Raw genomic sequence first — 70,314 nt, forward strand, 5'->3', positions numbered from 1 at the left:
TTTGCTTGGGCATGTATACATGCTTTAGAATAACTCTTTCTTGACTTATTGGTCAATTTATCTTTTGCAGTAATTTGCTTATTAATAATATTCTATATACCTTTTTTAGGCATACTCATTCTATATTTACAATTGCCTATGGAAAGAGTTGAGAATTTCAAGATTTTCATTAGTAGTTCAAAGAGAACAAAGTAGTCCTCTTATACTTGTTTAGGGGCTTACAATATTATATATATTTTTACACTATGCATTCTTTGTGGTATTGCAGAAGGGTAATGATTTAAATAATGTGTATAAATTTATTAATTAATTCTTGTTATTAATAAATTTAATTTTTTGATTGAAGACTTCTAGACTTATCCAGTTTGAAATTATTAGTGGTGCAGTTCAAGAGTTAATGTGTTCTATTAAGCGTATTATTAATTAAAGATAAATTAGGAGTTAATAAGCATATTATTTTATATAAGGTGTAAGAGTATGAAGATCACAAGGATAGTTTTGGCCAATGAAAAATTCAAAAATACATCTCATTTGATCTATAAGTGGTATATGAAGGACTCTTCTAGCAGCTTGGGATAATTTTCCAAAGCGATTATGAGCGCAAAAGTAGTTGCTAGAGTGAGCCCCCATCTCATTGTCTGGGGTCTGGAAAAATGGTATAAAAACTGAAAACCAACACAAACTTCCAAAATCTGGTGGGACAAAAAATGTAGAAACTAATCCTTTTGCTTTTTGACATTTCAGAGGCGAAGCTGGCAACTTGCAATTGGGAATTAGGAGAGCTGCTCGGCCTAGAAGTGGTCTACCGGATTGCATCATTAAAAATCAGAATTCTTATTTCAATATCCTCCCTCCAGTAGCGAATGCATTGTCAAGCAACAGCACATTTCATGTTTTCTATAGCCCAAGGTACTGTGCTGCACTCTTAATTTTCTGGAGAACTTTGATTGGACCAAGAAACTATTGACTTGGAGCAGTACTAGCTTGTTGATTTTAGCCGGTGTAACTTCTTCTCTAGGTTGCATCCGGGCTGCAGATAATTGAACCTAAGCTTGTTCAGAAAAAGAGAATGTTTCTAATATTCTTTTCTAAAGGTTTTAAATGATAAAATTCAGAATTACCAATCCATCGCAAAGTTTTTGAAATGTGCCATTTCAAAATTACAATGCATGAATTCAAAGGGAAGTGTAGGCATGCTCGTGAAAGATGATCAAAAAATATCTCTCTGCTTTTTTTCCCTTCAATTCTTAGAGAACTGATAAAATTGTATCAATCAGAAGTAATTTAGGTCACTTCATATTATCTTTTAACTCAGGAAGACATAGTTTATTCATACTTGCAATTGTATAATTGGTTCAAGACAATGCAAACACAGGATAAGAATGAAGTGGGGAGAGTGAGTTCAGATGGAGACAGAGAACTAAGGTAAAGAAAAAAGTTCAATCTTTCCTATTGAATTCATGCATTGCTTGTCTGTTGTGCAGTCATTATCTCAAGTTACAAAAACGTATGCTATTATCTGAATCCTATTCTACGACATAATAGTACTTTCTGAATTAACGTCTTAAACCAAATGTCTCTCGTTCAGCAGCATAAATGCCCCTTCTCTCATTCCTTTCTACGTCTGATGAAACTCATATAGATTGTTTCTAATCCTGCTTCAGTGCATATGTAACCCATTATCTCATTCGAGACTGTTTAAACGAAGAAATCAATCTCATAAATAATTGTAGGAAGCTAGAAAATTGATATAGGTTAATGTGGTCATTGAGACGCTAGTGGTGTGCAAAAGTATCTCTGTGATCAATTATACTGTTTCTGCCTATTTCACTTCAACTCATGTAAACAGTGTAGCCTCTTGCACTAGATGCACCCTCCAGAAGTATATATGTTAGTAGTATCCAAAAAAGTAACTGCTGATGTCTCAATTTGTGCTTTAGTATTTCAATAGGTATCATTTATGTTTCAATAGTATTTCAATACATATTGACTTCTGTGGCAACTTTGTGAGGCTGACATATATAAACACTGTGCAATGAATAAAAGTTATTACTACTTACTGATTTATGTCGCTTGGCATGAGTACACTTCGTGACATTACCACAGAAAAGGATTTGAAGAAATCCCCAAATAATTTACACATTTCAAACTAAACCTAGAGTGAAAATCTAAAGAAATCCAACTCTTCCAGCAATGTGATATGGAAACAGTTCAGAGGAATCCTATTATCTTCCCGAATAGTGGATTAATGATGGCAATGTAATCAAGACCATCAGGCTGAAGTAAGCTTGCTCATGGATGGTAAGTTTCACATGTAAAGATATGAAACTATTTGGTCCATTGACCAATTTGTTCCAGAATGTAACAGCATAGGATGTGAAGAGTCTGCAGTTCAACTTGCTCAAATCTGGTTTGCTAATGCTTCTTAACAGCATGTATGATTATGACTCTGTTTATGTGGACTTCTCTGTGTAAGAACTTCTGGGTTTATTACTGCGTTTGGGGTTCTTCTAAGATATATGTGGCTTTTGTGCTAACTTTTCACTTGCTCGGAAAGTATTCTTGATTGCTTCTGTCCTGGTGCATCTTGGTTGGACTCATCCATTCTATAACACTTGCAGGGCCAGTCGCCCTGATTTTATCATCCCCTACCAAAAATATTTGAAGTGTGCCACTTCTCAGATACCTGTTGGTACAAGATTCAAGATGAGAATTGACTTGGATGATTCTCCAGAAAGAAGGTCCCATAATATCCAAATAAGTTGCATCATATGTTTGTCCTCTTTGATGCATTTTGTTTAGAAGAATGTACATGTGCTCTTGCAGGTTCAGCGGAGTGGTGACTGGAGCCAGTGATGCAGATCCCTACAGATGGCCGAACTCCAAATGGAGATGCCTGATGGTATATTCTAACTTCACTTAATCAGGCAACACTTGTGTGGTCTTGCTGTCGTAGAGCTCATCTAGGATTTCCATTCCACAGTCTCTATGTTATACGTTATTGGATCAGTTTTAGTTGATGCAAACCTTCATTTATATTGCCAGCCATTTAAATGCCTAGATGCACTTGTCAGTTAATTTCCATGGACTAGGACAGAATACTTAACTGATCAGCATGGTGTCTGAAATTTGGGGCATCCATACCAATTGTTTCTCCTGAACTGCAGAATGGTCTACAATTATTTCTCAAAACATCTCTTTGATAGTCACTCTACCATACATAAAATCAGACCTAAGGATTTGAGAATTCTTAAGATCAAACATATGCAGAATTCAATGGGAACTAATGTTTTCAGGAGTATTTAAGTAACGGGTATGCTGGACTTTCTCATATATCTTCTTAACAGAAATGCTGCTCTCACATACTCGTAGGTTTGTTGGGATGACGACATCATGAGCAACCACCAAGTGCGAGTTTCTCCATGGGACATTGATTCTTCAGGTAATTATGCACCTGTGAGCATTCTGACCTCCCCTGGAGTTAAGAGACTAAAATCTAACCAGGAGCCATCACCACATGGCAACCCAATCTCCGGTGCATATCTTTTCATTTGAGCATATTTTTAATTTGCATTACTTGTTAATCTCATCCGATGCTGCAGGCTAGAGACTGACCTAAAAAAAATTTACTTTCAAGCAGGAAGTGATCAAATTTTGGACTTTGAGGAGTCTTTAAGATCCTCCAAGGTCTTGCAAGGTCAAGAAAATATAGGTTTACTATCACCTATCCATGGAAGTGATCGTATAAACCGCCAGCTCCATTTCGAAATGCAACCTTTGGCACTCAATCATTTACAAAACAGGATTGAAAAATTAAATTATGGTGAGTTCATGAAAAACCAGACTCCTGCCACTTTCACAGGCTTTTTGGAATCCAATTGGTTTCCGAAGGTCTTGCAAGGTCAAGAAATTTGCTCTTTGAGATCTCTGGCTGGGGAAACTGGTTGGAATCTTGGTGCTCGCTCAACACCTGAACTGGGTTGCGATGTTTACAACACACATCAAAGGCCATCATTTACCTTGTATCCTCTAGCTTCTCAAGGAGCTAGGAACATTCCGTTTTCTCACACAGCTGGTCTCAAAGCTGGGCAAGGCCCTCTGGTGCTATCTAATATTTCCAATTTTCAAATGGGAAATCATGTATTAACCCCAACTTCCGTTCTGAGTGGGCCGACAACAGATGTCAGTAGAGTGCCAAATCACAGAAATGAACCATGGGTTCTTGAGAAGACATCTGGACCTGCCATTGCATTGACGCATCTCAGAAATACAACTGACAAAGATAACTCACAGGAGAAGGTCCCTATCTGTAAACTATTCGGGTATTCCTTGACTGAAGATCCTGCTATAGTTAATTCACACAGCGCGAATAAGAGGAGCGTCACAAAGGTAGACTCCAAGATAGTTGCACACTGAGAACTGAATATGCTATAACCAAGACACTGTGGGTAATCATTCCTGTCATGTAGGTTCATAAACAAGGTAGCTTGGTCTGGAGTGCCATTGATCTTTCAAGATTGCACGGTTACAATGACCTGCTAACTGAACTGGAAAGGTTGTTTAGCATGGAAGGGCTATTGCGAGATCCAAACCATGGATGGCGCGTACTGTACACTGATAGCGAGAACGACATGATGGTACTTGGTGACGATCCATGGCAGTAAGCCTCTCAATAGCAGACTCTTTCTTTGCCTCATCGTAGCATTTGCATATCATTTTGAATATATCTTGGCTTCTCAAATGTCCTTGTATATGATTACATGGTTGCATCTTCAACTTTAAATTGCAGTGAGTTCATTGAGGAGGTCACCAAGATCCATATATACACACAAGAGGAAGTGGAGAAACTGACAGTTGGAGTGAATAGCGATGACACTCAAAGCTGTTTGGAAGAAGTGCCACATGTAACTGATGTGTAGAAGCCATCTTCTGTGGGTCAGCTGATTCTTTGATCGCAATTTTAAGCTCAGGTTGTTGAACTATCATGCTGGCTGTCCTGGTATATGTTACTAAAGTAAACTATGGTTAAATCTTCATGCTGTAAGCTTATGTTGTCTTTTTCCTTGGTCAAGACAGTTACATGTTGGAGGATTGTGTGAATTAATATATCTAATCTAAATGGTTATTCCCAACTATGTAGCGGAGAATGCCATCAGTATGAAGATTATTGAATTCTTGAGTTGATCTCTGTCAAATTGTTCCCTATTTGTGGTATCTAGATGAGAAATGATAACTAGAAGTAGTACAAGGGTGTCATGCAGCAGGTTGCTTTTAGGATTTGTCTTTTGCTAGACTATGAACGTGTATAGAAATAATGGGAAACAAAATTACAAGACACGTATTTACATAGTTCGGATAATTTTTGTATGTCCTTGACTGCTCAAGATTGATTGTTTCTAGGTTGGCTTCGTGTGAATTATAATTGAAGTTCATTCACCAACTATTTATACTAAGGTATTTATAAGCAATTGTAGTATTACAAGTTTATCCTGGGCAAATTACGAGTTGGATCTACTATCAATGGGTCTGAATGCATAATACAGTAGAAACAAGGGTTTCTTTGGTTTTACCTCATATTACATTGTCCTACTTTGTTCTATACGTTATTAATATTACAAGTACGAAATATTTATTCAAACCTGATGAAATTTGTGAAAGCACAGGTTTAGCCTCACTAAGATTTTAATACTGATTGGGGCAATTGTAATCCTTTGTAATGTGAAAGAAGGAGGTGCATGTTCTTTCTTTCTCGAGCAGTTTTTTTGTGCTCTAAACTCCTGAAATAACTATCCAGATCAAACATGATCACACAGAATTCTTCAAGTCCATAACCATTTCTAGATCCCAAAAATGGGGTGAAGCAATCACATTATAAACTAGTCCTAGACTTCAGTAAAGAACTTGATCACGATAACATCAAGCATGGAAATAAAGAAAGCAACCACAAACTAGCACTAATAACTGGGCTTCTGTAAAGATCGAGATCATGATGGCATTAAGCATGAAAACAGAAGATGGGTTATTTACAGTCGGAACGCTTTTTCCGTTGTGGATACTTGCATATAGGAGAGGAATGGTAAAATGTAACATGCAAAATGCTCAAGCCATGCCACCTACTGAGATACTACCAGAATTGAGTTGTGGATTTAGAACTACCACCACTCCTCCAAATCTTGGTAATATTTTTTCATCTGCATCGAATTTCTGAGTAGTCTAGAGTTCATTTCTTTTGCAGCTGGAAGACAGATAGTTAAGATGCAGGAAAGGTATCTGTTTATCAATAGGGATAAATGTGTCCTTTTCTTCTGTCGTCAAAGACGAGTTTTTACAGTTTACATTGCAAGTATAAAGAGCATAAGAAGGCACGTACATTTTGAGCAGCAGGGTGAGGCCAAGTGCAGGTGCCATCAGAAGAATGCTAAGATCCTGTAATCACAATATTTGTGGACCTTCTCCCTCACTGTTCCTTAAAGAGCTCGCGACCAATTATCATTCGTCGAATTTCACTGGTTCCAGCTCCAATTTCATATAATTTGGCATCACGGAGAAGACGCCCAGTCGGATATTCATTTACATAACCATTGCCACCCAGACATTGAATCGCCTGAAACAGAACCAAGCTTAAAAAGTACCCTCACCATTTTCATTTCAAAATTACATCCACGAGTTAATGAAGATTCTTTCTATTTCCCGTTGTGCTCTTATTTTCTTAATGATTTAGTTAAGATAAAGATTAAAAATACCATATCCGTGTTTGATCTTATATGAGGTGAAGAAATGCAAAAATTGGAGCGGAAGTTTATACCTGAAGTGCAACTTGTGTAGCTCTTTCAGCTGCACAGAGTATAACACCAGCACAGTCCTGGAGAGCAGCATGTACCAAACCTTAAAAAATTGAATTATGATGCAGCAAAGAAAATGAATGAGATATTATACACACCTTTGGATTAACAGCTCCACTGTCACAATCCCTAGCAACCGAGTACACATATGACCTGTAATGAATCGAAAATTTTCTCAGTTTTGATTTGACAAAAGCCAATTACATCAGTTATGAAATGATTCAAATTTTCCACCTTGAAGACTGTAATGAAGTATACATGTCAGCAATCTTTCCCTGCATATAGTCAAACAAACCTCAGCAACAGGCTTTCAATAAAGCAGCCTGGAAAATATTGTGCTTTTCCATGAGGTTGTCTGTACCTGTATAAATTGAAATTCTCCAATCGGTTTGCCAAATTGTTCTCGCTGTTTGATATAGGGCAGAACAACATCAAGACATGACTGCATGATTCCAAGAGGCCCTGCTGCCAGAACAAGTCTCTCCAGATCTAACCCCGACATCATGACATAAACTCCTGATATAGATTATGAGTTCATATCTATTATCAAAGACCTTTGAACTCTAAACAAAAATCATGTTTGAGACATAAGAAATAACTTGTGAAAACCATCTATAACTACAAGAACAAAAAAGAAATCGACAGACAGTGACTGAACCAAAAAAGCCCCTCACCTCGGTCCCCAACTATGTCAAGCTTTGGAGCGGGCAAGTAATGGAAAAAACTTATACACCTTAAAAGTCAATTGAGTTTCTCTGAAAAAATTTAAAATCAACCAGCAAAATGTCCCAGAAAATCATGAGAGAGTTTCTTTGTGATAAAGTTATGGAAATTATGAACTCTTTATTTCCTGCAGCCATACATCTGTAAGAAATTTATCATGTTACCAATGGAAACAAATGAAACCTTTTCAAGTCATTACTATATATTGTCCATCTGCTTTATTTACATGTTTGCTTATATTTGCTTCTCATTCCACTGGAAGGAAGTACAAGAAGAGTGCAAAGTTTATTTGATTGAAAGAAAGTCTTAGGTCAATTGTGGAGGGTCTCTTTTCTCCCCAGTGCATTAGGATGTTAAGGTTTACCCCTGAAGCTCGAGATGAACCCATATTATAGCTTTTTTTGTTCAATTGAAATGTAAACACCTTACAATTAAATGCAGTTCAAAATTTTGTTTTACTGAATGACTATGTCTGAGGAAATATACAGGGCATAAGAGTGTGGGTGTGCCAAATTGGTAACACTATCAAACTCATGCTAAATACCTTTCCCTTCCTTGCCCAGAACATTTTCTTCAGGAACAAAGCAATTTTCGAAAACAAGCTCACATCTGCAATTATTATGATAGACCATAATCAGGCCAGGCCATTCCTTACTGATAGATAAGAACAAAAATTCAAGACAGGGCAAAAAATGCTTAAGCAGTCACACTTACGTATCACTTCCACGCATCCCAAGTTTGTCCAGTTTCTGGGCAGTACTAAATCTGCATTGATTAAATAGACAAAGAAACCAATAATCAAAAGATTGCTGCAAAATTCAAAAGCTTCTTAAAATAACTCTATTGTGAATTTCGTAAATCATGCATCATGAATCTTTGTCTTTCCTGCATCTAAGCTGCCGAGAACAGCAAATCTAAAGTCCAGTTGAGAAGACCCGTCCATCTTTTTACCACAGAGAGAAAAGGAATGTAATTTGAATGCACCAAAAACCACACTTTTTACATTACTGGCTATCCTTATTATGGTGTAGACCACACATAGAGCAAATAGTCTCATCCAATTAATATCTGCAGAAGCCAATTCGTCCTAGAGATAAGTCTAAGTTAAATCTAGTCTGGCTGTAGCCATCTTGGCTCAAAATTAACTTTTCACAAATGGAAGATGTACGCGCCAGTGCAATTTCACTGTAAGCAAAAGGTGCATACCCAGGCATGTCCTTCTCTATGATAAATGCGGTTATTCCTTTTGAGCGAGCTGTCATATCTGTTTTTGCATAGACAACCTGATCCAATCTAAGTAACAATGAGACAAATGATATAATTGAAACAAGTCAACGAAAGCAGTATGAAGTGATTCTCAGTTGTCTTGCAACAACAAACAGGACTATCAGAAAATGAATGCTTATGTTTATTAGAGCACTTTGCCTTTGTCTCAGGAGATACCATCCATCATGCATCAAATTTATTTTAATAAAACAAAAACATGATGTATTGGAACAATGAAACCACAAATAAGGATTTGGACTTTCAAGAAAATTACCAGTGTCTGAGCAATAGGACCATTTGTGCACCACATCTTATTCCCATTTAGAACGTAACCACCATCAACACGGTCGGCTTTGCATTTCATGCTAACGACATCCGAGCCAGCTAAGTAATACAAATATAGTTACCAAGTCACAGTAATAGGAATTCACTAAGAAACTCTAACTTGTGTATGTCAAGGAGGAGACAGATTCACAAGGATTACCATTGGGTTCGCTCATTGCCAGAGCTCCTACATGCTCCCCACTTATTAGCTTCATCAATGAAGGAACGGATAGAAGTTAGAAACCACCGAAAAGATGCATAAATATATGAAGAAAGAAATGCTATATCATGACATAGACATATGAACATGGCATAGGTCCAGTGGATAAACGAGAACAGGCATGAAGATAATTAAAAATTGCTAATGAGAGCAGCCCAGTCGGTTGACTACACCTACTGAATCTCTGAACTATCTACAATCTTACTTCATTGTATAAACTCCCAAATGGGAAATTTAGGAAATTTAGGCAGTATATAACTTTCATTATGAGGGAATTATTTTTCATCAGAAGAAACGATAACAAACAATTTGTTTCCTGTTTAATAATTTAAATCTAGAAATTAATTTCAGTTTTCCTGGTGTTATTTTCCAATTAAACTGTTAATTCCCCCACACTTATCAACTTAACAAAGATGCAGGGACTGCAAATAACTTCAATCTTGATAATTACAAATAAAAGTTTAGCCACTATAGTACATAGAGCAATGAACTGTGAGATGGAAGTAAAACCTTTGGTAAGTACTTTTGCTTTTGAGCAGCATTTCCGTTCCTCACCTTCAAAACATCAAAGCTACAGACCTTAAGAGGTTTGGTAATTGGTTCAAATGGTAACTGAACTTGAGGTAAAGTAATTACCAACTGATTGATGCATAGGTTGGAATGTGCACCATATGACAGACCAACTGACCCTGAAGCACGGCTAATTTCCTCCATAGCTATGCAGTGGTACAAATAGCCAAGGCCCAGTCCTCCATATTCCTCTGTTAATGGTCAAACTGGATGTTAGATACATTCTGTGAATTAGGAGAAGAACAGCCAAAACTAGGATGTTTTAGTGGACAAATCTTTCCGCGCTGTTTGGACCACTTCCTCACTAAACTGTATATGTTCCATCATGTTATAGAACATGTAACATTATAAATGATAATAATCAGTATGGGGAGACATCATTGTCTTGGAAGAACCCTTTCCCACTTAATTTGTTCTTTTTCAGATAATAATAATTTCTTCCTTCCAGGAGCAAATACAGAATGGGAAATGGCAGGAATTTGAAATGGTTCTGACTACTCTTCTTAGGTCCTACCGACTCTGGATTATACTGATTAGCTAGTCCAGGATTCATGAAATAACTAATGTCTCAACAAGAACTTCGAAATGATTTCAAAAGCATAAAAACCAACTGTCTCATTTTTTAACCTCAATTATCAAATTCTACCTCCCGTCATTGGCTTCCTTTGACAACAGTCAAGATGCAGAACCAGGACAAAAGAACAATGAAGAGAAACCAAGTTAACTAAGTAGGTATTCGAACAATCCTAATATTTCTACAAGAATATGATCTGATTTGTGAAAAGATTTTTAGGCATGGGCAAACTGAATCTAAAGGAGACAGGTTGCTGAGTTTTCAAGATGTGATCAAGCGATTATTCACAGCCACTCAGAAACTTTAAGATGCTATCAACAACTGTAAACATGCAACTTTAAACTGAAATCTAACACTTTCTTAAACAAAGAAAAGATTGAGAAAATATATCCTAGGTGGACAGAGGAAACCAAGTCAGAACCAAAATGAAGATCAACGACAGCATTAATAAAAAGATAACATGAGGTCCAAAGATGCTCTTTGTCACTTCAAATCCTAAAACGAAAGGGAGGAAACTGGATTCAATGAAAGAAATTGTAAAACCACAAAATTTTCTTTTCTACACCATAATTTTTTTACCTACAGAACAGATCAACAGAAAGCAGAGTTGAAGAAGTTGTCATACTGAAACGCCATACCTGGGGCAGTGATTCCATGGAGATTAAAATCCCCCATCAGTTTCCACAAATTAACATCCTGAAATTGTAAGATGTAATGAAGTCAATATTCATTTGATTTCATTGCATGTCGTATGTACCAAAAAAAATTGATTACACCACATAACCTCTGGAAAATAATTTGATCTGTCTATTTTTGATGCATGAGGGGCAATGTTTTCTTGAGCAAACTGAGCCACACTTTCTTTAAACTGTTGACATACCAAAAAGAAAGAAAAGTGGGTTCTTAAGCAGTAAGTAAAGTTGAGAGGCACTGGCTAACGAGAACATAACGTAAGGAATAACTGGTTGATACAGCGTTCAAAGAACCATGTGATGAAATTAAAAAACGAGCATACGATGTTATTCCTGCAATTCAAAATAAGTAGAATGGAACCGGAAAACACATACAACGTCTAAATAAATATAATTCATAACCCCAGAGTCAACAGAACTCAAAACCTCCTCGATACAACAAAGTAAGAATTGTGAAGAAGGGCATGGGGCCTCTACTTTCCAAAAGAAAAGGGGCCCAAGTGATTCGACAAAGTATAAACTAGCATTTGAATGGATGGAATTCATGATCTAAGCATTGAACCATGAAAGGACATTTCACATTTAAAAACAAATTATTTCAAGAAAAACTTTGCTAGACGTAATCTCATCTAGAAACACGCAGCCGTGGAAATCCTGTAGCACACAACAATTATTTGTTACAATGTAACAATTTCAAAGTTGGTGTTTTTTCTGATCAATCGTTTATTGCAGTGGCTTCAACCACAGTTTTGTGAGTTTGCAATAAATATATGCTTAATACATGCAAACAACCAAACTATTAAAACTTTTTCGGTAATCTTATAAAAAATGCATAGCCCGTTTAAGACAAATTTGAAAAAATTAACCATTGAACTAATACCACTTTAATTATCAAAATAAATAAATAAACAACAATGCCACTTTTACCAAGACAGAATGCAATCATTATATACGGACAACAAAAACAATTTCAGAAAGGGGAAGAAGGAAAACAAGAAGACAATTAACCATTGTTTGTAATTTTTTGAAGCAGCAATTGCAGCAAGCCTCAATCAAATTAAAAAAAAAAAAATCTAAACAACTGAAAAAAAAAAACACATCAAAACATACGACGTTCGCGTGCGATAAATACACAAATATGTACACACGCTCATACACACATTAAATTGCACACAATCATACCTGTTTCTGGGTATCATCAAAGAGGAGGGACGTGGAGAAAGCAGCAGCAGCAGCATGGCGGTAGTGTTTCTTGAATATCGAAGAAGTCAGGGACCTCACCGCAAATAATTTCTGCATCTTCTGGTATGAAGTTTTCCCTTTACACAAAATGGGATTGCGCCGTATTTATTTACAAGCTATGAAGCTTCCCGAATTGAAATTTTAGCGTAGGGAGTAGTAGCTGGGGATCGGGGGCCGCAATTTGCACTGTTTGGTTCCAACACGCATCCTCTCACCCAATACATAATAATGAAGGGAGTTTGGAAGTTGAGCCTACGACATACATATTGATTAATTTAGAGTTATCGAGATATTTAAAAATAATAATAATATAAAAAATATCGCAAATAATGAACTATTATCATCCATATAATTCATTAATTTATGATTAAATTTGGATAGAATAATAAAAAATAAATATATTTTCACAAGTTTTTCATGAAATGATGAATGAGGAAAGATTATCCGAAATTTGTTGGCATTCTTACCTATTCCAATATTTTAATCTCAGACACGAATACGGCGATGATGATGCCATGCAATATGCTGACGTGGCATTCGTTTTGTTTGAAAAAGAAAATTAATAAAAATAAAAGTCTCACTCATTTTTAATTCTAAGAATAGTTAATCTATTAAAAATGAAAAAAATTAAAAACATTCCTAATTTCGCCACAAGGTCTATTTATTTTCAATTTATATAATAAATTAAGAGGAAAGATTATCCGAAATTTGTTGGCATTCTTACCTATTCCAATATTTTAATCTCAGACACGAATACGGCGATGATGATGCCATGCAATATGCTGACGTGGCATTCGTTTTGTTTGAAAAAGAAAATTAATAAAAATAAAAGTCTCACTCATTTTTAATTCTAAGAATAGTTAATCTATTAAAAATGAAAAAAATTAAAAACATTCCTAATTTCGCCACAAGGTCTATTTATTTTCAATTAATATAATAAATTAAGAATCCTGTATAAAAAAGGAGGCCCCTTCCTTACCAATTAAAATATACTTAATATTTTTAATTACAATCCATATTAACTAAAATAACTATATACACGTCTGTTTATATATTTTTTATTAAAATTAAGTCTGTGTAAATATTGTATATATTGTATAAAATAAACTTTTTTTTGTGTCAACTTGCCATTTAAATTTTGTGAAATTTGCACTTTACCATATATGATAATTTTTTTGCTGATTTGTTTTGTCAGAAAAACATCACATGCAGTACATATATGAAAAAAATCACATCACATTACTCTTAAATATCACATATGCACTGCATTTAATTTTACTTTTTTATAAAAACTTGGTGGAATAATAGTTAAAAATGGCAAATTACAATATCTTAGCTAATTTGTTGATATTAAGTCAAAGTCATATTTAAGATAAATTTGAAGTCGTGTCAACATTTATATCAAATGTTCTACGAGCATATCTGCAATCTCTAGGAAAAATAAACTTTTATTTATTTATTTACTTTAATTTTTTGAGTTTAGTATTCTTATTTTCTTACCCAATTAAAAAAAATAGAATTAAACGTTAAAGAAATTGATAACGTATTGAATATGAAAGTAAATATATAATTATTTACAAAATAAAAATATATATAAAAAAATAAAAATAAAAAAACTCACAAGCTAATGAATAGAGGGAATTGAGTTTGAGTTCAAAATCGAGTCTCGTGAGCCGACTCAAATCATCTGTCACTCCTAGATAGAGATGGTTGCAGGAGGCATAGACAACAAAGATAAAGGCAGCCATGCTGCATTGAAATTGAAATGGGTTGTGGACCATCTTTTGGCTAAGGGTAAATTTATCACGCTTTTGAAATTTCAGAAAGATCTTCGAGTAAATTATATTTTTGTTCCTTATATATAACCATTTGTTATTTTTTGTCTTCAATATTATATGGCACAATTTTGGTTTAAAATTTTTAAATTTTTTTATGTTTTTTGTCCTGCTATTAAAATAGATGTTAAAATTAATGACGTAAGAGAACACGACAGTATTGCACAATTGGTATTACAAATGTGTCGGAGGATTTGGGATCATTTTATGGAATGAATTTTTTTCATGCTTAAGTAATACTTATGGTGAATAGGAAAGGAAAAAAATTGGTTACAATTGAATTGTTTGTATAGCTTGATTTGCAGATACTAGTTAGAATCGATGATTCGAGTGTAGTCGCAGAAACTTTTTGACATACTGGATTATCGCCTCTAACTATGTTTGTCATCTACTTTTGTAAGGAAATAGTACTCTTTATTTATGTTTTTGTGATTTATTGTAAGGGAGTAGTATTCCTGTTTTTACATCTTTTTTAGAAATGATAGGGAGTTAGCACTCCCTGTTGTAAATTTGCTTGCCTCTTGATCTTAATAAAAAAGGGTCTGAGACTCTAAAAAGCTCCCCCCACCCCCGGGTGGTTTTAAAAAAAAAAATGAAAAGGAAAGAAATGTGTGTGGTGTAGAGGTATCATCTATTTTTCCACGGGGGTTTGAATCCTTGAATGTGCATGGGGATATTCATATTTTTTCAAATTTTTTTGGCACCAACGTTTGTATTAACGAATTTTTAATGATGACGACTATATTTGATAGAATTTTATACATGGAGAATTGAGAGTTTGTTTGATTGGGGTGAAATGTACGTGCATAAGAGAAGTTGAAGTAAAAATGAATGTATAAGAATAAATTTGGTGTTTGGTTAGAAATATGGATGGAGGAGAAGTAAAACTAAATGTATATGAAATTTCTTCGTCCAAAGTTGAGCGAAAAATTGAATGTATAAAGCAAAAAAGATGAAAGAGTATATATTTTATTTTTATTTACTCTATTATTTTCCTCTAATTCTTTTCTCATCCATATTGATAATATTAAGACATAATCTTTGAAAAAGATTAACAAGTCACCAAAAAAGGTGTTGATGTTTAAACTTAATTTCTTTATTTGAGGGCATTGGGAGTAATTTTTAGTTTATTTAAATTGAATAGTTTAAAATAAATGAATAATACTCATTTTAATAAATATATTTATTAATAAACAACATTCTTGTTCTTGTTTGATGAATATATTTTATCAATTAACAACATTCTTGTTCTTGTTTGGTATTCCTACGTTTATTAATGAGATTTTTAAATTTTTTATATACTAAAAATTGTTTTAGTATAATATTAATTTGTTGATCTTTTTACAAAATAAGTAAATATGATTAATTAGTAAAATTAAAAAATTAATTATTTTTCTCAATCTATTTCATATACCAAAAGGATAAATATTTGAGATTTACTCTATTTTTTAATCATACCAAATAACTTGTAGAAAAACTAATATTTTGTACCTCCTAAATTTGGCCATACCATAAGAGTCAAGATTTTCAAAAAATGCTAAGATTCTCGAAGGACTAGCTCTGCAAAAATAAAGGTTAACACTTTGATGCTTAAGTTAGTAACGATTTATGAAAAAATAATAGGAAAAACTTGAAATAAAATGAGAATAATGGTGAATATTCGTGTGGAGTGCAAATTATAAGTTTGAAATAGCTTAAAAACCGAGAGAGAATAGTGCAAGAAAGTAAAAATTTGAGAATAAATGTGATGTAGAACCGTGTTCTCATAAATCTGCACAAGACCTCTATTTATAGGCTTATACAGAGTTGGATACAAGGTCAATTACTGGGTGCCGTATGACATTGGAAAGCTTTTCGAGTCAGCTGTCATCCGCAACAAACCATTGATGATTTGAATAAATATTGGTTGAGATATGTGAGTTTAACTAAATCTTGTCAAATTTGCCTACAATTATGGGAATCAGTTATGGACAGATTTCCTTGCTCGTTTATGACCGATTTACCTGGAATCACTTGAAGATATTTTTGGATGATATATACAAATGTATTGGCAAATCATATGATGCGTCCCCCCAACTATATGATGACGTATTGGCTTAAATGAGTTTATTTCTTGGGCTGCCAGTTAAGTAAGGCAATAGATAAGCCCGTGGACCTTTTTTCCCTGCTGATGGGCCCTTAGCCGTCCTGTGGATGAATTTGGACTTTTTACTGGCTGGATTAGTATGCCTAACTTATGGGCTTAGTTCAATAATTTTAGGGGCATCATTACTGTTTCACTTCCTCTTTATTCTCGTTTGATCAAACCATCCCTAAATATAATGAGTGTGAAACTTAAGATGCTAAAATACGAATAAATGTCATTAAGGGACCAAAAGGATATATATCATCAGCCCATACCATTTAAACTACAACTATATTGGATCCCAATTACTAAATTCCAAATGGGCCGACCCGTATTCTCCGATTGCTCCATAAAAGGCCCAAAACAGGAAAAATGGAAAATACTTGGAAACAAGGAATCGTCTCTCCCAATTCAAGCTTTTCTACTGATCGTACTTCGACTCGTTTACATCCGAGAAAGAACTCGTCTTGACCTGTTTTTTTATGTAGTCTATACCCTCACCAAATCCTTGAACTCTTCCTGCGAATCCACTTTCTCTTAGGCGGGTTGGCGGGTCTGGACAATTTGTGGTTGCTGAAGGTAGAAACCTTCTTCGGTTTTGTTAACTTCTGTTTTGTGTGTTTTGCTTTTGATTGTTCTGGGTTTGAAGAAATGTGGGCTACAGCAGTTTATCTTTGGGTCTGCAGTATTTCAAGTATGCTGAGCTGAGTGATTTGTCTGGGTTTTCTTGCATAGGATACAATGTTAATTGTCTTGATTTTATTTGTTCGGGCATGAAGAAATGTGGGCTACAGCTGTCTAGCTTTCAGTCTATAGCTGAGCTCAGTGATTTTTCTGGGTTCTTGCATAAGATACAATGTTAACTGCACACAAAGGTTATTTTTTGTGTTGAGTTATTCAGTGATGTGGGATTGTCAGAAGACAAAAGATAGTTTCTCTAAGGTTTCCTGTATTTACAGTAGGAGTTATAGGCATGGCTGAGCAACTTAAGACAATGGTGTATGGGGATCTTTGTTTTTGCAATATTGTGGTAGGGGTGTGCTGCAATGTATAGATTGTGGATCTGTCTTGTCTTATTTTTTGTAGGATTTACTATTTTCAACTAATATATATATTGTTTTCTTTCTTTCGGAACAAAAGTTTAGACAATGTTGCAAAAAGAAAGTAATGATGGAGAGAGGCGGTTTAACAGGGAAGAAGAGGAGGAAGATGATGATGATGCGGATGGTAGGGGCCGTGATGCGTGGGAGAGGACTTATGCAGACGAGCGGTCATGGGAGTCTCTGCAAGAGGACGAATCTGGGCTTCTCCGGCCTATTGACAATAAAAGTCTTTACCACGCTCAGTATCGCCGACGTCTTCGCACAACGACAGCTGCCCGAATTCAGAAAGGACTGATTCGTTATCTATACATCATGATTGATCTTTCCCGGGTATGTGTATAATGATTTAGCTGTAGTGGAAGTTCAATGTATACAATAAGTTGTTTCTTGTTGCTTCCCCTTGAGTCTACACTTAATGAACTAATTTAGGATGAATGACAATCAAAATTTACTTCTCCAGTTTGGTTGTTAGTCATTAGTTGTGAAAAAAATTTATGTTCTTTTTACAGTTTAAATCTTGTAGGATTTATTAGATATGTGACAAAGGACTGGATTTGTATGATTTATTAGATACTTCAGAATTCTAAGACTGGTGGATTTATATGACAAAGAGACTTCAGGATGCTCGTTATATATAAGTAACTTCGGTGATGATTTTGATAGAACGCACTGCATTTATTTGTTTAACCTGAATTTTGAATTAGGATATTTGTAGAGAAGCCTGATAGACAAGTGCCTTGACAGAGTATAATTCTTTACGGCTTGATTGGTTTATAGGGTTCATCTGAATCATCTTTAGTCAATAAAGTATTGATAAGGATGATATTGGAAAGAAACTTGTTGCAACTGTTCTGTAAAGCAATCATACTGATGACTACATCCCACTATAAATTTTTTAAGTTGTTTGCAAGTGAAGTGACGTTGTATGAGAATATAATACACTTTTATCAGTTTCTGGAAATATTCTTTCCATAGGAAACTGTATGACAGCGCCAAAAAGTTGGCCAGTAAATCAAACTTTGAGGATTTTTTCATTTTCATGGAACAGTTTTGTTTATTATTTTCATAAATTATTAAGCATTTGGTATTTGACATGCAGGCAGCTGGAGAGACGGATTATAAACCCAGCCGAATGGTTGTTGTTGCTCGACAAGTGGAGGCTTTCATCAGGGAGTTCTTCGATCAAAATCCCTTGAGTCAAATTGGAATAGTAACATTGAAAGATGGGGTTGCACATTCCCTAACAGACCTTGGTGGAAGTCCGGAGTCACATATCAAAGTTTTGATGGGTAAATTGACAAGCTCGGGTGATGCATCTCTCCAAAATGGCCTGGATCTTGTGCAGAGCCTCCTAAATCAGATTCCCACATATGGTCACCGTGAAGTTCTTATTTTATATTCTGCTCTTAGTACTTGTGATCCAGGTGATATTATGGAGACAGTACAGAAGTGCAAGGCTTCTAAGGTCAGGTGCTCGGTTATTGGTCTCTCTGCTGAGGTCTACATTTGCAAATATCTTTGTCAAGAAACTGGTGGATCATACTCTGTGGCGTTAGATGAGGTGAGCGCATTTGTGAATGTCTGAATGATGTTTGCAATTATAATTGATGTAAGTAATGGCCAAGATAGAAGGAAAATGAACAGACATTCGTTGACTAAATCCTGTAAAACTCCTTTCGCATCAATGTTAAGGGAAGACTGAAACATTAAATATTTCCAACTAATATTAGCATATTTTATCTAATTCACAAATGTTTTTATGGCAGTCTCACTTAAAAGAATTGGTCTTTGAGCATGCACCGCCACCTCCAGCTATAGCCGAATTTGCAGTTGCAAATTTGATTAAGATGGGTTTTCCTCAAAGAGCAGCAGAAGGTGTAATTTCAATCTGTTCTTGTCATAAAGAGGCTAAGATTGGTGGAGGCTACACTTGCCCAAGATGCAAAGCACGCATTTGCGACTTGCCTACAGAATGCCAAATATGTGGACTAACCCTCGTTTCTTCACCCCATTTGGCAAGATCTTATCACCATTTGTTCCCTATAACTCCATTTGGTGATGTGTCACCATCAGTTTCAAATGATCCGAGAAATCTTCCAAAAAATTGCTTTGGTTGCCAACAAAGTCTCCTAAATCCTGGTAAGTGTTAACTGAAAAGTTCAATTTTGTTGTGCCTGAACTCTGAAATGCCTATAATTTGATTTGGAGTCTGCATGAAAAAATGCAATAACTGCATTGATGCTCCCATAGATTTGGACTTGAAAAAAGGATTTTAAATGACTCTATATTAGAAGAATTTCAAATCCATTATTTAGCAATACATGATTTAAATTTAGAGCTGAAGGATTTGAAATCCTTTGAATTCACAATTATCCAAACTATTCCAACTGATTTGTTACTAGGGATTTGAAATCCTTTGAATTTGTTGAATTTAAATTATGGAAACAAATTCGAAGTATTTGTTACTAGAGACTTGAGGTTTATGATTTCAAATCCATCAATATAAATATGACCTTGGGAAGTGGAAATGTAGTTTGATTGTTGAGCCACTAGTTTTTCTCGCTCATTAATAATGACACCTGCAACTTGCCTTATTTATTTCTCCGTTCACCTTTGGGTTTAAGTATGCTTTGGATCCTCTCCAGTGTTCCCCACGTTCTGTTTTATTTATATCACTAGTCTAAAATGAGGTAGTTTAACCTGAGGTTAGGTGCTCTTCATTCGTTACAGAACTTATTTGTTGTAAGAGTTGGAAACAGTAGAAACAAGTTAGCTCCTTATTTAAGTAGGCATGAATGCCTCTAGTGTTAAGTTCACCTACCAAGTGACCTTTTGTTTCATGCTCCTCTCGAATCTAATAGCGATGCTTACATATTGTTTCCTTAGTCACCAGACAAATGGAAGCATATATACAGACTTGTAAGAAAAATCAACCGTGCTAAGATCGTATGGAAATTAGAATTACTTATTCTGTAATCCTATCACAGTAGAACACTTCATAACTAATCTATTCCCATACCTGAAGTTTCCCTATAGACGGTTTACTTGGACTTGCCATGATATTCTTTATCCCTAACCTGGGTCTGCTTTTGTTGATGCAGGAAACATGCCAGCTTCTTGTGTTTCTTGTCCAAAATGCAAACAATACTTTTGCCTTGATTGTGACATTTACATTCATGAGAGCCTGCACAACTGCCCAGGTTGTGAGAGCTTCCGGCACTCTAAATCTGTTAGTACTGCGGAAGGATGACCGGATGAGCATACATATGATGTTTAAAGAACTGATATGGGAGTGGTCTTCTGCTTTCACATATAGATTATTGGAGGTGAACTTATCTTGGTGGTTTGCACTGCACCCTTAAAGAAACATGCTAGATAACATCCAAGAAACAACTGGTCTCGAGAGAACGGTATTAGTTGGATACCAGATGATGGTATTATCTTTCTGAATTTACTTTTTACAGATCATGGGTGATCTGAACATATGGAGCATGATTAGCTGGTTCAAATACCAGGTAATTTGAGTACCCTCTTTCTCATATTCCTTCCCGCCCTAATGCCTTGTATCTGGTGAAAATGGTGAAGGAAGAATCATGATGCCAAGGCAATACAACCTGCCTCATTCTCCTGATCAGTTGGTTTTATATTGGGCACAGGAATCTCGGGGACAAAAGAGAGTTTACTAAAATTTGTACTGTTTCTTCTATTCATCTCCGCAGATGTCATTTGCTTCTATTTGATCAAAGTGATGCAATTTGTTTATTCTTCATGTTTTGTCCGGTTCAAGGATTTTGATGAGAAAAGAAAGATGTCGGGTAAAAGAAATTAAGAATAAAGTTGGGTTAATTACATTTTACTATTCGAATTATGATTATTTTACACTTTGGCATCTAAACTCATTTTTGTGTCAACTTATCATCTCAATTTTATGAAATTTTAACTTTGCCATTTGTAATTATATTTTAATCAAATATTTTTATCGAAAAAAATGTTACATGCAGTACACATGTGATATTTAAGGATTTTGTGAAGTGATATTTTCGTATATGCACAGCATGTAATGTTTTTCCGACAGAAAATTCAACAAAAAGAAAGAGTCATATATGACTAAGTGCAAAATTGAGTGGTACGGTACACAAAATGTTTTGATGGCAAAGTGGAAAGATTTGATGGCAAAGTGGAAAGATGAGAATAGTTCGAATGGCAAAATGTAATTTATCCAATAAAATTAAAGAAACTACATTCAATATTGCACGGTGAGAGTAATGAAAAAAGGAAGTGGAGGGCGGCGATGAAACATGCATTGGAGAAGGAGAAAGTCTATATCAACCAAGGTGGTTGTCTTCTCTTTTAACAGCCAAAGTTGCTTTCTGTAACATTTTCTCTTTTCTTGTTCGAGATCATTGTACCAGAAGTTGGTTGATATATATCCTTTTCTAGTACATAAAAGTTGGTTAATACAGACGGCTCAAGGCAAGAGATATAATTTGGAAGCTAACCATGCTAAGATGCACGGCACATAGAACAGGCGGACAAATAGCCTAGCTAAGTATTGATCCACCCCTTTTCGGCTTTTTTTATCCAACAAAAGCAACGGTGAGTGTATATTGCTCCCTTTCTAATAAATGTAACCACTACTAGTTGTTTGCTTCCAGTTTAATTTTATATCTTTCGGCTTTTGTTTAATCAATTCTCCACTTGAAAGTCTTCCATCTGTTCCAATGCTGATTCCATTAATAAAACAATACAAATGGGTAAATGGGGACAAACTGCAGCCCGCCAGCCCGCCCACTTAAGAAATCATACATGCAAATTCTGGGATAACTATAGAAAGCAAAATTGTTTATATAAACTTATATTCCTATAAAATTATTGATTTTTTGTGATGAGATATACAGGCTGCTCTCGTTTAAGATCAAGAGCACAATGTCCCTAAGCTAAGCCTTCCCCCCTCCGCAACTACAACCAAAACTAATAAACCTGACTTCCAATTTCCCCAATAATATAACTATCAGATGTACAATTTTCCAGCACATGCAATTCACCAACAAGCAAGGGGGAAAATATGACTTCCCAACCTGTTTTGATGGACAGACCCTGGATCAGGAAAAATACCAGGCATTAGGAGATTTAATTCTGGAAAAAAACACAGGGTGCATAGCTCACCAATCAAAAGCAGTTCGTCTGGTGGCAGCAAAATGATATTAAGTCACCAGAAAATCACTGTTTTCCAAATGCAGGCATTATATTTAGCTTCTTCAATTGGTATTCACAGGTCGACTGGGCAGCAAGAGTACATCAATGCTTGTGCTTCTGGAAAGGTTCTTTACATGTGATGCATCTGGTAGCGGTCCTGAGGAATTTGAACTCATTTCCCCTGGATGTGGTACCCAACAACTTCACTCAGAGTCCGAATCAATAGATAGATATAATCTTGGTCTTACAGAGCGCCGTTGGCGAGGAAATGTAAAAGGACTATCTGATCTCTCCCTACTTGTCTTACCAGACCTATTGTCGTTCATCCCAAGCAACAAAGATGCTGCCAAGAAAAGATTAAAGAAAATGAAAATACTAAATGACAAAAGAGGCATGGTAACATCTTCAAAGAAGGTCAGAGGTGAGGTACAAGAAACACAATGCATGTAAAATGATTCATAATGCGAGAGATTCAAGAAATGCCATCAAAAAATGAGGTGACATCAACCAACTAAGAAAATGTGACATTGCATACCATTGTCTGCTAATGAGTTCAAGGTATCATCCTTCGATTGTAATTGTTGTGCTGAATTAATACCACTTGCAGCTGCAGATTCACCTTGACCCGCTCCAACACCATCCCCGAGCCTGAGAGAAATCCAGTCCTTAGCACGAATACCGTTTGAAACATCTGGATGGTCTCTCAAATCAGATGGCGCAGCTGATGCATCAGATGGCCTAGTGGGGAGAAATATTTGAAGAGAAGGATCATTGCCACTAAATGCCAAAGGATTATCTACTAAGCCATCATTTGTATTAGACCGTTGAGCACTAGACTCAGAGACAAGTGCAGCAGATCCCATGGCAGTCTCTGCAGTCAACGCATAGCCATTAATAGATGATGAGCAATTGAGCGAACCATGCTGCATTTCAACTAATGCCTCAGAAACGTCCACATCAGAACCAAATAGCTGAAAACCTGGTCCTCCATGACTACCAGAAGGCAATGTCCACATATTAACCCCAAAGTCGTCATCATTTGTGTTGTAAAGACCAAGACATGAACTTCCAACATTACCAAGAGCAGGATGTTCATAATAAGAATCAGGAATCCCATGCTGAGCAGCTGGAAATGGGACTCCACCAGTATCTGGACCAGTGTTCTTGTAACCAGCTTCAGAAGACATTAGAGGTTCGATTTCTTCTTCTGAATCACTGAGGACAATTACTTCAGCCTCCCCTGCTGGTGCAGACGTCGTTCGATCGCTAAATCCATGTGTTGGATCAATGTTCAAGGGAATCGACTCGTACTCAATACCATTGACAGTCGAAAAATCAAGGTTTCCGCCACCAACTTGATTAACACTACCATCCTCACAATCTTTGCCACTGCCTGTGGCACTACTGCTCATAGGAATTATATTCTGACCATTTTTCTCAAAGTTTTCATCAAATCTATTTGCAGTTGTGATCCCCTGCATATTATCTGGTTTATGGAATTCCCAGCAACCATTTCGGTTTTTCTTAATTCCTAGTTTAAGACCAGCATTACTATCAGAGCCAGCTTCCTGTTTTATTGGTTTAAGTTCCAGTTTTGGTTTTGAGTCCTCATCCGCAGATGCACAGATGCTACCATCAGGCAAATGCCACAACCCAAGCTCCCCAACACCCTTACGATCACCTTCTGCCTTGGCACGCCAGGAGCCATCAGGCTTCACCTCAATCTCTGCCACATCTTCTCCACAATTTCTCATCTGTAAGACATATTTGAGGAAGCATTATATGCATGCAAAATTCAAAAGAAGTGACAACTCGGCCTCTAGGCAAAATGAGACAATACCTTTGATGTGATTCGGTTGAAATACGGATCAATAATGATTTTCTCCAAAGAGTAGTTCTTCAGACAGATAGGACATTGCCACTGCATGCACAAATAGCATTCAAAAACATAAATAGGGAAGTGAAGAAACACATCATAAATAAAAGTTATGTGAGTTAGCTGACTTGGATGTACCTCCTTTTACATAAAAAACCAAATATATTCTACCAGCAATAGTCAAGGATTATACAAGAAAAAATTCTATTATCTCAAAGTTAAAGGAAGCAAAAATGAAATAAAAGGTTTCATGTTTATGTACCTTCCTGGAGCGTTGGTTCATTTCCACAAACACTTCAAGATCAAAACAGCCCATGTGTGCACAGTGCTTAAACCTTCCAGCCACTTTCATTCTTAGACCACTCATCTGAAGCACGTATGAATATATATACTACTTAGTTCTAAGAGATGAGAACGATATTAAGCACTTCCAAAGAAGAACAACTGCATGTGTCACCTCGCAGATACGCAATCACAAACAATGACCAACAATGTTCTCATCTATATCATGTTTTTATATGGGACACACAAACACATACATCCAACGATATATATATGTTGGAAATGATTACCAATCTTTTTCTTAATACAACTGCTCCTTAACTTTAATCACACGTATAAAGGGAAAAAAATTATGATGAAATTCCATGAAGTACCATCGATGTAGAAAGAAAATGTACACTTGAACTTAAATTGTTTATTAGAAAACATGATTTTGCAGGCATGCAGACCTATCGAGTTGTCACAAAATAGCTGAAAGTTTTAAATAGTTCATTCGCTAGTAACAACCATTCAGAGAAAAGTAATTGAGAAACCTTATCCCTTAGAAATGTTAATTTATCCCCGTACGCATTTTGACATGGGACTACAGGAACATGTCCAATTATGAATAGCATAGCTAGAAAAAGTCTTTATAGACAAGTCTTTCAGCAATGAAAATGGCATCTAGCAAAGAAACGGAGGACATTTTTTCTGAAAAGGCGAGACAGCTTTCGCCATGATGCAGGCATTTGGATTTGTGATTAGAAGATTTACAGGTGAAACCAGGAAACACGATGTATACAAGTCAAACAACTCAATAAGAAAAGCAGAGCCACTATCTTAACAACAGTGGAAATTGGCCATCAGGAAGAACTTTGCATTGAACTGTTAGTAATTTTAATACAGAGGAGGGAGACTTTAGTAAAGCCGAAAAGGCAGAAAGATTCATAGATCGCATATGGATCTTGAACAAGATCACAATCTTAAAGCATACTTATTGGTCAAATGCTGCAAGGAAGAATGCTAATCGAGGGTCAAGAAATGATCTAAAGCAAGTATTCAACTTGTATAAAGAACATAAGATCCTGCTTGTTATCAAACCAAAGCAGTGGATATTCAAGCCATATCATATGTCATGTACGTGCATCCAACAAATCTTGAGCACCACCAGAGATTCACTTGTGTTGGACAAACAAGTGCAGATTTCATAGATGGGCTCAACAGAAGCATAATGGCACCAGACAACATAATTGATTATACATGCATCATTTTCTTGGTCTTTTTTTCTAAACATAGTTAAAAAGCATGCATATATTGAAACTACTCACAGGACAGCGAAGATTGACAGGAATGAAATCAGCAACAACTTCAATATCACTATCACTATCAGCATTTTCTGTGGCAGCCCCACCCCCAACACATCTACGAACAGGAGCCAGTGCGTCCTCGAAACGCTCGCCTTCGTCCTCTTTCGGGATCATGTTGAGAACCTATTAGCAAAGATGGCCTTAGTACCATTTTGTTTCCGCCAATCACAAATGAAGACACTGTTGAAATACCAAACTTTCCACAATCTTCTCAAAGTTAAAAAGTAACAAAGACCAATTCTCCCCATCCTTATAGGCGCAAATTAAAGGACAAGGTGTCATAAGCAGACTGCATATATATAAGCTAGTATGCAAACAACAAAGTATATTAATAAACAGTTCAAGCCCACATAACATGATTAAAAACATTTGGCAAGGACCAATAAAATTCAGAAATCCATATAATCATCCAGCCCACACTCCCAAAATTCAATCCAACTACGGAAAAAACAAAGGGTAATAACAAAACAAGTAGCTGTTGAATAACTAATTTCAACAATATGATTAGAAGTATGAATATTCAAGAAACCAACAGGAAAGTACCATCAGGCTTCCAGAACACCAAAGAAGTCGTCAAGCAGCCATAAATCATACAAGGACAAGCATAATCAGAGAACGCGTACCTCTCTCCTTCATTACTTTGAACCAATTACAATACCAATACTTGAAAAGTAGATAAAGCAATCAAAATATGAAGATGTGGAGGTCAGCTGACCTGCTGCAGTGAGCGTCTCTTGGCAATTCTAACTCCCATACAGAATATGCGAGCATCACATCCTCCTACAAAGATCTTATTAAGTCCGTCTCTAGTGCACGGTGTAATCTGACAAAGGAACAACACAGGCTAAGGAGTAAGGACAACAAAAACAATCAACAAATAGAGTCCTGTAAAATGCCCAATTGAAAAACTAAATTGAGTTAATGAACCCCCTCTCCCCAAGGCCAAAAGGGAAAAGCCAAAAAATGGGGAAAACATTATGTCAAGAATAAATGAAGTTAGCAATAAAACAAAACTAATGAAAGCACATGTCAGTTAATCACATGGATAATATAGACAGTGATGACAAAAGACAACAACTGATACAATCTCATATTCTTTCTCGCATCTATTTCTAGATTTCTCATAAATAATCACCGCCCTAGAATAGCAGCATACTCTTCCTTGGATCAGAGATGATCTCTGAGAGAGCAGAGCAGAAGAAAGGATCCACATAAATACCCATGACAAACATGTGAATTCAGTTGATATTGCAAAATACTTCATTCAAAATCTGCATTAGAAATTTATGATGACAAGTTGCAGATTATGTGGCACAATGAGAAAGGAAGATTTGACATCTAATTTTGGTGGTATAATGGCCAAAAATTGAAAATTTTCTTCATCCGGTTGCCAAAAGGGGCATGAGAAAAATCAATCAGCGGATGATTTTTTAATGAAAACATTCTTTGCAACTAGGCAAAAGGAAACATCACACGACTACAACTAACTAATACAGATAAGGGACAGTTCCTAAGTTTGACAAACAGTTAAAACTATAATGCAGTAAGAGAGAACTCACAACAGGTCCATCATCTCGACCATTTGCTCCCAGCAACTGAGACCCAGGTCTGTTTATTGCCCTCACTGGTACACCTGATAAATCACAAACACAAAAATGTTCTTTGAAAAAGGATAGTGATAGACTTCTATAAAAGTGAAGCAAGAAGAATAAGAGCTCCATCAATTACGTGAAAAAAAAAAAAAAGGAAAAAAGAATGCATAATTTAGTTGGTACACCTGATAAATCACAAACACAAAAATGTTCTTTGAAAAAGGATAGTGATAGACTTCTATAAAAGTGAAGCAAGAAGAATAAGAGCTCCATCAATTACGTGAAAAAAAAAAAAAAGGAAAAAAGAATGCATAATTTAGTGAAGATCGTATCCTTCAAGCAATTCCTAAACAAATTATAATGTATGCTACAAGCATGAAAGAAATGACAAAAGATGACTTCACACTGTATACATAGTAGAAATGCATTAGCATTACATGTTTCCGCGTACAAATCACAAAAAAATTTGACACTTGTACACAAAGTATAATGTTACAGTAGCACCATATGTGTTCATCTTCATGTGAAGGCCAGAAGAAATAACATTAACAGAGGAACCCAGGTGCTACTAGAGAAAAAAAGAGCTTCATTCGTTGGACCCAGGGTCTATGAGTGAGCAATCTAAGGACTAAGGAGAAGTAATACCATTGACCTGTAGATCTGCATACTGCGGCCACTGCATCCTAAATGTTACCTTGTCGTTAAGAAGCATGCACCACGCCTAATCATCAATAGCAAAGCCATCATAAGCATGGTAGCAATTGGCATATTTGAATCATGGAGAACATATAATTATTACCATTACATTGCTTCCTGACCAACCTGAACATCATATTCTTGTTTTGACAACAAATCCCTGTCTGCTCTTGCAAGTGAAAACGTTTTCTCAATGCTCTGACTAGGATTTGAGCTGGAAGCCACAAATAAGTATCAGATGCACCCAGTTTGAAAATAATTCAAAAATGAAATGTGCATGAAACATAGAAACCCTACAGGACAAACAGCAGAAAATATGTTTCAGAAATGTATGGAAAGATGTGTTCCCAAGTAGTTACCACATGGGGCAAGAAAAACGGCCAGAACATGATAGTCAAAGTTCAAAACTATTTGCAGGCACAGTACTTTGAGAAAAATAAATGAAAGAGAAAAATTGCCACTCAGAAGGTGAATTTTGAAATTTTAATAAATAGAAAAATGAATTCGAAGACAATAATGAACTCACAATAGCTTGATATAATAAATCTAACTGAGGATAAGCGTCAGCAGACAGCAAGTAAATAGCAAAAACATTACAGTAAGCAGAACTTATTTCCTTTTCAAATAATATGATAAACAGTTACAAGGAAATCATAGCAGTTTGATATAATAAATCTAGCAGATGTTCAGGTTCAGCAAGTAGATAGCTGAAATCCTATTACATTATTAACATCTCAAATTAAGGAATTAAAGTCCTTGGTAAGAGGTTAAAGCATGTAGTTACCCATCTGCAGGAACATTTGTGATGTTCAATTTCACAGGATATAAAGGATGTGCAACCGTCACCCAGAAGCTGCATATTAAAACAACATAGAATCAACCATATATATCAAGCGTCCAAAAGGATTCCTGATTTAATCCACACAGAAGAAATCAATTGCAGCTTGGGGATGATAAGGCACTATAGAAGGCATAGTATCTTGTTTCTAAGCTGTTTCCACATAGAATAACAGACTATCTGCTGAATAATTCATGGAAGCAGAAATAAAAATTTTGATGATTTCTGCATAATCTATTTGATAATCATAAAATAAAGCATCCAACATATAAATAAGGTCTTCTTGCTCCTGGGAATCTTCTTCAGAATAAATAATAATGTAAAGGACACCTACAACAGAAGTAAAAGAGCATGATAGTAATATACAGGCTTACCCATTACTGAACTCGACTACTACACCAAACTAAAGAATCTCTTAAATATCTTAACCAGTTATAAGCATGTCCACGAGACTTGCTATACGATTATGATCTCTATATACATGGTAAGCAATCATCAGAATTTTTTCCCAAGAAAGAGTTAGCATAGGACGAAGATAAGATTCTAAGCCAAATTACAAATCATAACATATGCAATTGCATGGTAGCACCAAGATTAATTAAATCTTTTTACCATTGTGAATATGCTCAATAAACAAGTCTAAGCCAACCTTAAAAGAATCGATTGTCAAAAAACCTCATGAACTTATCTAGTATCTACTTTTTCCCTTCTGCTTCGAAGTTCAGATCTTTATGAATCAATTGTGAGAAACAGAAATGATCATCAAACTCAACTTCTCCAAACGAGGAAATACTGCATCCTCGATGCAAGAAAGCAAGTCAGGTAATAGAGAAGACAACTAGAGAAGTCCCCTTACAGCAAAAGCTAAATAAAGAAGTGTTCATCTTTCTTTAGTGAATAAAAGATAAGATAACTTACCAAATTATCATTAAATGAGATAATTTACAGATAAACTACTATACCATAGTGAATCAACAAGCTTCAACAAGAACAATCAGCTGGTATCGACAACAAAAAAGTTCTAGAACCAAGAAGATAGGGAAGATGGCATATAATGATGCTACACATCAAGTGAAAAGAAACATTGTGACTTACGGGTCGGCCCGACTCAGTCTACAAACTTCACAGTAAAAGATATCTGGAGGATTTGGCAGGATGCCCTCTGTGGGTTTCTCGGGAATCAGCACACATGCCATATGCTGCCAGACATTGCACCTAGGATCTTCGCACTGTACCAAAATTTCAGATTGTAAAAAAAATACAGATGCATCGTAGGACCAAAAAGACTTTTTGATCCGGAATGTTATGCCCACATGAAAAACAACAATACATCAAAGAGGATGAAAAAAGTTCGGTACAGGAGTTACATGAACACATGCTTAAGATCCATTAAGCAGATTGTACAATACCTTGATCATTGAATCAGTTGGCAGTGTGCTTCCACAGAGGCAGCGTATCTTTTCCATTTGATGGCGGTCTTCAGTTTCCTCTTTGGGTCTTATGTTTGAATTATCTGAGACAGTTTGTGATTTCGAAGCCAAGTCAGATGCACCGGAGACCTGCATTTTCCTGAAAAGTTCAATGAAAAAACACATGTTTGATCATCTAATGTGGATAAAAGAATGCACCTCGCAGTGCAATCCCATGATAACCCATTCATCGACTTTCATACCGACTCTAATGGACATGCAATTAGGCAAATTGAAAGCATGGCTTGATAATTCATAAAAGCCCTCTAATGGACATGCAATTAGGCAAATTGAAAGCATGGCTTGATAATTCATAAAAGCCCACAAATAAACGTAAAATGAGGAACATGAAGCATTCCAAGCATGTGTTTCGCACAAGGCCATGTAGCAAACAGAAAAAAACACCTGTAAGTGTCATCAACTAGCTTTGCCACATCCTCCTTACCAACAGCATTTTTCTTGGCCCACAATCCTGAAACTGGTAAAATATGGTATTAGATACATCTGGTGTCACATGCAGTGAAGCACTAAGGTGCAAGGACGTATAGCGCATGATGTAATCAATGTGCGCAATTCCTGACTACCACATATTTCAGTCCAAGCATGCAAAAATGACATGTCGTAACTTCATTTGTCTGGAAGTTGGTCGTTTTTATACTCCCACAATCCAAATGTGACTCAGCAGAGTCACATAATTGGTTTCTAAGCAATACTTCCTTTACTACAAATAGAGAGAGAGCAGAGATGTAAGTAGTTTCTTTTAGAGAGCAGCAACTTCCTCAAGAATTTTCGTTCTGCTACCCACTTTATCTTATCTCCTATTTCCTCAAGGAACTAACTTGGAATACTTTATTTCCACTACACAATATATGAACATGAAAATTGCCGATATGTTATTACTCTGCGAGAGTGCTGCTAACTTCAAGTTAGCTGGAATTCTAAATTCAGTCCTGCTCATATAGTAAAAGAAGAAAATAACACAGAGAAGAATATGCAGAGGTATTCAATTATGGATGTAAAAATTAGAGTATCAATATAGTCGATTACAAAGAAAGAAGCTCCTATGGTTGCAGCCAGTACATAAAATGATGACCAGACGTAATAACTGTGCAACTTAAATCCAAATGCCCAAAAGGGAAACGAGATTTCATTTCCAGATTTTAGCAGGAAAGGAAATGGAATAAAATAACACACATACTTGTAGAAACGATTTTGTCATAATTTTGCAAGCTAATTAACTAAAGGGTCGAATTCTATATACCTCGTTCATCGGAGAGAATGGCTAGTATCCGATCAACAAGGTCCTGAGAGGAGACAATGCAAACAAACAACTAAATATCTTCCAAGTTTCAACACGCCATGAGCAGATTATGTGAACAGTGAACCAAGCCTATTCATAGGCCTAATAACTTAAGAAATATTAGGTTATAATATTTACAGTCTCAAGCCAAATACAGGACCAAGATTAAAGATCATTCTAAAATCCAGGTTCACAGGCACACATTGAGTTACTGTGACAAATTAGATAGTTGCTTAACATAACTAGTAAAGACCATATTAACCATACACCAACAAAAGATGTTTCTGCAAGCAAATTAAAAAAAGTTCCGTGATAATAAAGAAAATAGCAACTGGGCGATAAAGCATAAGGTAAGCAACAGGTCATCTCCCCATATCCAGCCAATAAGTGAAAGCAAATAAAGTTAATTGAGACTAGTGATGTGATTAGCTCCTCATTATAAAGATTCACAAAGATCGATAATGTTATTCACATTTGACCTGCTTCTTTCCCTGCTTTGAAAGCCCTAGTTGGGTAAGGACATCCTTGAGCTCCTTTATCCTAAAATATGCTAACTTGTCCTGCAAAACAAAACAAACTAGTTCAGACTTTTTAGATGAAAATAAACACATTAGATTGGCTTAAGAAAGTACAATTTTCAGTTCCCTCGTCATAACAAGACCAGCAGGTGGATGGTTAAAAATAACAGCAGGCAACCTATGATAAATGTCATATGAAGTCTTACAGCAAAGGCAGGAAGGAGCAAACATATAGCATGATTAGATTCTCAAAGTAAATGAGAAGCAGATGTACAATGACTAAGTTTCACGGACAATCAGCTTTAGCACTGTACATTTCAAGATTGTAAGGATCACAAGTTGGGCAGTATATAATTAAGATTTCTCAGGAAGGAAATAGAATAGGCTCTCCGATCTCTCAGGTCCTCCTCCCACTCAACTCCTACCAAATACGCCATTAGGTTTTTGTTCTTACATTGCAAATTTGAACAAGAAGTTATCAAATGATAGGCATAAAGACCCAGGTCTATGCCGGTTGATCCTAAAGATTTCACATCCTCTTCCTTGTATTCATCAATAAATGCAAATGTACACATTACTTAATCTACATCCATACTCAATATTGGAATGGTTATGTAGTTGATTAGATATTCAACAACACCTCACCTTTAGGGATCCAAGTAGAACGGAATAGAATTCATCTAAGGACCATCAAATTAAGGCAGGTTTATCAAAGTCATACATCTTGGACAAGGCTATTGATCTGATGGTCCAAATCTTTCTGGGAGAAAAAAGAGAAGGGTGTTAGCCCAGGCAGAAGATCAGTTCAGTTCTTCAGTCTCGTCCCAATCTATCATTTACCACTACCATACAAACTTTAAATATTATCGTACTCTACCATCAAATCAGTGATCCTAGATGGTCTAATGCCACCAAAGGTCCAAAACACCATGTTTCATAGAAAATACTCTGCACACAATCATACTTGACAGCTTCACCTTCCTCTTAGAAAAATTAGATCCAAGGAAAAAAAAACACTATCTCTTGGGATACAAAGATGACTAGAACTTTAAATGCTAAACTCCCATCTGAGAAAATGAGATAGGCTGGAGACCTCAAATGTCCCAAAATCATAAAATGTGCCAGCAATAATAACCCCATGCATCGTCGTCGACTAGACATTTTTTGCAAACTAAGACAAGTTAAAATGCTATTCATAGCTGATAGCTCCAACATCGGTTAGATTGGAAAAGATTCAGCACAAATAATTGAACGGAATAGAGTTGGGCCCATTTCTCTACACAATCCAATATAAATAAAAACTAGGTGGAGACTGGATCAGATAATTGGCAAGGAGGGATCACCGCTCCAGAGACCAGGGAGCGAACTAGCACGTTTGGCGCAGAGCAGCACTCAAATTGCCCTCAGTTTGGAGAAAACAGCTATGAATATGCACGCTTCTGGAAGAGGAAACACTTGGGTAGATTCGATTTAGCACATAAACAGGAAAGATTGTGGTTTTGCATAGAGAAAGAGAAATGTGGTAGCAAAAGTAGGAAGAGAAGATCCCTTTGAACCTTTGCGGCGGCGACCAGAAATGAGAAAGGAAAAGATCTATTTTAACCTCGGCAACAAAAATCAGGAAGGGCGGTGATGGGCAGAAGACAGCTGGAGCTTGCTGTCACTTTCCATTTATTCTGCGTAGTCCTTTTTTCTTAGAGCCCAAGAAAATTCAGGGATTAATTTGAATTTCGAAACAGCTATTCTTGCGCTTATATTCAGAACAAGATTCAGGAAATATTGCATTTTAATATTAGCTTTCTGAGCAGTTAAATTTTACCAATTATATCACATAAAAGTATTATCTTTCAATTACATGGGTAGATGCTGTAAGTTGCTCATGCTCTCTAGTATTTTTCATTTCAGCCCCTTCCACAAGTGCCAAAGGTGGACCAGTATTACATCCATAGCATACAAGTAGTTCTGGCTAAACCATAAAAGTGAAGATGACAAGGTTTTAGCTCAAAAGTTCTGTATTCATCAAAATTCAAAATGAAAAGAATTATATAATCCTTACACCACTCTGCAAGTAACACATAATAAACTTATCATCCACCAAATTTCCTAAAGCTGGAGAAAACAGGATATGCTTCCCTCATAACCTAACCCTTTGGATTATAGAAGCATAAAGTACAACTAAACTTCCACGTCTCCCTTAACTAAAATTACCAGTGAGGAACTCCTCACTAAAGTTGGATCTAATACTCATGCCTCCAAAAGGAATTTCACTATGATGATTTTAGGTATTACTCAAAACTTAGGGCTTCTGATTCATCAAAAGTATTGTGCTATAATCAGGAGGTGGTGAAATTAGCCGCACGGTTACATCGTATTTCACATAAGCAGAGTCCTAGGCAAATGAAGAAGATGCATGGCATCGTAATTACAATGGATTCTTGCTCTGATGGTTATATGGAGGACAAAATAATTTGTGAATTTCACCCTCCAGTCCATGGCTGGAGAAGTTGTATGGAAGGATGCCATCACATATTGAGCAGTGAAGGCAAGGAAACAATCACCGAATAAAGCTAATTGCAAACAGGAAACAACTTGAAATGTAAAGCAAATTTGGGCAGAGACAGGATAGACCAAGGATAGTGCATGACCATTTGGGAATAAAGTAACAACGATACTAAAGTTCCCAATATGGACTTCATTCTTATGTTCAGTGTTCTTTGTGATATGTAGAACATAAGTATGCGAAAGGACAGATCGGAAATATCTGATCACCAGTCTTGGAGGACTTTCAAATTGTGACCTGATCTTCTGCAAAATAAAATGAGATTTCTAATTCATGGAAGTTACTGCCAGTATGTTCAATGTCTCTATTACCTTTTTGCTACGTGCTGTGGATGGCTGACCAGATTGTCATCACAGCACCAGCAGATGCATGCAGATAAAAATAATTGGCTAAGGGGCAATAAAGTAGGGGAAGGTGATCCAGAGGATCTTGAACCAGGCTGTATAGGTGGATGAAGCTGTTTTCGTATATCTAAAACGGCTGAATGTGCAGCTTCACGAAGAGCTGCTGCATGTGGCTATGGTAGATGGGCAGAGGGCAGGATGATAGAGAGGAATGGTGATCGTGGTGTATAGGGGAACCTACCATTAAATTAGAATCATATTCCTTATTATGTTTAAATTAAATGCATGTGTTTTGCAGGAATACTCGGTGTTTATCCCTAACTGCTTGAGAATTGTCAAACACAGAACGGAGTGGAAAAATAGGAGGTCCATATTTTCTCCAAGAGTTCCATGGGAATATAATTCGTCAAGGAATCAAATAACACAAAACAAAAGATTGGGATAGGACTAAGGCAGAATTGCATATTCTACACCCCGCATGGAAGACTGATTACAGGACATAATAGCAGTCAACTCTTGAAATCAGTTTTAATAAAAAATATGGCTATATGCATTGCTCAAAGTAGCTTAGTGTTGATCAGCAAATGACTTTGCGTACAAAGTTATCTAAATGAATCTAGTACTCAAAAGAACCAATGGAGTAGTCAATTCTAAAATCATGTGAAAGTAAAATATTTTTAACTAGCTAATAGTAATTGCTCAAAGTAGCTTAGTGTTGGTACCCAAATGACTTTCAGGACAAAGCCATCTAAATAAATCTAATACTCAATGAACCAATGATCAAGTTTAGATGAATGATCAATCACCAGCAATTGTTGCCACCATCATTCACTAATGATACAGTAAACTGAAGAATTCGAAACAGAAAGGGAAAACATCAATCCAGGAAAACCAAATTCAACAATACCTTGAAGAAACTAAATTTACCTTGCAATTAGACACCAGGTCCATCCTCTTAAACCCCTGAAGGAAATTACTCTACCACAGCAGACCTCAGCAGAATTAGCAAATGCTCAATTAAATTTCCAGTTACAGTTCTCATGCAGCCTTCCAATTAACAACTGATCGAACCAAACAAACAAAAATTAGCCATCAAAATGCCAACCACCCACATCATCAGTAAATAAGTTCAATCGGAACCAGACCAAAAACAGAAAAACTTCATGCAATTTAATTTTTAAAAAAATGAAATCTTACCCTGATACAGCCAAAACGGACAAATTAACAAAAAAATTTCAAGAAACTAGCGAAAACTGGCGAGTCCTTGGGCGGCAAACGCAATTAGGGTTTTGGGGTGACAGGAGAACACACGGCGACACCGCCTCTTCGCCGCCTCTCTATTCTTTTCTCTCTCTTTCACTCTCTCTCTCAAGATACACACACAAGGTAGGAAATGTGCGTTTTCTTTTGACCGCAAGAACCAGCCGGAAGTGGAAGCCCACCAAATTTCCGGACGTATCGTCGGTTATGGATTCCGGTTAGTTCCCCGCAGACACATCCGGGTTCTGATTATCTGCGGTCGAGTCCATGTGTCACTACGTTTACTTGCTTTTTTAATTTAATTTATCGAGTCATAGGTTTTGACGTAAGTGCGCTCGTCGCATTTTGTCCGCACTAAGAATTACCGAAAATAATAATAATAATAATAGCCTACACCGGGAGCAGGAAGAATAAAACAAGTATGGACACGAGGGTTGTACCATCATGACGATGTTTTGACCTTCTGTACCATGATCAGCAGCTTTCATGTCAATAGTACAATCTCTTGTAAGTGCCATCCATGTAAAGGTAGAATTGAAATTATGTTATGTTGGTGGGGATATTTAGATAGAGCCAAGTCCTAAGGTCATGGATATTATGGTAATGAACCCCACATTAATTCACTCAAAAATATAATAATATTCAATAATTTATACTTATTTATATATAAAGAAATTAAAGCTAAATGCTCAAAATTGGTATTGAAATGCTGTTGCCAGCCATTGAGAAGAGTTCTCGTAAACATGCATATTTATTCGTACAATTCAAAACCGCCTCCAACAATATATAGTAATTAATTTTGGTGCTTCTGTACAAGGGATCGAGCATTATCCTTCTCGTCATTACTGATGGCACACATCTTTACGCACTATTCTTATCGATGTATCCCGCGATGTCAATGATGAATTGTTTATAACTGTAGCTGGTTAATAGCTTGCTTACGACATTTTGTATTCCTTATGCAACGGAATTTTTATCGCTAAGGTTTCAGTAGCATATTAAAATGTGCTCGTTTCCTCTATCAGCTCTTCTCCAACTTCCATTTAATCAGTTTTGCTGCTGGACAACAGTGAGGGGTGCAAAGACCTGCAACTGCACAGAATCGTACGCCTCCTCTTTGATAGAAGAATTAGTTCCAAAGGCATAAAAGTAAGCGAGCATCAAGTTTTATTATTCCTCTCAATGGAACATATAGTGTTTAGACAGGTGGTCCAATTGTGAATAAAATCAAAGGTGGTAATGAGCGGGTGCTGAAGTTAAATTAGCAATCATGTTCTTGTTTAAAGGAACGACATCACCAGGAAAAATTGGGCAGTCATTGCAATAGTCGCCAGAGATTTAGAAACAAACTGGCCTTCCTGGATACATGTATGATGCTGGTTCTTGGTGTGAAGAGGTAGAAAAGACATGGAATTTCACTGCACCAAGGGGGGCCTGCCAATTTGGGATGGCTGGAGGTAGAAACCTCGTTCACACAGTTCCAGGAGAGGCCAACACTTGATGGACAAAATTAATCCTGCTGCTGCAGAGCCAACCAACTCAAGAAATAGAATCACTAATCACATGCAAATATTGAGACGATTATAGGAGGAAAATTGATACACAAAATTATATCCCTATAAAATTATTGAACTTTTACGATCAGATATACAAGATATTCAAGACAGAAGAGCACGAGGATCCTACCTAAGCCTCCCCCCTCCACAACTACAATCAAAACTAATTTAACTTCCTATCCAATTTCCCAATAATGCAACTGTCGAATGTACAATTTACCGGTACTAAACCTGCAATTCACCAGTGAGCAAGGTAAAAAGATGATTGCCAAACCTGTTCTGACCGATTGACCCTGGATTTGGAAAAAGTACCAGGCGTTGAGGAGATACAGTTCTGGAAAATGACAGCAGAGTTCACAGTCACCAGTCAAAAGCAATCCCTTTGGTGGCAGCAAAATGACTTTAAGTTACCAGAAAATCACTGTTTTCCCATGTGCAGATACTTGGCTCTTGCAATTTGCTTTCAGAGATCGACCAGGCAACGAGAATGAGACAGCAATCCTTCTGGAAAGGTACTTCAAAAGTGATGTATCTGGTAAGGTCTATTTAACAGGAAGATGATATTTCCAAAATATGCAATCCAACAGCTTTACTCAGAGTCTGAATCAATAGACAAATATAATCTTGGTCTTACGGAACGCCGTTGGCGAGGAAATGTAAAAGGACTATCTGACCTTTCCCTACTTGTCTTACCAGACCTATTGTCGTTTATTCCAAGCAACAAAGACGCTGCCAAGAAAAGATTAAAGATAATGGAGATATTAGATAACAAAGAGACCCACTGCCGTCCACTAAAGAAGGTTAAGAAAAATAGCCGTAAATCATTACCAGAAAGTTAGAAGATAAAACTGTTAAAAGCAATGCATGACAACAATTTCCTACTTTCACTTCATTATGAAATCACTGAAAGTGAAAAAACTCATCATGCAAGTGAAATCTAAATCAAAAAACACCACAAAGAAAATAGGTGACATCAAATACTCAGAGAGAAAGATCAAATATAAAGTGAGAACCATACCGTTCTCTGCTAAAGAATCCAAGGTAGAATCCTTAGGTTGAAGTTGTTGTCCTGAACTCAGATCATTTGCAGCTGCAGACTCAGCTTGACCCCCTCCAACGCCATCCCCTAGCCTAAGTGAAATCCAGTCCTCAGTACGAATTGCATTCAAAACATCTGGATGGTCCCCCAACTCAGATGGGGCAGCTGATGCATCAGATGGCCTAGTCGGCAGAAATATTTGAAGGGAAGAATCATTGCCGCTAAATGCCAAGGGATTATCTACTAAGGCATCATTCGTATTAGTATGTTGAGAAGTAGACTCAGGGACAAGCGCAGCAGATCCCATGGCAGTCTCTGCAGCCAATGTATAGCCATTAATAGACGATGAGCAATTAAGAGAACCATGCTGCATTTCAACTAAGGCGTCAGAAACGTCCAAATCAGAACCGAATAATTGAAAACCTGGAACTCCCTGACTACCAGAAGGCAATGGCCACATATTCACCCCAAAGTCATCATCATTTGAGCTGTAAAGACCAAGGCATGAACTTCCACCGTTACCAACAGCAGGATTTTCATAATAAGAATCAGTAATTCCGTGCTGTGCAGCTAGAAATGGGACTCCAGTATCTGGTCCAGTGTTCTTGTAAACAGCTCCAGAAGACATGAGTGGTTCAATTTCTTCTTCTGAATCACTGAGGACAATTACTTCAGCATCCCCAGCTGGTCCAGACGTCATTTGATCACCAAATACATGTGTTGGATCAATGTTCATGGAGATTGACTCATAATCAATACCATTAATTGCAGAAAAATCAAGGTTTCCACCACCACCCTGATTAACACTAGCATCCTCACAATCTCTGCCACTGCCAGTGGCACTGCTGCTCATAGGAATTATATTCTGACCATTGTCCTCAAAATTTTCTTCAAATCTGTTCGAAGGTGAGATTCCCTGTATATCATCTGGTTTGTTAAATTCCCAGCAACCCTTGCTGTTTTTTTTAATTCCTAGTCTAAGACCAGCATTACAATCAGAACCAACTTCCTGTTTGATTGGTTTGAGTTCCACTTTTGGTTTGGTTTCTGCCTCCACAGATGGACATATGGTACCGTCAGGCAAATGCCACAACCCAAGCTCCCCAAGACCCTTACGGTCACCCTCTGCCTTAGCACGCCAGGAGCCATCAGGCTTCACCTCAATCTCTGCCACATCTTCTCCACAATTTCGCATCTGTAGAACATGTGAGGAGGCGTAATGTGCATGCAAAGCAGAAAGAAGTGAGCTGGAAGGGATAATATTATACCTTTGATGTGATTCGGTTGAAATATGGATCTATGATGATTTTCTCCAAAGAATAGTTCTTCAGACAAATAGGACATTGCCACTGCATCCACAAACAGCATTTAAAAACATAAATAGGGAAGTAGGAAAAGATAAATCAGAAATAAGAGTTCATTTAGTTACTTAACTCAGAAAGTATCTCCTTTTTCTTAATAAGACAAAATACATTTTATACACAATAAGAGTTTAAGGAGTATAAATGAAAGAATCCTATCTAAGAGGAAGCAACAACAAATAAAAAGGTCTCATATTTACTTGCCTTTCTTGAGCGTTGGTTCATTTCCACAAATACTTCAAGATCAAAACAGCCCATGTGTGCGCAGTGCTTAAATCTACCAGCCACCTTCATTCGTAAACCACTCATCTGAAGCATGAATGAAAATAATATTACTCAGTTTCCAAGCGATGAGCACAATATTAAGCACTTCCAAGAAAGAAGCACACCCACGGGCGTCGCCTGTGCTAATATGTCATCAAAAACCATGACTATAAGATGGATCTCATCCATACATAATGCATACATTTAATCACATATAAGAAGATAAAAAATTCTGATGAGATTCCATTTAGTACCACCAATCTAGAAGGAAATTATATATTGGAACTTAATTGATCTATCAGAAAATATATTTTTGCAGGCATGCAAATCCTCAGAGTTGTATTTGAAACTGACAGCAACATTTCAAAACAGCTAAAGAGGAATTCCCTATCTCAGAAGAACAAAATGGTGCAATTGACAGTAACAACCATCAGAGAGAAGTAATTAGAAACCTTAATACCTTACCAGTGGGCATTATTCAACAAACATTTTTCAGAGGGAACCTCAAAGTGGCTCTATTTCATTATATTCCATCCATATCCTAATTCCATTCATTTAATACCCCTTTGGTGTCGTTGACATAACAGACGTCGTTTCTAGTCTATCTCTTTCTGTTTCTTTTCTATATATGGAAAGTTCAAAAATCATCATATAATAATCCAGAAATTGCAATAGAAAAGAAATAAGGGAGGTTTGTGATCATTTTTCAATCTTTCTACTAGGTAATCTAGTATCCTTATGCATGAAGATAATCAATTCAGTCGTTGTGGTTGTACTCTATTATGGATTTCTGACCACATTCTCCATAGGCCCCTCTTATCTCTTCCTTCTCCGAGCTCAGGTTATGGAAGAAGGAACCGAGAAGAAGGTATCAGCAACAACTGGTTTTATTACGGGACAGCTCATGATGTTCATATCGATCTATTATGCGCCTCTGCATCTAGCATTGGGTAGACCTCATACAATAACTGTCCTAGCTCTACCATATCTTTTGTTTCATTTCTTCTGGAACAATCACAAACACTTTTTTGATTATGGATCTACAGAAAATATTCAAATCATGAATAACCACAACAATCTTTCAGCAAAGAACGCAACATCTAGCAAAGAAATGAAGCACCTAGAAATGAAGGATATCATCTTTTCTTGAAAAGAATACAAATAGCTTTCCCCATGAATAGAATCTTTATTTGTTATCGACTAGAATACATTATGCTCCAGAATGTCTTACATATCGTGTCAGATGTTCCTCCGACCCAATGTCAGATCACATACAGCTTCTCCAATAGATATCTTGGTTTGTTATTACCTAAAATACACTACACTCCAGAATGTCATACATACCGTATTATACACTCATCCAACTATGTCGGCCACAACACGCCAAGTGGCATGCATATAATTAATCAAATTCTGACACATCTAATGTTGTCCAAAGGCATTTCAGGCATACTTCAACGGAATTTTTGTAAGATTTTTGGACCCAATGAATTTTTTAATATATTTTAGAAAGTATAGATAATAAAAACCAACAAAAAATTACAGTATTTTAAGCTTACTTTTTCTCTTTTGACATTTCTTTAGAGAGATTTATTTTGTTCATAGGTCCTCTCCACCCTATTTCCAGAAAAGTGTTATCAAACTGACATACATTTATATATATATATATGAACGGGTGCGTGCTTCACATGAGTACTTATAGCATAAAAAAGATATTATAGAAAATGATGATTGTTGAGCTTTATTATGTCCTAAAATTTTAAAAATATTTCTGTCACATGCCTGCCCTGTGTTGTGTTTGCATCACTGTGTACATGTCCGAGGACCTTAGGTGATTAGATGATTTCCACTCTGAAACTGCAAAACAGGATGTACGGCAACTCAATACCAAAAGCAGAGCACTGTCTTAACAAAGACAAGAATGGACCATAGCATCCCCTAAGCTTGAAAGCCACGGAACTAGGGAACATATATAGATCTTATACCAGCTTATTTTCAAATAGTTACGGTCAGCCAACTATGTTCCTCAACACACTTACATTGCGTATCACCATGCCCATGTCTGAGCATCATAGATGATTAGAATATTTACATGGTGAAAATGGAAAATTGGATGTAAAATTCAGACAGCTTCACACCAAAAGCAGAGCCACTACCTTAAGAAAGACAGGACCAACAAATCATCCTCATCCTCTTAGCATGAAAGTCACTGAAACTAGGCAATGCACATGGATGTTGCACCAGCTTATTGTCTAATGATTACACTCAACTAACTATGTTTCTCAATACACTTACATTCTTCAATTCTTCCAACGCATCTTATAATAAATCACATCAAAATGTGATAGCTCTGTGCAAAACTATCATTTCCTCAAGGGCACACCAGTGAATAAAATATGTCTCAAGCAAATATTTTCTACATTGTGGGCAATCATGTGGGACTAGCAAAAGTTAAAAGAAAATACATGCAAGGAAATTGGCCACCAGGAAGAACATTTCATGACAGCAATAAACAAACTATTAGTAATTTGTGACAGCAGAGGGAAGTTTAAGTGATGCTCAAAGGGCATAGAAATTTAGCAGTGGCATATGGATCTTAACCAAAATAGCACTGTTCCAAGGCATGCTTATTGTTACAATGCTGCAAGGTTAGACATTAAACTACACTGCAATGATTTAAAACAAGACTCAGAATATTCAACTTATATAGAACAACAGACACCCTTTTGTTGTCAAGCAAACATAGTGGAATATACAAAACGTATTGTATATCATATACGTACAACATCAAAAGATTTACTTGTGTTTGAGAAATAAGTGCAGACTTGGTAACTGAGCTCAATAGCAGCATATTGGCAAGAGAACAACAATATAATTGATTGTGCAAGCATTCTTTTCCATACCCAATAGTTTAACCATGCAAATATTAAAACTACTCACAGGACAGCGAAGATTCACAGGAATGAAATCAGCAACAACTTCAATATCACTATCACTATCAGCATTTTCTGTGGCAGCCCCACCACCAACACATCTACGAACACGAGCCAATGCATCCTCAAAAGACTCGCCTTCATCCTCTTTTGGGATCATATTGAGAACCTATTAGCAAAGATGGTCTTAGTACAAATATCTTTCTCCAATCACAAAATAGAGACAAGCGTGGAAATGCCAAAACCTTCCACATATTTCGCACAGTTGTGAGCAATAAATCATTTCTATTTATCCATATAGCAGCAAATCCAGGGACAAAGTGCCATAAGCAGACTGCAATTATGCAAGCTAATACGCAATCAACAAAGAAAACCAAAAAAAAAAAAAGTTCAAGCCAGATAAGACACCCAAAAACAATTTGGGTAAAGACCAATAATATACAGGTATCCATATAGAACCCCATCATCACCACTCCCAACCGCAACCAAGGAAAAGGGAAGAAACTAATAAATGAATAAATAAATAAAGGTTCTAGAAAACTAATTTCCAACAGCATGATAAGAAGTACTTACATATGCAAGGCACAAGCTGGGTAAAAGTACAGAAAAGCCTCGAGAAAACCAGAAAAGTCATCATAACGTCAAACAGGCATAGATCATATGAGGGCAGCATAATCAAAGAAAGTATACCCAGTCTCCTTTACTACTTGAACTAATTAGAGTACCCATGTGCAAGAAGTACATAAAGCAGTTAAAATACAAAAACTTGGAAGATCAGCTGACCTGCTGCAGCGTGCGCCTCTTGACAATTCTAACACCCATACAGAATACGCGAGCATCACATCCTCCTAAGAAGATCTTATTAATTCCATCTCTGGTGCAAGGTGTAATCTGATAAAGAATCAAAATGTATTCAGGACAACATAAATAATCAACACATAAAGTCCAGAAAATGCAGGATTGAAAACTTAAAATGAGTTCATATTGCCTTCTGCCGGACCACAACAGAGGAAACCCAAGAAAGGGGAACACATAAAACGAAAATGAATAAGTCAAACAATATGAAGACGCATATCATCTTAACCATGTGGATAAGTTTTCAGATGAACCAAACAACCGACTCTATCTCATGTTATTTCACATGCATCTATTTCCAGATGTCTCACAAATTATCACCACCCAAGAATAGTAGCATGTTCTTCCTTCAGATTTGGAGATTAACTCTGACAGGTGACAGTGCACAATGGAAAAAAGGATCCATGAAGACAATCCATAACGAACATGTGAGAGAGCTGTGTGAATTGAGTTGAAATTGCAAGATAGTCCATCAAAATTTGCAGCAGCAATCTACCACAGCAAGTTGAACTAGTGTTGCAACATGTGGAAGGAAGATGTAACATATAAAAATTTTGGTCTTAAGGCAGACAAAAGGAGAACTTTCCTTTAATGAACATTGCACATCAGTAGACAGAAAGAACAGTTGTTTAGTTCCTAAGTAAAATAAGATGTTGATGCAGAAGAAAAAAACTCACAACAGGTCCATCATCTCGACCATTTGCTCCCAGCAACTGGGACCCAGGTCTGTTTATCGCCCTCACTGGTACACCTGTTGAATCAGAAAGGCAAAATGTTCCCTAACAAGGATAGTGGAAGACTTTATAAAGGTTGAGAAGCATAACAAAAGCTCCATCAGTTTATAGATCCTATTGCCTCTTCAGTCAATTCCTAAACAAATTATGCTGTACCCTATCAAGCCTGAAGTAGTGCTATACATTCTGGTCACAACAGGAACTAAAAGTCAAGATGATTTAACACTGTATAAAGAGTATAAATGCACTAGCATTTAACATGTTTTCCATGCATAGGTCAAACGAAAATGGGGATGCATGTATACAAAGTAGAATTTTGCAGTTGCGGTTAATGTTTTCATCTCCATGTGAAGGTCAGAAGCAAGAACATCTACAGAGGAAACCACATGCTACTGGGAAAGAAAGCTTTCAATTTCCATTAGATCCAATGTCTACAAGTGATCTCAGGGAAGTAATACCATTGACCTGTAGATCTGCATATTGTGGCCACTGCATCCTGAATGTCACCTTGTCGTTAAGAAGCATGCACCATGCCTAATCATCAATACCACAGTGATCATAAGCCTTACAGCAATCAGCAATCTAAACATGCAAAAGATATAATTGTTACTGTTACATTACGTCCTGGCCAACCTGAACATCATACTCTTGTTTGGACAACAAATCCCTGTCTGCCCTTGTGAGATGAAATGTCTTCTCGATGCTCTGACTAGGATTTGAGCTGGAAAGGTCGCAAAAAGGTATCAGATGCACACAGTTCGAAAGTAATGGCAAAAATGAAATGCGCACAACCAGGAAATACATAGGACAAATAAAGAGGAAGTAGACATCATATGCTTCATAACAAAAATTTGGAAGATGTGGATTTTTATGCAAGAAAGTAGTCAATGGGCAAAAAATAACCCCAGAAGACAATAATCAAAATTCAAAGCTATTTTCTGCCACGGTAATTGAGGAAAAATAATTCAACAAGAAAAGGTCGAAATCTAGAAAATAGAAAACAAATTCGGAGTACAACAGGAAATGACTGACAACAACTTCATACAATAAACCTAAGAGATTTCAGGTTCAGCAAGTAAATAGATTAATCCTATTACACCAATACATCTTGAATTAAGAAATTAAAATCATTGTAAAAGGTTACAGCCTGTAGTTACCCATCTGCAGGTACATTCGTGATGTTCAACTTCACAGGATACAAAGGATGCGCAACCGTCACCCAAAAGCTGCATATTCAAAAATGAAGAATCAACCATATCATCAGGCATTCAAAAGGTTCTTTTAATTCAATAAGCAGATAAGAAGCCAAATACAGCTTGGGATGCACAAGGCACTATAGGCACAATTATATTGTTTCTAAGCAGTTCCTACATAGAATAGGAGACTACCTGCTAAATAATTCATGGATAGGACTTAGGAGAAACAAAAGTTTCATGCTTTTTGCATAATCTATTTGATAGTCATAAAAGAAAGCATTCAATATAAAAGCAAGGTCTTGGTTATGAGTATCTTGTAAGAGAAAAAAAAAGGATAATGTAGAGGACAGCTGCAACAGAAGTCAAAGAACAAAAACGGCGAAAAAAAAGTAATATGACGAAAAGGAGGCACTACTTGCCAATATTAACCACAATCTAGATATCTCTTAAATCTCTTAATGAAAGAAAATTTCACCAATTATAAGCATGTCCCTAAAACATGCTATAAATTATGGTTGGACTTCCTACACATTAAATTCTATGGCAAGCAACAGTCAGAATATTTTTTCCAAAGAAATAGATAGCAGGAGACAACGGAGAAACCTCTCAGCAAAATTACATACCATAACATGCTCAACAGACAAATACCTTATTCTAGTCTGGGGCAGACCTTAATTGAAAAGCACACCTCAAGAAATTATCTTCCCCCCTTTCTTAATTTTTTTTCTTTTGAAATGTTTGGAGAAACAGAAATGACATCAATTTAGTATTGTGGCAAGAGCTCCATATAGGAAATACTGCGTCCCCAAACAGAAGAAAGCAAAACGAAAGCATGTCATAGAGGAGAAGATTAAAAGTCTACTTCCATCAAAAGCTAAAACAAAAAACCATTCATCTTCCTTTAGTGAACAAATAATAAGGAAGCATACAAATTATTCTTAAATAAGATAAATCAACAAGCTCCAATCAGCTAGTATTGCACAAGAAAAAAAATGCAGCAAAATGACAAATCTGTCGGCAGATGATGATGATACTAATCAAACGAAGAGGAACATTGACACTTACGGGTCCGCCCGACTCAGTCTACAAACTTCACAGTAAAAAATATCTGGAGGATTTGGTAGGACACCCTCGGTGGGTTTCTCGGGTATCAGCACACATGCCATATGCTGCCAGACATTACACCTAGGATCTTCGCACTGAAATAAAATGCAGATTGTTAAAAACATAAAGATGCATCACCACAACCAAAGGAACAACTTTGGGAGCACGAATTTTATGCATGCATGAAAAATGACAATAGACCAAAGATGAAGAAACATCACACCAGGAGTTGCATGAGTACATTCTTAAATCCCAATGAGTAAATTGTGTATTACCTTGATCATTGAATCAGTTGGTAGTGTGCTTCCGCAGACGCACCGTATCTTTTCCATTTGATAACAATCTTCAGCTTCCTCTTTACATTTTATGTTTGTACTATCTGAGACAACTTGTGATTTTGAAGCCAAGTCAGCTGCACCAGAGACTTGCATTTTCCTGAAAATTGCAACAAAAGCATGCATTTAAAATCATCTAATGAGGATAGAAGAATAATCTTCTCATTCTAATAACTGGATTCCCCATCTATCCACGGAGTTGGACAACTCGGAATTTTAATTTTTCCACATTTTTTCTCCTATGCAGTTTTATTCTCTATTCTGCTTGTTTTCAATTTGAGCTCAAAGGTAAAAAGTTGTGATTGAAGTACAGTGACTTTCATACTGGACTCCAGATGGACATGTAATTAGAAAAAATTTAATCATAGCTAGATAATTCATACAGGAAGAAAAAAATAATATCAAGATAAGAAGCAACACAGAACATCCCAAGCATATGTTTTGCATAAGTCCATGTAGCAAACAGAAAAGAACACCTGTAAGTGTCATCAACTAGCTTCGCCACGTCCTCCTTACCAACAGCATTTTTCTTGGCCCATAATCCTGAAACTGTTAAGCATGATATTAGATAAATCTGGCATGGCATGCAGTCAAACATTAAGTGCACGGACATAGGAAGCTTGACATAATCAAACTTTTGGGGTCCTATCTACCTAATGTTTCAGTCCCAAGGATGGAAAAAAGACAATGTTGTGTCTTTTTTGTCCGGAAATGGATTATCCGAATACTCCCACAATCCAAATGGTGACTTCAGCAAATTCACTAAATTTGGTTTCCAAGCAAGACTTTCTTTACAAGCAACAAAATAAGGTTGAGTCTTTGAGAAAAAGCAACTTTCAAGAATTTCCTTTATGTTATTGACAAAATATGGTGCCCCGTGTCCTCTCAAGGATCTAATTTGGAGACTTTATTTACTTTAAACAATATATAAACATGAAAGTTAATGATTATTTTTTGCAGGATGCAGCTAATTAACTTCGTCTGAATCCTATAATTGATTCGGTCAGATAATAGAAGAAAATAACACACAGGAGGACATGAAGGGACATTTGATTATGGATACAAAAGCTGCAGCCCAGATATAGCCAATCACACGAAAGAAGCCCCTAAGAACTAATGTGATGTTATAATAGTGAAACTTAAAATTTTCCAATCTTCAAAAGCACAGTCAAGAGGAAAAAAATGCAAATCATCTATTTATAGCAAACTAAATTTTCATTTCCCAATTTTAGCATGAAAAGGAACGGACTGAATATCGCACAACCTTCTGGAAACCAACTTCTTACATTTTTTGAAGATAATCAACTAAAGCATTGCATGCCATTTACCTCGCTCATCGGAGAGAATAGCCAGTATCCGATCAACTAGGTCCTGTGTCAAGACAATGCAGACAAACCATCAAATATCTTGGTTTATGAAAACATTGCACGAACTGATTATGTGAAACTAAGCCAAATAATAGGGTGTTATCACTAAAACAATAAAAGTTTACAATATTACATTCTAAAGGCAAGTAAGGGACCAAGATTTTAAGAAAATTACTCTAAATACAAGTCTCCAGCTTCAATTAAATTACTATGACGCATTAGATATGTTGCTTAATAAACCTGGTAAAGACCATGTTCCACTAAAAAGAAGTGAAGTGTTTGGCAAGCAAATTCAAACAAAATCTAGGCCAATAAGGAAATTATTTTCTGAACTATAAAACAAAAGGCAACTAATCTTTCATTTCCACATCTCCCTTAACCAATAAGAGAAGACAAATAAAGCAAAGCAAGTGTAGAGCAGTTATTAGCTCCTCATTATAAAGATTGACCATAATCAATAATATTTTTGACATGAAACCTGCTTTTTTCCTTGCTTTGAAAGCCCAAGCTGAGTAAGGACATCCTTGAGCTCCTTTATTCGGAAATATGCTAATTTGTCCTGCATAACAAAACGAAAACTCTTCAGATCTTCTACAGAAAGTTAGTTCCCCTCACTGTAACAAGGGCAACAAGTGGGCAGTCAAAAACCTACAATGCAGCAACAGGGAGAAACTGTGAGAATATGAGGAAGTCTTATAGCAAAGGCAGGAAAGAACAAACAAATAGCATGCACAATTGATGGTTTCTTAGCATACATCAGAAGCAGATGGACAATGATTAAATATCCATTGTTGCAAAAAGCAACTCATATCAGTTTTTACATTGCCCAAGCATGCTGCGCATTGTGCAGGAAGACATGGCTCAAGTTCCTAAAACAAGCTCTTCAACTACACAGAAGTGACATACTTCTAACTTATGCAGTAGAACTGCATATCATTTCTGACCTAATGACCAATGACCAGGAAATGTTGGCACCATCATACACTAATGACACAGTAAATTGAAGAATCCAAAAAGAAGAGCAATCTCATAAACAGAAAGGGAAAAACATCAATCCAGATAAACAAATTGAACAATATCCTGAAAAAACTAAATTTACCTTGCAACTAGCCACCAGGTCCATCCTCTTAAACCCCTGAAAAGAATTACTCTGCCACAGCAGACCTCAGCAGAATCAGCAAACGATCAATTAAATTTCCAGTTACAGTTCTCATGCAACCAATCCGCACTGATCCAATCAAACAAACAAAAATTAGCCAAAATCCGAACCATCCACATAATTAGCAAATAAGCTTAATTAAAACCAATCCAACAAAACACGCGCACGCTCGCGCACAATAAAAAAATATATTCACAAGTACAACTCCTCCATGCACTTCAATTTTTTTCAAGGAACTGAAAGCTTACAGTGACACAGCAAAAAAGGGGCAATTACTCCCAAAATTGAAAGAAACAGCGAAAATTGGCGAGTGTTTGGGCGGGAAACGCAACTAAGATTTTGCGTTGACAGGAGAACAAACGGCGCCCCCGCTTCTCCGCCGCCTCTATCTTTCTCTCACACACACATACACACAGTGGTAGGAAATGTGTGTTTTCATTTGACCCCAAAGAACCAACCGGAAGGGGAAGCTACCAAATTTCCGGACGTATCGTCGGTTATCAATCCGGTTAATTCCCCGCAAGCACGTCCGGGTTTCGATTACCTGCGCTCGAGTCCACGTGTCGCGACATTTTGCCCTTACTATTTTACTACTTTTCCAAGTCATTGGTATTGACGTAAGCGAGCTCGTGGCATTGCGCCCGCCTTGGGATTACGAAGAAACAATCCCCTACAGCAGGAGCAGTAAGAACGAAAGAATCTCGACAGTGAAAGTAGTACCGTGACTACAGTGATCTGACGTTTCTCCATCTTGACCTTTCAAATGTCAAACGTACAAGGCCGTGTAAGCAGGCATGTAAAGGAAGAAGGTTGGTTACGTTTTACTTTGGCAAAACCCAATATGAAGGACAGTGGTGTTCTGATTTGGGTGGGGGCCAACGAGGACATAAAAGTAAAAGTTGCGTGGGGTCCAGCAACTACAATTCTTAATTTTGATTTATGTTAACCAACCAGGGAAGTTTATTTTTATGGATTGAATAAATGATTGACCAAGCACCATTAAATAAACGTAAAAATATAATAAATTAATATTTTTTATTAAATATTTATTCAATTGAATAGAATATGTGATATAATTGAATTATATTATTATATTCTCAAAATTAAATAAATTATCAAACTTTATTCATTGCTTAACAAATATTATAGGTAAATTTTGAGAAATTAGACATCAAAGTAACTTTTGAGTGAAATTAGAATCCACAAGCTAATCCTCGACGGGATTGAACAGCTACTTAACATTTCATTCTTTCAAATTAATAATTAATTTGTATATTATATTGTTTAGCTAGTGAATTCATTAAATTTAATTTGTACTATTTGATTTAATATTTAATTGGAAATTTTAATAAATTTGAGTATATATAAATTAGTGATGGGTTGAGTATTTGAATTAAATATATCGTGGCTATTCAATAAATTACTTAATTTATTAGACATAGTTATTGTTATGATTGATTTATTTAATTTAATTGGATTTATTACCATATATTTAATTATATGTGCGGGTATTTAGGTACTGTTATTGTAGTGAGGAATTGATGAAAATTTATAGATTATCATGAAATTTTATTTGAGAAATATTTGAAAATGATATTTTTTTAAAAAAATTAATAATATAAAATACATTTTTTTTTTGAAATAATCTAATTCAAAATTGTCATTCAGAACAGAGTTATAAAGAAATAGATTATTATAATTGACAAACTTTATATAGGTTTAGGAAGATTAGATTGTCTAGTATTTAGAAGAAACGAAATGAGAACCTGAATTTTGATAGAAATGAAATATTAAAAGATTGGTGGAAAAACTTATAAATATACTATTCAGTATTTTGTTTACAATTTACAACAATTACGATATATAGATTCTATGCGTTATCGCTTATTATAGGACACGAAAATAAAATAGAGGACTGAACAACTCCCTATTTACCAATTCTTGTAACATCGATGTAAGTTTATTATATTATTTTTATGTAAGTTTATGATTCATGCTGAAACTAATCTATTTTGAATTGTATGGGTGATTGATTGTTTAGTTTTAATGATTAAATTGTGAAAATGAAATGAGAAAATGTATTGAAATATCCAGTTTGTTGAGTGATTTGTTGTTAGTTCTTACAAATGAATATATGTTGATGTGTAATTGCAAGTAACTAGTTGCTTTAAGAATTGTGATATGTGAAAATGAGGGAGTAGCGAAAATAAAATATAATTATTACGTAAACACCGTTTGATGATCTTGAATAGCATGTGTCAAAATGAGATGACAATAGCTACAATGCAAAGAAAGAGATTTGATGGGAAATGAAAAGAAAGAGCAATGACACGAAACGATATTGATGAGCCTGCATGGCGTGTCAAGATTCACTTAAACATTATTCGATGAATAGTGAAGTTGAATTGGTGGTGAAAAATACTTTACTACTTTTTTGTAAGCAGGTTAGGAAAAGAAGTTTGATTGATTGTTTTGTCACGAGATAATTATATTGTGAAATAAAATGATACGTGTTGAAATCAAATTGATTATATGTTCTTGATTTGTATGGCCTAAAACTATACTAGATGTACATGAATAAATGATGTATATTATTTACTTACTAAGTTGCAAGCTCATTCATCTACTTGTATTTTTCAGGAGTAGATCTTCCGGTGTCTACCAATTGAGGACTAGGTCAAACCCTTGCATTTTAGTTAGGTCGGCATAGTATGCAGTTTTCTCCTCACCCGTCAATAAAAATAAAAATCACATTTTGAAAATGTATAAATACGAATTAAAAATATGGTTAGCTTGTGAACTAATTATAATAATTTAATTTTTGGTGTTTGATATGTGTGTGTATATATATATAATATTGTGGACAAGAAGTTAATTGTGTTTGTTGTGACGAGAAGATTACGTATGTGTATTCCGCAAGAATTGAATTATATGCACATATATATATATATATATAAACAAGATTTATTTTAAGTGCGATATAAGAAAAATACAATTGCGGTGCCATTTTATGCTACATAAAATATTATATATTTAACTTCTCCAAAAATTATAGTCAAAAGTGAACACGTTACTTATATTCATTACTCTATCAATACTAATAGACATAAATTGAACCACTTATAATTATTTTTAACTCAATTTCAACAGTTATTCTAAAATTATTATACCACCTAAATCATTTCACTCCAAATAAAAGAGGGCTTGGTTGATTAGCAAAACATTCCCCAATCTTAAAGTTAAATGTCCCATCATTGAATTTGAAATTAATCTGTGTGACACATAATTGGTTAAAAATAACAAAATACAATTATTATTTTTCAAATATAATTTCATAAATTATATTGTAGTTTTTTAAAAATTATGTACATCAACCTCTGATACATGGCTGCGGCCGGAGAGAAAAACATAGCCAAGGAATATGGAGCGGCACTGAAATTGAAGAATAAGGATAAATTATAATAATGAATCGTAGGTCTATAAATGAGTAGAGTTCTATCCTATTCAAATTCAAATCCCAATAAATTAATTTAAATTCAAACTCTATGCAATTCATTAAACCTCATTTAAGATTATGGTAAGATTATGGTTTTCGACTAGATCCAGAGTTTGGGTTCGGCCAAATCCAGGACTCAATTTTTTTTATTTTTGTTTTTCTCTGATACATTTTTTCTACAAATCATATACTAATTATATTATTTTTTAATTTTTTTTCATAATTTATCAATAAATTCAAAACTATTGGAACCAAATCATAATTAACTCTTCTTTTTATAGAATTTTTTAAATAACATACCATTTATTATACTATTTACAAAAATATTATAAGATAAATAATATTACGATATTTCCAATTTTTTTAAATTTGTTCACTTGAATGAAGATCAATTATAAATAATAATTTAATTGAATAAAGAATAAATAAATATATTTTTTGAATCCAAATTAGGTACATACATCATGATTATAGATAAGTAGAGACTCAACTCAAACCCAATATATATTTTATTAGTGGATCTAATTTTAAATTTGAGTTTGGATCTAATAATATTCTCAAGATCTGAACTTCAGAATTAATCCATGAGTTAAGAATCTACCCTTACCTTGAAATCACGAAAATATATTAATTTAACACCCGACTCCTTTAACATATCTACGAAACTTGCAGCATGAAACATAAAACCAAGCAAATGTCTTGACAGCATGGATAATTATATTATAGAGTAATTGAAGCAAGGATGCAGACACAAAACTCCCGAGCCGCCCAGCATAAACTGAAGCACCTCAAACACAAAACGCAAAATTAAAATTTAACTCAGGCCACAGTGCTGTAAATCACGCCACCGCCTGTCAAGTACCCAGTTCTGGGATCTAATACCCAACAGACAAGGTAGAAATCTACAACATAAGGAAAATAGCTGAGCTAATACAACACAAATTATGCAAATGAAGTTTGTATGACACATTCTGTTGTAATAAACTTCACAAACACCAGCAGGTATTGAAAGAACATGCACCATTCACTTGGCGCCCTTCTTGGCTGCAGCCTTGGTGACCTTGGCACCACTTGGGTCTTTCTTCTCCACACTCTTGATCACACCAACAGCAACTGTCTGACGCATGTCCCGAACAGCAAATCGACCAAGAGGTGGGTACTCGGAGAAAGTCTCCACCACCATGGGCTTGGTGGGAATCATCTTAACAAATCCAGCATCACCATTCTTCAAGAATTTAGGCTCCTTCTCAAGCTCCTTACCAGACCGCCTGTCAATCTTGGTCACAAGTTCAGCAAACTTAACAGCAATGTGGGATGTGTGACAGTCGAGCACCGGGGCATATCCATTTCCAATCTGACCAGGGTGATTCATGATGATGACCTGGGAGGTGAAGTTGGCAGCTTCCTTAGCAGGATCATCCTTAGAGTTGGAGGCAACATAACCACGCTTGAGATCCTTAACAGCAACATTCTTCACATTGAACCCAACGTTGTCACCAGGAAGAGCTTCTTGCATGGATTCATGGTGCATCTCAACCGACTTAACTTCAGTGGTCAATCCAGATGGGCCAAAGGTAACAACCATACCAGGCTTTAGAATACCAGTCTCCACACGACCAACAGGGACAGTACCAATACCACCAATCTTGTACACATCCTGAAGTGGGAGACGCAAAGGCTTGTCCGAGGGCCTCTTGGGCTCCTGAATCAAGTCAAGAGCCTCAAGGAGAGTTGGGCCCTTGTACCAATCAAGATTGGTGGATCTTTCAATCATGTTGTCCCCCTCAAAACCAGAGATGGGGACAAATGGAATTTTATCGGGGTTGTATCCGACCTTCTTGAGGTAGGAAGACACTTCTTTCACAATTTCATCATACCTAGCCTTGGAGTATTTGGGAGTGGTGGCATCCATCTGCAGAACATTAATAGCATTATGTTAGATGTGGCTAAAATAGTAATACTAGGTAATTTAAGCTTACAGGTTGTGTCCTACCTTGTTGCAGCAACAAATCATTTGCTTGACACCAAGAGTGAAGGCAAGCAATGCATGCTCACGGGTCTGACCATCCTTAGAGATACCAGCTTCAAAACCACCAGTCGTGGAATCAATGATGAGAACAGCACAGTCAGCCTGTGAGGTTCCCGTAATCATGTTCTTGATAAAGTCACGATGTCCAGGAGCATCAATGACAGTGCAGTAGTACTTGGTGGTCTCAAACTTCCACAAGGCAATATCAATTGTGATACCACGCTCACGCTCAGCCTTGAGCTTGTCCAGCACCCAGGCGTACTTGAATGACCTCTTGTTCATCTCAGCAGCCTCCTTCTCGAACCTTTCAATGACACGCTTGTCAATACCACCAAGCTTGTAGATCAAGTGACCAGTGGTGGTTGACTTCCCAGAGTCGACATGGCCAATGACCACAATGTTAATGTGAACCTTCTCCTTACCCATGATTTACTTTGAAAAGAATGCTGCATTAAAATATTCTTTGTCAAACTACTGTTGTTGCAGAAGATATCAAAACCATCTAATATAATTAAAAGATATTACAAGACAAATTTCGTAACAAAACTTCTGCAAGATGAAGAATAAATTTCAAAATTCAAATAAATTATCGTCAAATTTGATTTATTGTACAGTAAACAGTCAGAAGTTTATCAATCAAATATTATACATTATTATTGATTTCCAAGATAGAAAAAAAATTAAACAATTAGCTCAGATCCATATAACTGTCTCAGCTCAAACAAAGAAGAGACTCATGCAACAAGGCAAAACATACACGCATCCAGGAGATGACATCGTTTACACAGAGAATAACAATATTTTCGGCAATACCTCATAATTCCTTGCGCACATTGTTGATAATAAACACCAGATCAAATAGAAGGAGTTTTTGTTATAAAGTTGAGATCTATAATGTAAAACATATCTGGTTCGATTAAACATATATCCTTCATTCATCAACAATAAATTACCAATCAATACCCAAAAAGAACATCGGAAAATCAGATTAATATACAAACAAACTTTTATGCACATACATAAATTCATTCCAAAGATAACTGAATATATATATAAACACGGATAAATTTATATATACACACATACACACGTACAGAAAGAAGAAATGAAACTGACCTTGGAGATAAGAATAACAACTTAAGCAGAGAGCTCCCTCACCGGCGCAAAATTAGACAGGGTGAGTGTTTGATATGGGCTGTGAATGAGAGAAAACGAAGAAATCGCTATTTATAGGTGAGTGTTTAAGAAATGAGGTGCATTAGGGTTTTGTTTGGGTCGTCCGATCAAACCAGATCCGACGGATAGAAGTAGAGAAAGACTCCGAACCAGCCACGGGAATTCCCATTTGTTGCTCTCTAGTGCGCCTTGCTTTACCTAATTTTTGCCCGCAGCTTCTAATTGCATTATTGTCCTCAAATGTTTGGTCCATGTCCCATTTCAAGGTGTACATCGGTCGGGTCAGGATCAATACGAACCAATTCCAAAAAACTCGAATTTCTGAATCCCGGCCTAGCTTAGTTCGAATTAGGCCCAATCTATTTCTATTTATTTATAAAATTTGAGGTCCTTTTCGAATTATTACTTTAATTTATGATTAGTTTTATAAATAAATAAATAATAAATTAAATCAAATAAAAATTTATAATAAAAAAAATACAGTTAAAACTTCGTAACTTAAATAATTATATGACTCGCAAGTTTATAATAATAAATGTATATAATAACAAGCAAAAAAAAAACTTAAAATACATTTTTAAAAAAAATAAACAAAGAGTATTAATGAACTAATGTACTAAAAGTTTAAAATTAAAAAAAATGAGATAAAATTTTTAGAGGTTTAAAAATTTTAAAAATCTATTAGAATAGTCAATTTTAAAAAATAGAATAAAAATTAAGTGTTATGCATTATTAAAAAAATAAGCTCTAGTTGGGTCAACCCACGAGCCCAAACCAAAGCCACGATCGGTTCAAAGTCAGGTGATCTTGAGCCATGAGTTGTCAATCCCAAGTATTAGAACTTAGAAGCGGCCCAGAACCAACTTGGTTTTAAAGGGGTTTGAGCCGCACCAGTCCTTATTTATTAGGTCAATATGGTCCTAGGCCGGGCCAATCCAATCCAGCCCACTATGTATCTTAAGTACCACTTATTAATTGTTTTCAGCTTTTTGCCCCTAGCCTAGTTTTATTTTATGATTGCATAATTAATTATAAGATAATTAATCATAATTTAATGAGTTGACTATACTTAATTATCTTAAAAATATAAATTATATTTTTCTTTCAAACAAAATTAAAATTATACTTACACCTCTTTAGAGAATTCTTTGTTTGCTATTGTTCCTCTTTCATTATGATTTGAACAAGAACTGCAGATGTTAGTAAAATATCATATAAAATTCTAATTTTATCTCTAATTTTTTAGTCTCGTAAACTCTTACAAAGGTAAATGTTATATATATATAAAGTAAAAAGTATGGAACTATAATAAAATATCATAATTGAATAAAAAGTATTAATTGATTAAAGTAAATTTTATCTGTCTTTATTATTTTACATTGTTCACTAACGTATTCGATAGAAAGTAAAATATATCACTTTGTCAATATTCAACAATTAGATCCAACACATGTTAAGTTGTGAAGATTGATTTGAAAAGGAAAAGGATAACCTGATTCAACTTAGAAATCCCAAGTTGAGTTGGAGAAGGATAACCCGATTCAAAGTTGAGTTGGAGAAGGATAACCCGATTCAACTTAAAAATCCCAAGTTGAGTTGGAAAAAGGATAATTCATGGTTATATATATACTACTCTTATTTGCATTGTTTTGTTGAGTAGAGTAGAATAGAGTAGAGAGAAAAGAAAGAGTTGAGAGGGTGAGTGTTGTCTTTCACGTGTGGTGAAGACTTGCATACAAGTGTGTGTGTTGTACTCCTCAATTTTTCTCCTCTTTGAGTATTTTCTCCTGGCTTGGTATCGCCGCCAGACGTAGGATTTATATCCAAACTGGGTTAACAAATTCGTGTGTCTTTTATCGTCTTCATATTCCACCTGTTATCCATCTTAACCCGATCCATTTCCTAACAACACAAAAATTGCTAATGCTTTTAAATATAAAGTCAATATACCTAATACACAAAATTTGGTTAAAAAAACAAATAATAGTGTCAAATTATTTATTAATATAAATTCACAACTTTTAAAACTATAATGACCAATCGGTATATCAAGAGTTCCCAAAAATAGGTAAATTAATAAAAAAACAAATGCTTATTTGGGGAGAGAGAACTGTTCCAACTAATTCAAATAAAATTTTAAACAAGTCAACCACAGTTTATCTCTATCTAATTCATTCGGTACCATGTTTTTTCTTATTTGATAATTTATCTAATTCATTTGGTGCAGGTTTACTAAACATTAGGATTCTACGAGTCACACCCTTATATCAGCATGATCTTATATTGTTTGCCGTCATCCGCTTGCATTGACCATAGTTCCAATCAAATTTCTATAATTTGAACCAGAAAAAATTTGCGCTTTTGTTTCGCTTGCCCTCGTTCAAAGTACAAGAAAAAGCAGCAGTGGTGACAAAACCTTGGAGGTTACGCAAGTTCACTACAATTATAATTACTCGCAAGGAAACACCACAAAACTCTCGAGCCGCCCAGTACAAACTGGAGCACCTCAAAACACATAGTACATGAAAACAAGAAGAAAATTCAACACAATACTCCAGGCCGTAAATTCTGCCACCGCCTATCGAGTACCCAACTCTGAGATTGATCACCCGATAAAGACGGTATCAAACGGCACAAGTAAAATAACCAACCTAATAAAGTACTAATGATGTAAAGAAAGTTCTCATGACAAATTTTATTAAGACAAAGTTCCCTTGCACCAGAACCAGATCCCAGAACCTTCACCATTCACTTGGCACCCTTCTTTGCTGCAGCCTTGGTGACCTTGGCACCACTTGGGTCTTTCTTCTCCACATTCTTGATCACACCAACAGCAACTGTCTGACGCATGTCACGAACAGCAAAACGACCAAGAGGTGGGTACTCGGAGAAAGTCTCCACCACCATGGGCTTGGTGGGAACCATCTTAACAAGACCAGCATCTCCATTCTTCAAGAACTTGGGCTCCTTCTCAAGCTCCTTACCAGACCGCCTGTCAATCTTGGTCACAAGTTCAGCAAACTTAACAGCAATGTGGGAAGTGTGACAATCAAGCACCGGGGCATATCCATTTCCAATCTGACCAGGGTGATTCATGATGATGACCTGGGAGGTGAAGTTGGCAGCTTCCTTGGCAGGATCATCTTTAGAGTTAGAGGCAACATAACCACGCTTGAGATCCTTAACAGCGACGTTCTTCACGTTGAACCCAACATTGTCACCAGGAAGAGCCTCTTGCATGGCTTCGTGGTGCATCTCAACTGACTTAACTTCAGTGGTCAAACCAGAGGGACCGAAGGTCACAACCATACCAGGCTTGAGGATACCAGTCTCAACACGACCAACAGGGACAGTACCAATACCACCGATCTTGTACACATCCTGAAGTGGGAGACGCAGAGGCTTGTCTGAGGGCCTCTTGGGCTCCTGGATCATGTCGAGAGCCTCAAGGAGAGTTGGGCCCTTGTACCAATCCAGGTTGGTGGATCTCTCAATCATGTTGTCTCCCTCAAAACCGGAAATGGGGACAAATGGTATCTTCTCAGGATTGTATCCAACCTTCTTGAGGTATGAAGAAACTTCCTTCACAATTTCATCATACCTTGCCTTAGAGTATTTTGGTGTGGTGGCATCCATCTGCAAAATGTAGTAAATCATAAAATTAGGCATAAAGTCATGTACTAAATTATCATACTATATCTAATAAAATTAATTGTACAAGTCATCTTACCTTGTTGCAGCAACAGATCATTTGCTTGACACCAAGAGTGAAGGCAAGCAATGCATGCTCACGGGTCTGACCATCCTTAGAGATACCAGCTTCAAAACCACCAGTCGTGGAATCAATGATGAGAACAGCACAGTCAGCCTGTGAGGTTCCCGTAATCATGTTCTTGATAAAGTCACGATGTCCAGGAGCATCAATGACAGTGCAGTAGTACTTGGTGGTCTCAAACTTCCACAAGGCAATATCAATTGTGATACCACGCTCACGCTCAGCCTTCAGCTTGTCCAGCACCCAGGCGTACTTGAATGACCTCTTGTTCATCTCAGCAGCCTCCTTCTCAAACCTTTCAATGACACGTTTGTCAATACCACCAAGCTTGTAGATCAAGTGACCAGTGGTGGTTGACTTCCCAGAGTCGACATGGCCAATGACCACAATGTTAATGTGAACCTTCTCCTTACCCATAGTGAATTTCTACAAGCTGCAAATTCAGAAAGTAAAAGAAATACCAAATTTTCAGTGAGTAATGAACTAAAGAAAAAGTTCGGACATAAGCATCCAGTGAATGCAAATCAGAACAAAACTGAGGAACAAAGGATTCCCACACACAAAAGATAATGAACATGCAAATCTATCATGCATCATAAAAGTCAAAGGCAATTACGCGCACAATAAACGTGTTTTTCTTTTCTTTTCTTTTTTTTTTTCGGTGCGGTCTTTCCACTAAGTTCACCATCGAGTCCTAGATCTATGGATTTAGAATACATTTCCAGATAAACTATACTAATAATGACAATATTCAACCACTTCAACTGTGAAACCATTTAAACAATCAAGTAATAACAGACAAAGACAAATAATCCTCTTCAAGCACACCACATGAATGAATACATCATCAACCACAAAAAAATCCCTCCAAAACCGTACAAAATTTCGTTCCCAAAATCACTTCAACAAACAAATCATAAGAAAAATCGCAACACTTGAATCGATATAGAGAATTAACAACTCATTAGATTCACCGGATCTAAACAGACACGAGCCTACAATTACAGTCAGATCACTTCAAAAACCAACAATTCTATAACCTAACAGAAAGGAAACCAACTTCTTCCACAATCTCAAACTCAACTCGAGCATCAAACCATCATATACACAGATAATTAGTAAACCGAAAGACAAAATTAATACAACAAGAGAGAAACCCAGAAGCGACCTAACCTGGTAGACAGATACTAGACCAGGGAAATAGCGAGACTTCGCTTGCAACTCGGAGCAAGAGAAGCGAAATGCGGAGAGGGAGAGGCAGTGAGGGTTCCACGGCCTATATATACCCACCAGACAGTCGAGAACTAGGGCTTCTTTTTCTGTGAGATGTTTCCAGGAAAATTACCAAATTGCCCTTGTACTCTCTTCTAGTATCCGGACATCATGGCGGCTTTGTATCAAAATTGTGACGACATTCTCTTATGTCTTTACTTACCACTCTTTTGTCTTTTTACATTTATTTTCCTTATTTACTTTTATTATTTTGCAAAATACAATATATTATAAATTTCTACTCAAATTTATAGTACAGATAAATTTATATTAATATTTAATAAAATATAATTTAAAATTAAAATAATATTTAAAATACTTAAATTTAAATTTATCCTTTAAATTTCATTAATCTAAATCAAATCAATTTAAATACGACTATATATGCATCGAGCTTTTACTTGCTCTAAAAATATATCAGAGTTCTTCATAATTACGACTATATTAATTTTATAATTATACTTGTAAAGTTTCAAGATTTTAGTTTTCAAATTTGAAGTAAATACTATTGATTTTAGTCAAAATAAAATATCATTATCGAATATTATATGTGACACATGTTTAATATGTATATATTTGAATCCATTTTCATAATTTATTTTGTAATTATGACTCATAAAGTATTAAAATTTTATCATTTATTTGTATGATAATAATAGATACTTATATAACTTTGTTATAACTTTTAAATTTAAAGTAGTATATATTTTTGGGTGAATAACAATTTATCCTCTTGTGATATTGAAAATAAGCACATTATCCCCTTATGAAAAAAATATAATAATTTACCCCCCTGTATTTCTTAAAATGAAGCAATTTGCCTCCATATATAAGGAGGTAAATTGCTTCATTTTAAGAATCATATGGAGTAAATTGTTGTATTTTAAAAAATTCAGAAAGATAAATCGTTGTTTGTTTTTTCATAAGAGGTAATTTGCTGTTTTCAATATCACAAGGGGGTTGATTGCATTTTTTCCATATATTTTTATTAAAATAAAATATTATTTGTGATACGTATATAATATATATGTACTTTCAACGTACAAATATTATTTATCAAGTCTAAAATATATAAGAGATATGAGAATATTATTCAATTATTATCTTATATATATATATGCAGGAATTACATGAGAATAATTTTACATTGAGGAAAATAAAATTTAAAATGACACTCGTGGGCAGAATGCTAATGATCCAATCGTTATTTTATTTAATTTTTTTATTGTAAAAACAATTGTGATACAGGTGGATGGTGGGCCCCGTGCCCTGTAAGGAGAACTGAACCGGCCGACCAAGATTGACCTGATTAAGCTAACTGAACTTTTTGGGCTTCATTTTAGTTTCTTCACATAAGTACAAAATCACCCCACGAATATTTTCAAACAATATATGTTTAATCTTGCTATAGTTATTGTGTAAATTCTAGAACACATCTTGCTCGTCTTGGTGGATTATTATCAAAGTAATCCACCTATTTATACAAGTCAAATTCAATGAGTTTTTGTGATGCACCAAAGAAAAATTATAGAAGAGAGCATTTGTGTGGTGATCAACTGGCTCGTACTTACACTTGTATTTGAGTTATTATTCCAAAATGTATTTGAGTAACTACAAATTCTATTTCATATAGAATATATCCTATACGAATCCTTATTACATTATATATCGATGAGATTCCAAACTCTATTAGATAAAATTATTCAAATGAGTCATTATACCAATATAAAGTTAGGAAATTAAAAACTTTATTAGATAAAATTATTCAAATGTGCCATTGTACCAATATAAAGTTAGGAGATTTCAATTGATTCGATTTTTCGATTAATTAAAAATTGAATATGCCCAAAATGACGTATCAAATATCGAATTCGAATTAGTCAGTTCGATTCGATTATAGCCGAATTTTTTTTAATTTGATTTGATTCGATTAATCTAATTTAAAATAAAATAAATTTAATTGACTTTTGAGCACTGGATAGATTTACCCAACTGAAAGTTTAAAAATAGAAATTGGAGAGAATTGGAAGTGGTGTATATTTTATGAAAAAAGATCCATACGTAGAGATATCTCAAATGCCTTTTCTTTGACTTAATTATTATCTCATCTGTTATTTCTCTTCATATTAATTAAATTATATAGTTGTTATTATTGTAATATGGATTCCAAAATCGCGGTGCAATAAATTCTATGTAGCCATAAACGAATATAATACAGAAAATAATTTAAAATCATCAATTGAATATTAAAATGTAAAAATTGGGTACCATTTGTAAATAATTGGATACTAAATATTACACAAATGTTGGAATACCAATGTAAATTTTACTATAAGATTGAATAGTTTCATGTATAAAAAATAAAATGAAGGTTTCTCTTCAGTTTATTATTTTCCCAAACCAAAGTTACTGAAAATATAATAATAAAATACTTGAGTTTAATATATATATGATTTATTGAAAATTTTAATTGGATTCTACATATATACAATGAAGTTGAGTTGATCCAGAAACGAGTCTGGGAATTTCATCAAACACCTGTTACCGTTGCCTACAACCCGTCCATCTTACTAATTTCAGCCCCTCCCACTCCAGCGCCGTCCTCGGCAACAACCAGGGGCCCTCGTTTCCTACGACCGGCTGTAGAGCTTCACTCCAATCAAAGGAATAGCATACTTGAGAACCTCCTTCAGACTTCATCATCTATGTGAAAATCCACCTTGTTCTTAACATGTTCGCTATACCCAGAAATCAACTTCAACACCATTACTGCAATAAGAACCCTATCTATAGTGGTTTCTACTTAGCCGTATCACAGACTCACGTTTCTACCTCAACCACAGCCCAAAGGCACTCAAATTCAGCCTGTTCTTCCAATTCCACAACAGCCCTCTTTCGGTTTCTCGGCAAAGAACCCAGAAATGCAATCTTTTGTAGACACTCGATGGTTGCTTTGTATTCTTCAAGAACGTATAGAGGGCCCATATCAAGATCTTTGAGAAGGAGAATCAGCAAAAGGGCCAAAGCTGCGGCGAAACCTGTTTTAGATCAAACACTTTTTCAAAGAGCTACATCCCAGCTTCCGCCTAGATTCACACATGAAGAGCTTCACAATGTAATAGCTTTACAAGACGATCCCTTAGTTTGTTTGGAGCTTTTCAATTGGGCTTCCCAACAGCACAGGTTTAGGCACAATGTGCTGACATATCACATTACTATCAAGAAACTTGGTGCCGCTAAAATGTACAAGGAGATGGATGACGTTGTGAATCAGGTGCTAGCTGTTCCTTCTGTTGCTTCTGAGGCTCTTTATAATACCATGATATATTATTTTACTGAAGCTAGGAAATTGATTAGGGCTGTTAATATATATAACCAAATGAGGAGTTCTAGGAAATTGGATTGCAGGCCGTCGATAAGAACTTATAACATACTATTTGCGGCACTTCTGAGTCGGGGAAAGAATTCATATGTTAATCACGTGTACATGGAGACTGTAAGATGCTTGTTCAAGCAAATGGTTGATGATGGTGTCGAGCCTGATATTTTCTGCTTGAATTCTATGATCAAAGGATATGTGCTTTCGCTTCATGTGAATGATGCCCTAAGAATTTTTCATCAGATGGGAACGGTTTATAATTGCCAGCCCAACTCCTATTCATATGATTATTTGATCCATGGGCTGTGTGCCCAAGGCCGAACAAGAAATGCAAGAGAGCTTTGTGATAGAATGAAGAGAAGTGGATTTGTGCCAAGCAGCAAATCGTATAACTCACTTGTGAACTCTTTGGCTCTTGAAGGGGAGATAGATGAAGCAGTGAAGTTCTTGTGGGAGATGGCTGAAAACCAAAGATTAGCTGACTTCATCACATATCGCACCGTGCTGGATGAAATTTCCCGGCAAAAGAGGATTGGAGATGCTTTGAGGTTGCTGGAGGTGTTTCAAGAGAAGAACCTTGTTGATCGGCATATGTACGGAAAGCTTTTGTATGAACTGGAAGATACTTCTAGGGGTCCTAACATCAGAAGTTGATTCAGGTATTAAGAAATGGTTTTGTCGAAAGAACAAATTCCCCCCCATCCCCATTAAAAACAAATGAACGGGGGAAGATGCATTTGAAGTATTAGATGAGGAGATGTCTGATTCAAAATCCAATTTGTTGTCGTTCGCAAGTCATTTTTAAGTCATAGTGGTATCCAAAAATTGTTTCAACAATGCATGGTTCTTGTTTCCAAATGGTCTACGTTGCTGCAGGTATTTGGTTTGTGTACCCTATGCATATTGCTGCTGGTATTCTGCGGATATTATGATCCAATAATTATGTTCTTTGTTTGTTGCTGAAAATAAACACATCTATGTCTTTCCTTCTGGGAAACCAGATTTTGTAATAACGTATCCGTTCTCTGTCAATACATGCCTTCTCAATACTATCAAATGACTAAAATTGAGTAGGTTGTGTTGCTAAGTCTCCATTTCACCAGAATGTGACCCTTTTACTTATTCTTCTTTCCTTTTTTTTGGGTGTTGCGGGGGGGGGGGGGGGGGGGTTGGGGGGGGGGGGGGTATGAGTGTGTGGAAATCCTGTCTCATGTCTCACGCCAATATATCTTCTTTTGATGATTGCATACTGATAATTTTATAATTGCAGCATAACAAACAGGAAGACTTGAGAGTTTGCGTGCGTCGGTTTTGCATATTCATAAGCAGTGGCAGGATCTCAACTCTGTCAATATCAACAGGATCCAGAACGGTAATTTCCCAGCATTATGGCTTTTTCCTTTTTTTTCAATGTATTTTGCTTTCACAAAATTTTTTATGCATCTAAAATGATTTCTTTGTTGTTAGGAAGTCTAGGAGAATTCATTGGTCTTCTCATCGAGCCTACAGTTTTTATTGATTTTCACACAAAGTATTAATGATGGATAGGATCATAAAAAGTTTAATGGCTTTTCTGCAGATTGCATCCATCAAGAATTTATCAGTGTAACAGATTAATAGGCATTCATATGAGTAATTGTATGCCAGGAAGGGGAAAAACTGAAGAAAATTTATCACATTTCTTTTGCAATAGATCAGCTGGAAATTTTTAACAGCATGCTAACTTCCTTTGGTGGAATCGAATACTATGTGGAACTCTATTCTGTAGTAGAAGGTACACGCCCACAGCGACAGGGAATGAGATACTTTGTAGAAAGTAAAGCATGAGTTGTGAATGTTGATGTTGAAATCATAGCATGTCATGTCAAATATCTTCCCTTGATGAAATTTATTCTCAGTTGCTCTTTATGTTGTACTCATTCAGATTTTTCTTCAAATCTTCAGCTTCTCCTAGTTCTAAACTGGAAAAATAAAACTTAGCCAATGGGAAGTAAATATCAATAAAAAGAAATCCACATTATTCAAATACATCTGTTTCAAACGGCATTGAATTATCCTATTTTTGCAGTGTACCATATCCATACCTGACAATGATAACAAACACAATAGAAAAAGTAAAAAAACAATGCTTTTGCAATCTTCTATACTTTTCAACAAAGCACTTGATCTAAATTGCCCCCCCCCCCCTGCGCGCGCACTTTGAGGTGGTGTCTTTTGTCTCATGTTGCTTGTAAAAGATATCTGCCTTTTCTGTTATATAATTGTAAAGGTCAGAGGCAGGGAAGAAGAAAACCGAGGGAAAGGTAAATTAGTGTGCTTTTTTAATTGGACACTTATGTTTACAGTGGCAACTTTTGTTTGCTTACAGTGGCGGAAATAAAGGTTCTACATACCCAGAGCTGATTGTTGTCCTTGCCATGTTGATAAATAGTTGCAGCACCTTAGGCAGAGCAGATGATTTGAAGAAGCCAAATATTTTCATAGAGGACACTGATTCAAAATCTGTAGAAGGAGATCTTGCTAGCAAATGACAAATCTGCATTGGTTCACTTCTTGCTGGATTTCATTCCTTTGGAGAGATTTTCAGTGACAATGCTTATGTGATAGTCAAATAATGTTTCATTTGACTTGTTAATATTTTCTTGATGTCTTATGGCAAAGGTATTACTACTTTAGCTTGTAATCTTACAATCGATTTTTTTTTTTTTTTAAGTTGTGTTTGTCATAATTGGCATAATTTTGTACCGTCTTATTCTGTAAGAGGTAACATAGCACCCATACACTTAAAAATGAGGTGTTTAATTTCTTAAAAATAAGCAAATTACTGTGCAATTCAGTTGTTGTACACAAGTTGTTACTATCCATTTTGCACCCAACTAAATTTGCTATTTGTTTTTTTAGTCGAAACAACATTACTAAGTGTTTCAATTCTTGTATAACTATTTGTTTGAGAATTTTTTCTACAATATTGTGATTTTGAATATTTTATAATCAAACATTTGGTTTTCAGGATGCTGCCTTGAAAGATAATTGTTTCCAACAATTTTCACTCAAATGTGGAAGCATGAAAATTCATACAATATGGTTGAGAGAACAAGAAGCTTGGGAGAAAAATCTGTGTATATTGAATTAAGTAACAGAGTACATCTTCCTCCTGGCTTAAATACACGCGGCAATTAAGAAGAAAAGAACCGCCATAACAAACTAACCCAAATGCCAGTTGGAGCAAACAGCAGCTGACCAGGAAAGACAAAACGCTAGCCACTAAAAACGTACTGTGTGAACTGCCTTCATCCAAACTATGTAATCCCAGTGAATGATGCCTGATACGTGAGCTCTGTTCCTGAGAACCATGATCTCCAACAAAATGAGCTGATATGGGAGCTTCTGCTTGTGATCTGCTTATCTGACATGTATTTTATAACTACAGACGTTCATGGAATGCGATATAAACCATTCTTTGTGTATTTGCAGGTTCACAATTAGACTAAACACAGCTAGAGGGTCTTGAGCATTTCCGCAGTTCTGTGGTATCGTTTTTGCCCACTCCTAAAAGAAATTAAATAATTTTGTAACCTAAATATATTAGTTAGACATCAAAATACTTGAAAGTATTTTAGTAGAAATAAGAATTTGTAAGTTTTTAAAATTAAATACACAATTTTGTTTCTAAATGTAACTAGCTATATCATTTCTAAATAAATATAATATAAGAATATAATTCCGTGAATATTATTATAAACTAGTATGATTCCATGTTTATCAAATGGGGAAACAGGTCATAAAGCAGGTTTGGGTTCAGAAGGAAACCAAGATAAGCAAATAAAAGAAACTAGTTTGCCGCATCATTGTAAACTTAATAGAATCCATTCAAATATAATTTAACATAACATGTACCAATGCCGTAAATCTCGCCACCGCCTATCAAGTACCCAATTCTGAGAATGGCTACCCAACATAGAAGGCAGAAAAATACAGCATGGCAAGCAATTTAACAGTCTCAATAGAGCATTCGAAAAGAAAATAAAGTTTCTAAGACACAAATTAAGAATATAAAATTTTCTGTAGCCATGAGCAGAGCCAAGCAGCAGCAAAATTCACTTGGCACCCTTCTTCGCTGCAGCCTTGGTAACCTTAGCACCACTTGGGTCTTTCTTCTCAACATTCTTGATCACACCGACGGCAACTGTCTGACGCATGTCACGAACAGCAAAACGACCAAGAGGTGGGTACTCGGAGAAAGTCTCCACCACCATGGGCTTGGTGGGAACCATCTTAACAAGACCAGCATCTCCATTCTTCAAGAACTTGGGCTCCTTCTCAAGCTCCTTACCAGACCGCCTGTCAATCTTGGTCACAAGTTCAGCAAACTTAACAGCAATGTGGGAAGTGTGACAATCAAGCACCGGGGCATATCCATTTCCAATCTGACCAGGGTGATTCATGATGATGACCTGGGAGGTGAAGTTGGCAGCTTCCTTGGCAGGATCA

General features: G+C 35.9%; 8 protein-coding genes and 1 pseudogene across 18 annotated transcripts in view; 3 read left to right on the forward strand and 6 right to left on the reverse strand.

Moving 5' to 3' along the window:
- Positions 1-6,438, forward strand: part of LOC105170317 (auxin response factor 4-like) — a 9,036-nt gene extending 2,598 nt beyond the window's left edge. The window contains exons 6-12 of one of the 2 annotated variants that reach the window (XM_020696688.1): positions 745-909; positions 2,622-2,741; positions 2,827-2,902; positions 3,373-3,442; positions 3,641-4,389; positions 4,470-4,660; positions 4,790-6,438. In XM_020696688.1, the coding sequence (XP_020552347.1) occupies positions 745-909; positions 2,622-2,741; positions 2,827-2,902; positions 3,373-3,442; positions 3,641-4,389; positions 4,470-4,660; positions 4,790-4,919 (1,501 nt within the window). In that variant the 3' untranslated portion in view covers positions 4,920-6,438. Of the gene's footprint in view, positions 1-744; positions 910-2,621; positions 2,742-2,826; positions 2,903-3,372; positions 3,536-3,640; positions 4,390-4,469; positions 4,661-4,789 lie in introns of both variants that reach the window. The other variant, XM_011091024.2, reaches the window with a different exon arrangement.
- LOC105170316 (isovaleryl-CoA dehydrogenase, mitochondrial) lies at positions 6,257-12,685 on the reverse strand. 2 transcript variants are annotated; one of them, XM_011091022.2, is made up of 15 exons: positions 12,394-12,684; positions 11,304-11,387; positions 11,158-11,215; positions 10,012-10,136; positions 9,886-9,930; positions 9,316-9,364; positions 9,106-9,215; positions 8,772-8,848; positions 8,280-8,330; positions 8,110-8,174; positions 7,204-7,358; positions 7,077-7,117; positions 6,941-6,995; positions 6,806-6,862; positions 6,257-6,604 (listed from the first exon to the last, which is right to left on the reverse strand). In XM_011091022.2, the coding sequence occupies exons 1-15, from the start codon at positions 12,508-12,510 to the stop codon at positions 6,458-6,460; spliced, it is 1,236 nt and encodes a 411-aa protein (XP_011089324.1). In that variant the 5' UTR covers positions 12,511-12,684; the 3' UTR covers positions 6,257-6,457. The 2 variants fall into 2 exon arrangements, with proteins under 2 accessions (XP_011089324.1, XP_011089325.1); XM_011091023.2 differs by lacking the exon at positions 11,304-11,387 and having other exon boundaries at positions 12,394-12,685.
- On the forward strand, positions 16,810-21,309 carry LOC105170318 (general transcription factor IIH subunit 2). 2 transcript variants are annotated; one of them, XM_011091027.2, is made up of 5 exons: positions 16,810-16,992; positions 17,554-17,846; positions 18,616-19,077; positions 19,283-19,655; positions 20,618-21,309. In XM_011091027.2, exons 2-5 carry the CDS (start codon positions 17,562-17,564, stop codon positions 20,764-20,766), a joined length of 1,269 nt encoding a protein of 422 aa, XP_011089329.1. In that variant the 5' UTR covers positions 16,810-16,992; positions 17,554-17,561; the 3' UTR covers positions 20,767-21,309. The 2 variants fall into 2 exon arrangements, with proteins under 2 accessions (XP_011089329.1, XP_011089330.1); XM_011091028.2 differs by having other exon boundaries at positions 17,559-17,846.
- LOC105170319 (E3 SUMO-protein ligase SIZ1) lies at positions 22,266-37,069 on the reverse strand. Of its 5 annotated transcripts, none has more exons than XR_848483.2 (18): positions 36,731-37,068; positions 36,461-36,594; positions 32,591-32,671; positions 32,073-32,115; positions 31,217-31,289; positions 30,752-30,911; positions 30,438-30,571; positions 29,289-29,357; positions 28,631-28,718; positions 28,454-28,529; positions 27,776-27,849; positions 26,932-27,039; positions 26,178-26,339; positions 24,851-24,955; positions 24,553-24,633; positions 23,248-24,466; positions 22,683-23,055; positions 22,266-22,594 (listed from the first exon to the last, which is right to left on the reverse strand). XR_848483.2 is itself a non-coding variant. In XM_011091030.2 (17 exons), exons 2-17 carry the CDS (start codon positions 36,482-36,484, stop codon positions 22,916-22,918), a joined length of 2,631 nt encoding a protein of 876 aa, XP_011089332.1. In that variant the 5' UTR covers positions 36,485-36,594; positions 36,731-37,069; the 3' UTR covers positions 22,266-22,915. The 5 variants fall into 5 exon arrangements, 3 of the variants coding, with proteins under 3 accessions (XP_011089332.1, XP_011089333.1, XP_011089331.1); XR_848482.2 differs by having other exon boundaries at positions 22,266-22,613; XM_011091030.2 differs by having other exon boundaries at positions 22,266-23,055; positions 31,217-31,283; positions 36,731-37,069.
- LOC105170320 (E3 SUMO-protein ligase SIZ1) lies at positions 38,341-51,164 on the reverse strand. 3 transcript variants are annotated; one of them, XM_011091035.2, is made up of 18 exons: positions 50,945-51,164; positions 50,637-50,765; positions 50,016-50,096; positions 49,499-49,541; positions 48,647-48,719; positions 48,111-48,270; positions 47,797-47,930; positions 46,693-46,761; positions 46,169-46,256; positions 45,994-46,069; positions 45,479-45,552; positions 44,730-44,837; positions 43,954-44,115; positions 40,954-41,058; positions 40,657-40,737; positions 39,812-40,583; positions 39,368-39,703; positions 38,341-39,078 (listed from the first exon to the last, which is right to left on the reverse strand). In XM_011091035.2, the coding sequence occupies exons 2-18, from the start codon at positions 50,658-50,660 to the stop codon at positions 38,939-38,941; spliced, it is 2,526 nt and encodes an 841-aa protein (XP_011089337.1). In that variant the 5' UTR covers positions 50,661-50,765; positions 50,945-51,164; the 3' UTR covers positions 38,341-38,938. The 3 variants fall into 3 exon arrangements, with proteins under 3 accessions (XP_011089337.1, XP_011089336.1, XP_011089334.1); XM_011091034.2 differs by having other exon boundaries at positions 39,368-40,583; positions 51,029-51,163; XM_011091032.2 differs by having other exon boundaries at positions 39,368-40,583; positions 50,945-51,163.
- LOC110011244 (elongation factor 1-alpha) lies at positions 54,874-57,495 on the reverse strand. The gene is made up of 3 exons (XM_011091040.2): positions 57,338-57,495; positions 56,186-56,667; positions 54,874-56,104 (listed from the first exon to the last, which is right to left on the reverse strand). Exons 2-3 carry the CDS (start codon positions 56,645-56,647, stop codon positions 55,217-55,219), a joined length of 1,350 nt encoding a protein of 449 aa, XP_011089342.1. The 5' UTR covers positions 56,648-56,667; positions 57,338-57,495; the 3' UTR covers positions 54,874-55,216.
- Positions 59,771-62,499, reverse strand: LOC105170321 (elongation factor 1-alpha). The gene is made up of 3 exons (XM_011091037.2): positions 62,346-62,499; positions 61,128-61,605; positions 59,771-61,033 (listed from the first exon to the last, which is right to left on the reverse strand). Exons 2-3 carry the CDS (start codon positions 61,587-61,589, stop codon positions 60,146-60,148), a joined length of 1,350 nt encoding a protein of 449 aa, XP_011089339.1. The 5' UTR covers positions 61,590-61,605; positions 62,346-62,499; the 3' UTR covers positions 59,771-60,145.
- Positions 64,946-69,755, forward strand: LOC105170322 (pentatricopeptide repeat-containing protein At2g27800, mitochondrial). The gene is made up of 3 exons (XM_011091041.2): positions 64,946-66,482; positions 67,094-67,195; positions 68,192-69,755. The coding sequence occupies exon 1, from the start codon at positions 65,176-65,178 to the stop codon at positions 66,475-66,477; it is 1,302 nt and encodes a 433-aa protein (XP_011089343.1). The 5' UTR covers positions 64,946-65,175; the 3' UTR covers positions 66,478-66,482; positions 67,094-67,195; positions 68,192-69,755.
- LOC105170323 overlaps positions 69,672-70,314 on the reverse strand; it is a 2,475-nt pseudogene continuing 1,832 nt past the window's right edge. Inside the window, exon 3 of the transcript XR_848484.2 lies at positions 69,672-70,314. This exon is cut by the window's right edge and continues 494 nt beyond it. The product of XR_848484.2 is annotated as an elongation factor 1-alpha-like (transcript).

This window comes from Sesamum indicum, linkage group LG9, assembly GCF_000512975.1.
Source record: "Sesamum indicum cultivar Zhongzhi No. 13 linkage group LG9, S_indicum_v1.0, whole genome shotgun sequence".
Classification (NCBI taxonomy): domain Eukaryota; kingdom Viridiplantae; phylum Streptophyta; class Magnoliopsida; order Lamiales; family Pedaliaceae; genus Sesamum; species Sesamum indicum.

Coding starts and splice junctions, on each gene's coding strand:
- LOC105170318 (XM_011091027.2), top strand. CDS start 17,562: ATGTTGCAAAAAGAAAGTAATGATGGAGAGAGGCGGTTTAACAGGGAA. Junction 19,078..19,282: donor ACTCTGTGGCGTTAGATGAG/GTGAGCGCATTT, acceptor TTTTTATGGCAG/TCTCACTTAAAAGAATTGGT. Junction 19,656..20,617: donor ACAAAGTCTCCTAAATCCTG/GTAAGTGTTAAC, acceptor TTGTTGATGCAG/GAAACATGCCAGCTTCTTGT.
- LOC105170322 (XM_011091041.2), top strand. CDS start 65,176: ATGTTCGCTATACCCAGAAATCAACTTCAACACCATTACTGCAATAAG.
- LOC105170319 (XM_011091029.2), bottom strand. CDS start 36,484: ATGGACCTGGTGTCTAATTGCAAG. Junction 30,912..31,216: donor CTAGTTGATGACACTTACAG/GTGTTTTTTTCT, acceptor TGAACTTTTCAG/GAAAATGCAGGTCTCCGGTG. Junction 29,358..30,437: donor AGACTGAGTCGGGCCGACCC/GTAAGTCACAAT, acceptor TTTAATATGCAG/CTTCTGGGTGACGGTTGCAC.
- LOC105170321 (XM_011091037.2), bottom strand. CDS start 61,589: ATGGGTAAGGAGAAGGTTCACATTAACATTGTGGTCATTGGCCATGTC. Junction 61,034..61,127: donor TGATCTGTTGCTGCAACAAG/GTAAGATGACTT, acceptor TACATTTTGCAG/ATGGATGCCACCACACCAAA.
- LOC105170320 (XM_011091034.2), bottom strand. CDS start 50,660: ATGGACCTGGTGGCTAGTTGCAAG. Junction 48,271..48,646: donor CTAGTTGATGACACTTACAG/GTGTTCTTTTCT, acceptor TGCAATTTTCAG/GAAAATGCAAGTCTCTGGTG. Junction 41,059..43,953: donor CTGTGAATCTTCGCTGTCCT/GTGAGTAGTTTT, acceptor TTCATGCTTCAG/ATGAGTGGTTTACGAATGAA.
- LOC110011244 (XM_011091040.2), bottom strand. CDS start 56,647: ATGGGTAAGGAGAAGGTTCACATTAACATTGTGGTCATTGGCCATGTC. Junction 56,105..56,185: donor TGATTTGTTGCTGCAACAAG/GTAGGACACAAC, acceptor AATGTTCTGCAG/ATGGATGCCACCACTCCCAA.
- LOC105170316 (XM_011091022.2), bottom strand. CDS start 12,510: ATGCAGAAATTATTTGCGGTGAGGTCCCTGACTTCTTCGATATTCAAG. Junction 11,388..12,393: donor TTGATGATACCCAGAAACAG/GTATGATTGTGT, acceptor GTATGTCAACAG/TTTAAAGAAAGTGTGGCTCA. Junction 9,365..9,885: donor AGCAAAAGTACTTACCAAAG/GTTTTACTTCCA, acceptor TCATTGATGAAG/CTAATAAGTGGGGAGCATGT.